Source organism: Mytilus edulis, chromosome 12, assembly GCF_963676685.1.
Source record: "Mytilus edulis chromosome 12, xbMytEdul2.2, whole genome shotgun sequence".
NCBI classification, from domain to species: Eukaryota; Metazoa; Mollusca; class Bivalvia; order Mytilida; family Mytilidae; genus Mytilus; species Mytilus edulis.
In genome coordinates this window covers 28,391,682-28,463,770 of record NC_092355.1, presented here as the reverse complement: position 1 = coordinate 28,463,770, position 72,089 = coordinate 28,391,682, and the positions used below count along the sequence as shown (strand labels likewise).

The following is a 72,089-nucleotide window of genomic DNA, read 5'->3' as shown; positions in this document are numbered from 1 at the left end:
TGATACCAATAATCACATCTATCACATCCTATTCCCTCCTCTACGTATCTGTTGCAACATGGACACATAAAATTGTCAGGTGTATTATTTGTATCTGTTTTCAACGGAGAGCTACTTGCCTTGTTTCTTTCCTTTATATTTTGATTATTCTTAATCGTTCCCAGTATAGCTTGGTTTGTATCAGCATTGTTTCCTTCCTTCACTTTAAGTGGGGAAACATATTCCTCTTCACAGATTATTTCCTTTACTTGATTTTCATTTTCGTTCTCTTCCTGTTTTATAGCTCTATGTATGGTATTTGAGGAGGAACTTTTTAGCTGAGATAAATATGAGTGAATGCTGTTGTTAAGAATGTTGATGTCTCTATATTTAGTTTTCAATTTCTCACAAATTTGGTCAAATATATTGTTGATAAAAATATCAATCCTGCCTCCATTTACATTGATTTTACAGGTTGTATGATATAAGTTGATTGTAAATTTTAATAGACTACCAGCATCTCCGTTCAGTTTTTTTGTTATACACTTTATAGCATGAATCCACTGTTAATCCTGATTTTTCTATTCCATCCTGGATTGGTAAGGTTACTAAGGTCTCGGCTATTTCGGGTCTTTGTAAAATGCTTAGTATTTCATTTTTCACCGTTTCATATGCTCCAGTGCTTAGTTCTATTACAAAATTTTTACCTGGTTTTAGTTTAAATCTCAGATGTTCTTTTTGACATGCGTTAATTTTTTTCTGAATAGCGCTTTCCCTATCTAGCGTATATGATCTTGTAGTAATTTTACTTGGACGAAGATCTCCAGTGGAAAGGTTCTTTCTGAATTTCTGTACCTGCATCTTGTACACCTTTAGTAATAATAGCCAGGGAGAATTTTTATGTTATATGACTGAAAGTATTTGTATCTTTTAGAAAGAGGATTTTATTGCTAGCAGACAACCTATGGTATAGCGCGGACAGCCCACACTGACCTGTTGTCCTACTAGCAGAATCGAAATAATATTTCAATGGTATAGCGCGGACAACCCACACTAACCTTATATAGTACCGGATTTGATAGGCACACTGAATTAACCTGTGGTATAGCGCGGGCAACCCACACTAACCTGTTATCCTGTGTGCTGTCTCAAATTATCAGTCTAATACATCCAAGTACTCCCTAACTATTATTATTGATGTCGGTATCTTTGTCTTCTTTATCTTTAGCCCAACAGTCTCTCGTTATCTGTCTGGTCAGTTTCATAAGCCAGGCTTTTGTAAGGTGTATATTTGGGTGAATCCTGTCTTGTAGCAGGCTTAGGTTGTAGAGTCTTCTGCTTTTGGTTTCACCGTGTCTATTGCTGGTTGTCTCTCTTTGATACGTGCGTTGTTGTCTGGTTGATGTTCTGTATAAGTCGATGTTGAAGTTTGGTGAAAAGTGTTGGTTTTCTTGGTTGGTGTTCCTTATTGCCTTATTAACCTCAAGTAATTGATGTTCTAGCTGATGATCTTGATCACGAAATGTTTCTGGATTTTTGTGCTTATGCGCTTTAATCCATGCCTCGATTGAAAAATATGGTATTTCAACTATTGTTGCTTGGCTTCCTGGTGATAGCCCCTTCAGTATTTGTATTATCTCTTTGTAATTTTTAACTAAGTGCTCAACCAGTTCTTCTGTATTTTGGTATTTAAGCGTTATGTATTTGGTTTTTCTGTCAAAGGCAGTAAAATCACATGTCCCTATTATAATATATAACCAAATATTGCCTGTTATAAGTTGCACTTCTGTATCAAGGTTTTGCTTCAACCAGTCTAACGCTTGAACGACTGTTCTGCCTCCTTTACACCACCAATGTATTTCAGAGTGCAATGGGAGGGATGCTTGTTGTCGTAGTCTCCCACCTATACTGTTCCCTATAACTATCGGTCTGAATTCCCTTGGTGTTGTGGGAATTTGGATAGGCCTTTTATAGGACTTCTTTAATTTTGCCAACGACATACACTCTGCTTCTCACCTTTCTTTTATTTATATATAGAGATATATGTATATCTAAAGATACCCAAACACGAGTCTGATTTAAGTGTAGCTGTTTAAACTATAAATACAGAAAATTCAATGTGAATGTAATTTTCTATTTTACTTTGTTTGGATATTTCAATTATAATATAAAGAAATATGTAATAAAATGATTTACCCCGATTAATTAATCGCTCTCAATCAAGAAATAATTTTATATTACCAGAAGGTTAGTTAAAAAAAAAAAGAATCCGGCCAGGTAAAAGAAAAAAAAATTGATGAAAAAAAAAAATGGCGGGTGTTCTGAAAATGTTTACAACGAACACCAAATCTTAAGTTTAAGGTTTTATATTTTACAATAGTGGACTAATGTGAATGTGAATTATGTGCTGTACAATATTATATACAATGTGTAACTTAGTGATGCCAAATATTAACAAAAACAAAATATTCTCTCTCTGCTAAATCTTCTCTCTCTGCTAAATCTTCACTTCCACACTTCTCGCAATCTGTTAAAACTCTCTGCTTATGTATCCCATCATACTTTGAACGACCAAATTATTTCATGATGTGACTCTGTACCTATGTATCTTGTCATACCTTGAATGACAAAATTATTTTATTTATTAATATTACTTTTACTGTTAACCCACTGTTTTTGTTATATACATTTGACGTGCCTCTGTACTTATGTATCACGTCATACTTTGAACCACACTATTATTTTATTTATTATTATTACTTTTACTGTTAAGCCAGTTTTTGTTATATCTATTTTGCGTGACTGTATTTATGCATCCCGTCATACTTTGAACGACAAAATTATTTCATGTCTACCTGTGCGAATTTCAAACGCGCAATTTTCACTAGTACTCAAAACCCTCCTTCCTTGATGGGTGCATTTTACATAGACAAATAAAATCGTATAATATAATCAAAATGAGGATGTTAATTTGATGTATGCCTTTTTGTGCTTCTTCGTTACATTTGTTGTTTTTATAGTGATTAAGATGATAACACAATGTTGACTGCTGTACCCCTATTTTTGACATTTTTACCTATTGTGTCTGTTTGTTTTGTTCACGCATCGGTGACAATATAATGGAATTTGATGCGACTGTCATACAAGTGAGAGGTTTAGCTAGCTATAAAACCAGGTTCAATCCACCATTTTCCACATTTGAAAATGCCTGTACCAAGTCAGGAATATGACAGATCTTGTCCATTCATTTTTGATGCGTTTTTTTATTTGATTTTGCCATGTGATTATGGACTTTCCGAATTGATTTTCCTCTGAGTTCAGTATTTTTGTGATTTTACTTTCTACCACAGAGTATTTAACTTGTCGAAACTGTATATTACCGAGTCAAATATCGGTAATGCGAAAAATTCTGTTAATGCTCCATTTCCTCAATTAAGAGTAACAATATTGCCAAAGAAATTCAATAGGTCCGTTTTTGCAACCATCGATTATTGTTTTGTAATGTATAAATTATTTTTGTTTTGTAAATATGAACTTGTACCCGCAAAGTGAAAAGGGATTACAATAAGTTGCAAGCATTGTTTCCCAATCCATTATAAATAGATATTTTTAAATTGAATTAAGTTGAAGATGATCCATATATGCATAATGATTGAGTATATATGAATTAACACTAGTCATTGTTATTGCAATTGTATTGTTGATACTTGTGCTTGAGACAAAAATCTGAAACGATCCATCTGATCTTGAATGTATATAATTAAGGTACACTCAGATCGACGTCTGGCCTCTAATCAACGTCCGTTTTTCAAATCCACGGCTGTTTATCTAATCAACGTCCAAATCTGACGTCACATTCTTAAATCGACGTCCAATATTTTGATACTCTAATCGACGTCCAATGTGTGTTACGGCATGCATTGACAAAACTACGCCCGATCGATTGTAGTCGTCTTTAACCGATGTCCAATATAAACAAATAATGATTACTGGACTTATACTTATACCTGTACATATTTTGTAGGGTTAAAACATTTACACATACTTTTCATATAGACTTTTTTCAACCCGAAATAGGTATCATGATTATAAAAATTTATTATGATAAACAAATATTCGAATCGATCTACATAGTAGTATGTCACTTCTATTCAAATTATAAATGAAATGCATGTAATTGTATGTCAAGGAGAAAGCAACCTAACGACAAAGAAACCCAAAACGACATCTAGAGGGCATTATTCAATCTTCAACAATAGACAAAATAAAAAAGAACAGCCAATTGTTTTTTAGTATTTTGATTCGAACTTTGTAAGATATTTTTGATCAATTTTCGAGTTTTAAACCTGGAGTGAAACATATATGCAGGAAATTGGCATGAGGTTCTATGTATTGCTGTTACACCTCTGTTTAGGTTAAGTGTTCACACACATGTTTAATCCCTACAATTGTCTTTGCAGTAGTTTTCCATGGTTTACTCTGTGCTATTTATTCTTCGATTTTTTTTTATAAATAAGACCGTTAATTTTCTAATTTGAATTGTTTACATTATTCATGTCATACAACATCTCCTCTTTTTAGGTTATTTCTAAAATTTAAAAAATGGTATCACAATCTGTTTACATATTTAGTCTAGTTGGTTATAATTTTTAAAAACACTTTAAAAATAAAAAAAAAAAGATCCTATCAGTCATACATGATACGTTTCAAGGTCTAAAGGTTTCAGCTGTTTTCGGTTCTGGTCAATTTTGTATTATGTGTTCAAAACGGGCGTTGATTAGAGAAGCTAAAAAATGGATGTCGATAATAAAGAAGCCAAAACATGGACGTCGATTAAAATAGGCATAAAGTGTTCTTTTATTGTGATATCACATTTGGACGTCGATTTGAGGAACGGACGTCGATTAGAGATTTGAATGAGCGCAGCAATTTGTATCGTTTATTTTAATCACAACTACAAGAAAAACTTACTGTTCTTATCAATCGTTAATATACCATTGCATTTGATACGATGATGATATCTAGTTTAGATTACTGGATGAATATGACATGTAATCAAAAACAAAAAGAACAAAATGAAGTAAAACATTAAGTTTATTTCGTAAAATGTTGCATGTTTAATGTGTTATAAAATTTATCAGAGCAAAAATTTATGTTTATTTCTGACAATTTGGAATTGTCCATTCTTGATATTTATCGTGATCCGTCCAAAATTCAATTTTATTAACGACCGTGCAAGCCTGTAACCCTTTAATTAGTGCTAAAGACGTGAATGACAGCAACAATTTTCTATAAAATGCTGACTTTGTACTCAAACAGCACATCATAACAAATCATACAGTTATCCTACAATTTAGAGTGTCAGTATGTCCTCTTTGTGTTCAAGATTTTCAAAATATTGACTCCCTTTTAAAATCAGTAGTTTAAAAATATCAGGTTGGCTCATGTACCGAAATTATTTGACCGCATTAACAAAAACTGACCATATATGCACTTTATTATATGAATTAATATGGCACCATAATAAGTAAGTATTTGTTCTATGTCAGGATGAATTGTATAATACAATTGACAGCAATACTGGAACGAATGACTACACAAATTTTAGCCGCACCAATGTAGATATAAAAAGAAGATGTGGTATGATTGCCAATGAGATAACTCTCCTCAAGAAACCTAATAACACAGAAATTTACAATTCGGTCACTGCACGTTCTTCGACAATGAGAAAAGTCCATACCGCAGAGTCAGCTAATAAAGGCCCCGAAATGACAGATGTTAAACAATTCAAACGAGAAAACTAACGGCCTAATTTATGTACAAAAAATAATTGACGAAAAACAAATATGTTACACTTCAACAAATGACAACCACTGAATTACGAGCTCCTGACTTGGGACAGACACATACATACAGACTGTGGCGGGGTTAAACATGTAAGAGGGATCCAAACCCTCCTCCTAAACTGGGACAGTGGTGTAACAGTAAATCATAAGAACAAACATTAAATATCAGTTGAAAAAAGGCTTAACTCATCAGATGGATACAAATAGAATTACAAATATCAAACACACAGAGTGGATGTGGTTCGAAGTTAAAATGGATAAATTCTTAAAAGAAGTCAGTTATTGCTGTTTATACCTGATTTATTCAAAGTATATGACTTTGGTTTAAATCCGGCAGCATATTCAGCGACCTCTTGCAATGATTATTAATCGAAAAAGTATCATTAAGAAGCAGGTGCTGATGAACTAATCAATTACTAGAATGCAGAAAAACTGTTTCAGGATTATTGCTCTTATAAATATCAGAAAATGAGATATGATTACCAATGAGAAAAATTCTACCATAGACGAAATAACATAAAAGTTAAAATAAAAACTATAGATCATAGTACATGTAGTACGGCCTTCAGGTTGCACTTTGTAAATACAGCTGTTTCTCAAAACAAGCCTCTTTTGGGGAGATCTTGAATATTCATAGAAAATTAATTTTGTTTACATACTGGTTCCCAGTTATGCTCTCTGTGTTCCATCTCACAGAGACATAACTTGGGTATGTTACCAGTAAATAAACATGTGCATATTGTTTACATTGAAATCTGTGGCAACCTTTCATTCGAGGTAGGGGTAGTAAAGAAAATTAGTGTTAGTTTAAACTCTGAGAAGTTCAGGGCATATAAACGTTCAAAATATGCCGCACAGCCCTATATTTTGACCTTTGAAAAAGATTGTGGTGCATATGAACTTTCAATTCTACGATAAGATTTTATTTCAAAACTTCATAGTAAAAGTGGTACAGTTTTACCGTAAAAGGAGTTCCTATGGTAAATTGCATTGTCAATCATTACAGAAATGCAACCTTCAACGAAACCAATATCACATTTCTTATTTCAATTTAAAACTCGGTTTCTACAGAACGTTTAATTAACACACGAGTATATATGTTTTTAAAACAAGTTGTATCGTGAGTATTGATAGAATCATAGCATGTTACTGTAACGTTTAAATCAGTTGAACTTGAACCTGTTCTGCTTTACTCATATTATAGAATTTTACGATCTGAATAAAATAAATTCAAGCTCTAATACATGGAAGAAAAAAACGAAAATGATACATTTGTAACAAAAATTTTAAAACTCTCTGTTAAAATTGTTTATGTAATGGTGGAAAATGTTGGTGATTAACCGAAATCAATTTTAAGGGTCTCTTTAGAGTATATCTAATGAGAAGTAAGAGGACAAGTGGAAGATTGAATGTTAAACATTCTGTCAGTCATAATTCGGTGTTTTCCCGTTGTAAATGTTTTTTCGACTTATGGGATCTCTTTCTTCCTTCAATGTTGAAAATATACAAGTATCTGAATAAATCGAAAGTGATACAACTGGACATGGTCCTTACCTGCAAAGAAATAACAAAATCTTGATATCTACGTGAATTTACGCTTTTCTATTCGTTAAAAGCATTATACACATAACTCGTATATTGTTATGTTGTGATGAGGTATTCGACCTGCATTTTATTTTCGTCCCAAAGTGAAATTGATTACACTTTATTTGGCATTTCTTTAAATCTGTAAATTCGAGCGTCATTGATGAGTCTTTTATGATTATACTTCATACCGAAATCAATACAGCTTATAGGATACATACACATAATTTTACATGCATCAATTTATGATTTTTTACAAGAGATATATAATATATAAATATGTGGTGTGCATGAATAAAAATATAATACATAATACATGTACATAATACTAAATACAAAATACGACCGGAAAACGATATAATACTTGAATAAAGCGAGTTCAAATAACTATTTACTGCACTTAATTGTAAGTTTTTCTGCTGATTTTATTTTTTCTGACAGATAACAACCGGATAAGTTTGTATGTAGAAGGATTTCTAGAAATAATACTTTTTATATACTTTTCTCGAATTTGACAACATTTTATACATTCAAGTATAAAATGATGTTCATCTTCAATAGAGATAGTTTTATATAGACGAAACGCGCGTCTGGTGTAAATGGTGTAAAATTTCAATCCTGGTATCTATGACAAGTTTAATTGATACAGCATACAACAAATCGAGTTTAGAAATTAAATCATGTCAACTTTCTTTCGACAGTTAATTCCCTTCTACATGATACAGGCGTCAGTGGTTTCGCAATAAATAAAAAAGGCGTCAGTGGTTTCTCAATAAATAAAATAAAGTCAGTTCCCTTCTACATGAACGAGGATGTTTACAAACATTTTAAATCGCCTTATTTATATTTCTAACGTAATCGGAGCAAAATGTTGACGATGAAACAAAATCAATTGTAAGGACCTTTCTAGTGTAAACGTATTGAGAAATTAAGATATCAAGTAGAAGGTTGTATGTCAGGCACTTCACCGATAATATTGCGGTGTTTTCCCCGCGTTAGTTTTTTCTGTATTATGAGTTTTCTGCTTCCTTATTGTGATCAACGTGAAGAAATCAACACTGAATAAACCAAAAGTGATACCCTTGGCCATGGTCCTGACGTGCAAAGAAATAGAAAACTGTACATCTCTAGTGCATTTATTCAATTCAATTAGAAAATAAAGTCAATTACTCTTATAACCTACAAATATGAAGATCAAAACATGTTTGCGCCGTCAGAATTTTCGGTATTTATAGTATCCATTATGATATTGGACAACACTTGCATTTTAAATTATTTTTTGTTTTTTATGCATTTCGGTCAAATTGGTTGACAAGCTGAATCATATGTCACGTTTTGAAAACAAGAAACCCAATGATTTTGTGTCCAATATAAAAAAGGATATGTTGAATAGTTGACAATGAGACAGCTATTGGGCAAAGTCTAAATAAATTAAACATTTATAAGCAACTGTGCCGCCTTGTGTCCTTTTTTCCAATTTGGATAAATTTAGCCTAGTAGTTCAGGAACTTTTAGAGAAGTTATAAACTCTATAAACTAGGGGAAAGCTCACTCGGTCTTGTTATCCAGGCCACGTAAACATAAACTATTTAATTCCTTAAAGTAATTTATTGTCTTCTCGGTGACATTTCCAATTCCAAAACGGATATATAAATAAATAATCTAAGAGAAAACTTCAATAGTTAAATTACATAAAACGATGTGTAATAAGGACAAATCAGACAACTCTCCACCAAAGTCACAATGTATAAAAAACAAGAAGTATAGGGCAATAGTAAGCCTTGATTTTGGCAGGATATGTGTATTATTGGCAATCAGTTGTAATTTGATTATAATGATATTTTTAGATGATATTTACACTTTTCAGTCTGAATACAATTTAAGAAATCATTAGCGAGGATGAAAATGTTTGCACAGAATTCAAAATTTTTCTTTGCTCAAATAAATCTTTTTCTGAGCAAATTTCTTAACAACATGTACTTTTTCAGTTTCATTTAACCATATCAACTCCATGAGGTTTAAAATTCTTCGAAAAAAGATAACATAGGGGACATTTTGATATTTCTTTTAAGTTTCCAAACATTTTTTTTTATACTTTGGGAGTTTTGAATTGAGGCCAAAAAGAAAACGAGGTGACGATCAATAGGGAGATTAGGTTCTAACGCTTAATTTTAGGTTGATATTGTTTCTTTTCAGAAACCGTAAGACATACCAACTGTTATTTGTGAAATGTTGTAATAAACATATTTTGGTTTAAATGATGCGTTGACAATTGATGGAAGTTTCCTCTCCTCTGGTACTTAAAACAAGCTGTGTTTAGATAGAAATCATTCAGTTATAGGTTCTCGCTTTATGATCTCGAGATGAAATTAAAGTTCAATAATAAATGTGATGTCCTATATTTTTATCTTTGCTATTGCATGTATAGATTCATATTTATTTACGATAAAGCCATCATGTGTTTTGCATTAGGTTCGAAGAGATATAATCTTGAAGTTGTCAACCAGAAGTGATCGGTTTAAACCGGTGGAAATAAAGAAATTCTTTATTTTTGGAAACAATATAAGGTCAATGACCGAAAATGACTGTTTTTTATCTGGAAGTTGCTTAATATCTCCCTTTATTGATGAAAAAAGTGCCTCTAAAATAGTACTTTCAAAATATGTGTGAGATAATTTATCATAATAGGCAGAACGTAATGCTTGAATATCTAACTGAACTTATTGCAGGGATGGGGCAATTGAAAATATAATGGTAACTAAGTGTAATGCATTACAATTTTCCATGTAATTGAATGTAATGTGCAGTTGAGCATTTTTTAATTACATGTAAAGGTAATTTAATTCATTACACTGAAAAAGGTATGTAATGCTCAATTACTTTTGAATTACATTTCAATTACATGTACTTCTATAATGTTAAAGATAAGGGTTTGTGTGTAATAATATAAATTGTAAAATTGTATTTATTTTTCAAAAATTGATTTTCACATACTTTTTTTTAATATATGAAGTCTGTAATTCATTCTGAAGTTTTTATATTATTTTTTGATCTTCAGATTTTTTTTAATAGTCTTATTATTTCAAAAAAAATGTGAGAATCATATATTAGGGTTGTTCAGTTTTTAAGAAAGACACAAACAATATAATATGTCACTGTGAAAAATCTTTTCTTAGACAGTTCCATTATAATTTAAAATTGAGAATGGAAATAGGGAATGTGCAAAGAGACAACAACCCGACCATAGAAAAAAACAAAAAAAAAAAACAGCAGAAGGTCACCAACAGGTCTTCAATGTAGCGAGAAATCCGAACCCGGAGGCGTCCTTCCGCTGGCCCCTAAAAAAATATATACTAGTTCAGTGATAATGAACGCCATACTAATTTCCAAATTGTACACAAGAAACTAAAATCAAAATAACACAAGACTAACAAAGGCCAGAGGCTCCTGACTTGGGACAGGCGCAAAAATGCGGCGGGATTAAACATGTTTGTGAGATCTCAACCTTCCCCCTATACCTCTAGCCAATGTAGAAAAGTAAACGCATAACAATACGCAAATTAAAATTCAGTTCAAGAGAAGTCCGAGTCTGATGTCAGAAGATGTAACCAAAGAAAATAAACAAAATGACAATAATACATAAATAACAACAGACTACTAGCAGTTAACTGACATGCCAGCTCCAGACTTCAATTAAACTGACTGAAAGATTATGATTTCATCATATGAACATCAGGCACAATCCTTCCCGTTAGGGGTTTAGTATCATACCATCATAACATATATGAGAAGAACATAACCCGTGTCATGCCAACAACTGGTTTTTGAATTAATGTGTTTAGTTCCGATGCAAAGACCTTATAAGTGAATCAATATTAACGCCAAAATATGCAATATTTAATTACCTGACAACATTATCGTAACTATATCCCTTCTTAATAAGTCTATTCAAAGGTTTGATTAGTTTTTGAGGTGAATACTGACACCTTTGTGCTTTATAAAGAATATTTCCATAAAAAATTGGATGTGAGATACCTGAACGTATAAGAAGTCTGCATGTTGAGCTTTATTTACGAATGATGTCCTTATACCGATGATAAAATTAGTAAATGTTTTATAATTTAAATCACTGCACACAATCATTTTGTCTAATTAGTATACACAAAAGGATTATAGAAATAAAAATTAACAGCTGTAAAACAAACAGCAATTAATCAGATTAAAATGTCCAGAGGTAATGTCACTATTACATGAATTTTATCTAGTTAGCAAAATATTGCTAATATTTATACATAATATACATTGTTTGTACTAAAAATTATTTTCAATATTGTGAATAGCACACTTATTAATATTTTTAAAGAGAAAACAAATATTTTTAATTTATTTATAATTTTTTTATTAGATTATGTTTACTTTGAATGACTTCATTTCTGAGATGTCAAAATACCCCTTGATGTATTGGCAAGTTAATAGGAACCTATTCCCTCTCCTATCAATATGATGATCTTCTGATCAGGGAACTTGTATGTTCTGATCAAGCAATATCTACCACATTAGTTCCTGTTGAAAGACTATTTAGAATTGCTGTCAAAGTGTTCAGACCAGAGAGATTCGTGACTATTTTACACATGCATTATATATACAGGTATAATATTGTTAAAAAATATCATGATGAAATGTACTGTGTAATTTAATTAATTACTTTCGCAAAGTAATTGTAATTTAATTAATTACATTTCCAAAACTGTGTAATGTGTAATTAGTGTAATTGATCATTTTTGCAATGTAATGTGTAATTTAATTAATAACATTCCAATGTAATTGACCCCAAGTCTGACTTATTGTAAGACAATTTTAGTGAAAAGACCTGCAATTATTCCCCGAATAAAAAAATCCTAACGTTTCGCTAAAGCACGTTCACCTCTATACGTTTTCTATAATTGCTTCTACCTAAGCTGTGTTTGGAAAAACGTTTAAGAATTTTTGCTTTTCGATGTTCTTCAATTTCAATTTTCTTTTATTCGAGCGTCACTGATGAGGTTTTTGTAGACGAAATGCATGTGTGACACGAATACAAAATTTCAATCTAGGTATCTATGATGAGTTTATTTAACAAATGACTTTTGAGGGCGTTTTAAACTTAATGGTATTAGGAACTATTCATTTAAAAAACTTGTTCTTGTTTCATTATAAGAAAAATACTAGCAGTATTAAGATTGGATAAACGTAATGAACATTGTAGATGCATATGAATGTATGTCAAATGAACAGTTATTAACTTGCTTATCTAAATCTACGATGTTGAAAGAAAAATGCTCTTTTTCTGACTTATTTCCTTTGATTGTGTTATCCTCTCGACGATAGTTATCTCATAATTATGAAATATCTTATGACTTTTTAGTTTCAAGGGTTATGATTGAACGCTATGCCTGCAGGAAAACCATAGCCGTCATAAACGCGGTCACCATATATCCACAATCCAAAATGTATATTAGATTCATGATTAATCGTGTGCGAACCAGCAGTGATATTACAAGCCATGGTTGAGTATGTAGTTCCAGCAACTTGTTTGCGATAAAGCTTATATACCAAGACCCTTTTCTGGTCGATTCGGAAGCCATATGCACAACCCGACGTAAATGTCACACTAATATAGCTTGTAAAATCATCGGGTACGACGATACTGTAGTCCGTTTTATATTGAATTTATTCCATAAATTGTCATCATGTAAGAATCAAAATGTCCCGCTTCTGTCGGATAGCTCATTACTAACACTTCATGTTCTGATTTGATAACAGATACGTTAACATTTTCGAATTCAAAAATATCTTCCTTCTGGAGAGAAACTCTGTAGTCAAATTAAAAATGCGTAATTGTGTTTTTACAGGACAGTATACACGAACGATACTGCTTGGACGGTTCTGTATTTTGGGAATAATGAAGTCAGAATCGAGTTGATTTGTCGGCAGAATCATTTCTGTAAAATGATTACATATTGGATGATTTACTGAATTACATATATTGCCTGAAACAACACCCACTGGTTGTGTAGACGTTATGATGGACCCAGAAAGGTCGTAATCATGTGATATTTGAAAGGTTTGCAATTTCGATAAAACAACTGAAAGCGTTTAACCATTGTTGAATTCCTTGGAGTTGGTACGTATTTTCGTATTATGGAGAAGTCTCAATTTTATTTGTACATTTGTAATCTCATCTGTTGTTGCTACTATTCCAATCAAACTTTAAGAAATCGATCTGTGTTTATAGACCTTAAAACTAGGTACAATATAATATTTTGATAACACTTGTTTAGGAAGAGCTAAGAATCCGTCACTTGAATCAATATACAACTCAAAAGGATATAACACCACTGGAATAGAGGTTTGTACGTACACACCTTTTCTTTCTTTTCCATCTTTAGTTAATATAGAACTTGGAAGATCAAATCTATTTTAACCCTTCGACAACTGAATCGATTCATTACTATTGGTATGTAATGAAAATATTGTCGTAGTTCCATTCTGTGTAGAATACATGTACAGACGTGGAGTAGTTGCTGATGATCTATATCCTTCGGTAAACATGACATAGTATTCATTATACCATGTAGCTGTAAAAATAAACGTATAATTATGTACAACATAAACGTATGTCTACAACAACATAAAGTCTACAATTAAAGCGTATGTTTAGTAAGACATATTTGAATAGCATCGTATTTTATAACGTTGTGATTGATTTTAACAGATACTATCAAAGATTGAAATAAACTAAAGTTCTCCATGCCTTAAGCAAAACAAAACTTACACACTACAGAACACATTGGATTAACAACAAATACAAAAAATATTAAACATCGATTTAGAAAAAAATCTTCTTCCCCCTTGATATGTTTGATTATCTATAAAAAAAAAAACTGTTTTATTGATAAAAACGGAATCCTCACAGTTACTAAAAGCATGCTTACTTTTGAAAGTAAAATTAAAAAAAGAACTCCCAGGAGATTCAAATTAAAAAATTCGCATATATCGTTAAATAAGATTAATAATAAATAAATTTGTTGAGTCTTATGTAGAAATTCTGGCTTATTAAATTATAATCCTGGTACCTTAGATAATTTTTTGACCGAAACATAATTGATTTTTTAATTTGAAATTTTTAATTTGAAAAGCGGTTTACTACTATTGCCTTTATTTGAGTTTAAAGCATTTTTTGTTATAAAAAAACTTATATAGACAATACCAAAGATAAATCGTTTCTACAATTAACCAATGGCGGTTATCTTTATCCTATTGTATTACTGATGTGTTTTCCGCTGTATACACAAGGAGAAGTAGTATATGGTGTCTTTTTTATATTAACTTTCACATTATCATTCTATTTTTAGCAATTTATAAATGATAAATTATAAATCACAAACTGGATCTTACTGATTTATACTAAGGTATAATGGTTTAACATTAAAAAAAAATTATCTCGCTCATACACGAGTTTACTTTCTAAACTATACTTGAAATGAAGTAAAATAATATCTACTTGTAAGGGGTACCCTTAAGATTTGAGTTTTTTAAGGAAAACCTGATATGACACTCAGTTCTAGGTGGAGTTCGTGTTGCACGGTCTTTAGATTTTCTATGTTGTGTTTTATGTAATTATGATTAGTAAATATATGTCCTCTAGCCGGGGATAACCATGATATTTAAGGCAAATTTTAAGTTGCACCTGATAAAACCCCAAGTTTTGTATGGGGTTCGTATTGCGCAGTCTATTTTCTTCAATGTGTGTCGTGTACTGTTGTAATTTATTTTGCCACATGGCGTTGTCAGTTTTATTTTCGACTTGTGAGTTTGAATGTTCCCTTGGTATCTTCGCCGTTCTTTAACAGGGTACTACAATCACACAAGGCATTGCATATGCTTATATGATATTTTATCTTTTTATTTTTATAATAAAACAAAAAATACGCCTTCTAAAAAATCAAAAGCAATTAAATGGTAAAACTTCTAATTGGGACATATTGATGCTTGTAAAAGATACTGAGATTAGAATTACCCACTGGCTTTGACGTTGGTGTCAAAAATAATTATCTGAAATTTTATCATAAAACAGCTAAAAGATCACAATTTGGTTCGTAAATGGGTCTAACACAAAAATCTTAATGCTAAGTAAATCATATCTTTCCATCAAACAACATAATATTCTCCACGGGACACCTATTTTGGATACTTTTTTGAGATATGATCATTTTGTGCTATTTTGAAGTCTAAACCTTCTGATTAAACCTGTGCTTGTTCACAATTTATATGTACTAAGGCTTGTTACCTTATTACCGGTGGCATACACATTGTCAATATCACTTTCCTGTGAAATGTGTTATCCAAAAGGTCCGAAATATCCTGAGGTTTAATCAATTGATTGAAAATGAAATTACGTCTCGGTTATTGTATAGAAAGGTATATACATGTACTATGAAAATTTGTATATACCTTTCTATACAATATTCAATTTAGCACATATTTACAACTTGAGTAATCCTGTAATTAGTCTATTGATATGTTTTGACTGACTGGATGTAGCTCATTTACGTAGTTTTGTAAATCTACTCACTATAATATTGTAAAAATGGGATTTCAAAGGCCCTTGACTTTAGAATGTAAAGAAGATAGCTGCTGGTGTAAGTATGTTTATTGATATGAACGAAGCGTTGTTTTACTATACATGTACTTATTTACATGGTAAGATGACAAAATGAATTGACCAAGAGCAGACAATTCTTAAATTGCAGTGAAAGCTTTACATTCTTGAAAACATTTTTTTAATTTCACATAAAACCTAAAACTATCTTAATACAAACAGTTGGATCCCCCTCCCACATCTTTGGTTGAAACACCTTTTAAAAATGGCTGGATCTGCCCCTGGTATGTACCCATAGGTAGTCTAGTGGATAGTTTATATGCATGAAATATTTGTCACTGGACATTAGGCAACCAATTATCGACGAATTTATGACTAAATATATCAAATTGCTTTATTAATAATTTCCCTTCAAAAGATTCATGGTTGACTCTTTTTGTGTACAAAGTAATTTCATGGAAGATAAAGGATTACAAATTTTAGATTAAGGTATAAAGCACCATTATTATTACTCTTTATTTAAATGAAAGAAACTTTTTTAATTGTCAAAACAAAATTTAGATCAAAAGATTGATTAGTAGGATGTAAAAAATCTTTTTGAAAACTAATTACAATCTATTTAGTTAAATTTGGAACACATCATTTATTTCATAATAGCCAGTAGCAATTTTTGTTCTAATATCTTGATTACAATACAATGAAATCTTACCCTTGTGGTCATTCATGCGTAGTTACTTAGTACACGGAAAAAGTATGTACTATGAAAATTAGAAGGCAAATTCAAGCAATTTGATTGGACGAGAAGTTGTAAGTATGTGCTAAAAAATACTGATGGATTCAGTCAAGGTAATAGGCTAAACTGGAAATAGATGACGTAGATACTCTTTCAAAATGGATTAAGGCTGTAAAGACGTTGATACAAATCAGAATTAATTAGCTTGATGGGTCTTTCAATATCTATGCTACTTTAAAGACCCAAATGTTGTGTACAATTTATTCCATAAACTGCTTGATAAATGAATTAGCTATTTAAAATTCATTTCAAAATTCAAAATATACCCTCACGACACTTACAAAGGAGGAAATCTTGGATAATCATAAGTCTGTTCTTAGTGCCTTTGGAATTTCAACCGAAGATAAAGAACTGGATCTTCCATCACTGTGTTGGATACCTAAACTACATACGTGTCCACGAAACATCATACTAAATTATTAGCATCTATTTTATCAGCAATCAAAGCCGGGCTTCAAACTTGTTGTGAAACTGCCTATTCTAGAGGTGGTATGTATCAGATATGGATACTAAAAATGCCAAAGATTTTTTAGAGTACATACAATTCAAGACTCTTTTGTCTTGCATAGTATAAACATTTAACGTGTTTACTCTTTAGACTTGTATTACCAATTCTAAACTAAAAGACAAATTAAAATAGTTGGTATTGCTGGTTTTAAAAAAAAAGAGTGGCCAACGTAGATGCAAGTGTCTTGTCTGAAGGAGGGATACATTCTACATTTTAAAGAATCACTCTGATTCAAACATAAAGTTCTCTGAAACTGACATTATTAAGATGCTTGATTTCTTGATTGACAATATATTTGTTACATTTAGAGGACTTGGATTTCAACAGACTGTCGGCATTCCAAAGGGAACTAATTGTGTCCCTCTTCTTGTCGACTTGTTTCATTGTTATTATGAGGCTAATTTCATACAGGGACTTCGTAGGAAGAAATATAAGAAGTTAGCAATATCCTTTAACTTTAGTTTCCTCTCTACAGAATGATGTGCTCTCAATGAATAAATACAAATTTGGTGACGATGTTGAACACAGCTATCCCATCACACTACAGATACAAGAAACAACAGATACAGTAAAGTCTGCCTCATATTATGACTAACATCTAGAAATTGACAATGAGGGTTGGTTGAAAACAAAACCTTACGACAAAAAAAAAAAGATAATTTCAGCTTCCCAATTGTGAATTTCCATTTCTATGTAGCATCTTTTCAGCAGCGCCTGCATACGGAGTGAACATCTTTCAATTGATATGGTATTCCCGGGCTTGTATGTCCATCATGATTTCCTTGATAGAGGGTTGCTGCTCATAAGAAAACTATTTAAGCAAGAGTTCTGCGTTTATTAGGTAGGGTTCGTGTAACTTGGTCTTTAGTTTTCTATTTTGTGTGCTGTGTTCTATTATTAGTATGTTTGTCTTTTTCGTTTTTAGCTATGGCGTTGTCAGTTTTTTTTTTATCAATAAGTTTGACTGTCTTCTTGTATCTTTCGCCTCTCTTCTTTAGAAAAGCATCGACCGCCACCTAAGATCCAAAATGTTTTGTTTCCAAAATATTCCTATTTTGATAATAGAATTTATCAATATAAACATTTTTTCGAACGTGTATGGCGGCCAAGGTTTTTTTTTGCTAAAACAATTAAAATTATTTCATAAATTTACCAATTACAATTAAGGTTTATTTAAAGGGTCATAGCTTCATACATCTTAAAAGAAGTGCCAAAAGAATATATATTTGTCTATATAGTATTATCACAAGTATTTCTACGTAAAATTTGTAATTTTTTGGCCGAATTAAAAAAAAACATAAACATTTAGAGCCAATTATATATCGAAACATACCAGATTTCTCAATACATTGTGTAATGTTTTCATCGGACCTACGTCTTTCTAACTCTTATCAATACCATTCCGCAGTTCTTCTATAGTTTCATTAAGATGATAAATGTCCGTGTTAGTATCATTCAATGCTTGTTGATGCTCCATATTGTTTTCATATAACTCGTTGATTTCGCATGAAAATTGCATTTTCTCGTTTAAGTGATAAATTTTCTCTTTCGTTACTATTTACACTTTTAAGTAGCTCATGCATATCGCTTTTCAAAACGTTAATGTCCGACTGTATACAAAAGATTTCCGTTTTTTGTAGCCACCAAACACATAACCGTTGCAGATACATAACAGAAATAATAAATTCACTACTTATATAAATTCCATTTCAAAAACGTCTGTTTGTAAAGAAATATTCTAAATTTCACATACACATAGAAAATAAAATTGTCTGTGTTTAAACGGAGCGGAGATAGTTTTATTACCTAAAAGGAGGAAAATTGTTTTATATTGCACTTAAAATATTGAAAAAGTACTTTCTAATCTCATCTTGTGAAAACACACCATACGATTGGTCAACACGCTGGGTGTATAATATCACGTCCTCTTGTGATCATACAAAACGATTATTGTAAGATGTGTCCATTATCACTGAACTAGTATATATATTTAGGGACCAGCTGAAGGACGCTTTCGGGTGAGGGAATTTCTCGCTGCGTTGAAGACCTGCTGGTGACCTTCTGCTGCTGTCTGCTCTATGGTCGGGTTGTTGTCTCTTTGACACATTTCCCATTTCCATTCTCAATTTTTTGGATATGTGACAAATGTATCAAGAAAAAGGCGTATATACAAAATTTAGTCCTGGTATCTATGATAAATGTATCTATTAGATTTCAAACCCAACATTTCCCATTTTTAATTTACATGTTTTTCTAGTAAGCTACTGTCAAATACAAAGTTGACATTTCGTAACCAAGGATCCGCCAGGTTGACTTGCTGGAATCAGTAAATATGCGAATTAATGCAATAGAATAGACAATAAAATAACACCTACCAGAAAAACCATTTTAATGTAATATTAAAATTGAGAATGGAAATGGGGAATGTGTCATTGAGACAACAACCCGACTATAGAAAAAACAAGAGCAGAAGGACACCAACAGGTCTCCAATGCAGCGAGAAACTTGCGCACCCGGAGGCGTCCCACAGCTGGCCCCTAAACAAATATATACTAGTTCAGTGATAATGAACGCCATACTGATTTCCAAAATGTACACAAGAAACTAAAATTAAAATAATACAAGACTAACAAAGGCCAGAGGCTCCTGACTTGGGACAGGCGCAAAAAATGCTGCGGGGTTAAACATGTTTGTGAGATCTCAACCCTACCCCTATACCTCTAGCCAATGTAGAAAAGTAAAAGCATAACAATATACGAATGTCGATGGTTCGTGTAACCTTTAGCTTTAGCGTTTCTATTAGTATGACGTCATGTTTTGAAATTACTTAAATGCGCCGTAAGCATTAATGAACTTTCGCAGAATTTTATTTTATTTTTACTTTGTAGAATTCTCCGAGCTCTTGTGAATAATTTTTTTTTTATGCATCCGAATAAGAATAAATTTTTTGTATTTTTTGACAATTTCGATCTTTAAAACAATAAAATTGACATAGCGTTTTGCAAATAGGTTCCGATACATGTGGATTTACTTGGCAGGTATATTGTAACAACCATTATTATGTAGATCTCTAAGTCTGCGCTGAGTATAGATATATTGAGAATCTTATCACGGTGTTAATTACAAAGCGAAAGAAGCACGTCATATTAGACATTTGCGGAAACTGTCATACACCTACGATTAGGATTACAATTATACTTACAGGTAACATTTAAATTTTGGGCTTTCTCCAAGTGTAAAAATAAACCGTCGATCCAAAACTGTGTAACGATAGTGATGTATTTTTTGCAGTTGAACGATTTTTTTCCTTATAAAATTGCAGCAATGTGTTAACATAAGTTATTGTATACGGTGTTATCCAGGTTGAAGATGCTGTAATTGTAAGAAGTATGATAGAATTAACTAATATTATTTTAAAAATAATTTTAACATGAGACACACAAAATATTGCAATTTTCGTTGCAGAAGCTAGATTGGGACAATTGCTTAAAAAAATCAGCAATACTTTGTCTTAGGAAAGGTGCAATCAACCATGGATCAAGTTAGCATGTTTATGATAAGATATACTTTCTCTTTTTTATTTTCTTTTAAATAGAATGAGGAAATACAGCGGACAGGTGTTTTTGCCCGGAGCTATTTATTCGTCATGAAATTTCACTTGCTGTTCGGTATAATTTCAATATTTTTAATTTTTCCTGAATAGGACAAACACTTTTGTCTACATTTTTGGTTTCAATAAAAAAAAAATCACAACTATTCGAGAGAAAAAAAAATAGTTATCAACGAACTTCTCTATGTCGGGAATGTATTTTAGACTGTTCGCCAGACTCAGTTGAAATGTAAGAATAGTTGTAATTAAATAGTTAAAACTTTGTTTTCAACAGCAACAAACAAAAACTGAAAAACTGAAAAACGAGTTTCAAGTTGTTGTTTTTTTTATGCAATTATTATAATAGAGATCTTGGGAATCATTAAGTATGGACGTTTTTTATTTCACGATGTCGATAATTATCCCTCATGAACATGGATGGGACCTGTGTGCTCGAAACATGAGCTTTAACCGCTGTTTCGAAACTGGTACTATTTTCATGGAACTGTAATATAGAGTGCACTGACGACGCAGGGGTCGATCAAGCCTTTTTCAAAAGGGGATTCCAACCAAAAATAATGAGGAGGGTAGTGGGTCCGACCATATGTTCCTATTCAAACGCATTGACCGGTAAGAAAAGGGGGGATATCTCACTTGTGTTCATTTCAACACAAAGTGTATACACAAATTTATTTAATTGATTTTTTAGGGATAAAAAAGGCAAAAGTGTAGCAGGCGAGAAGAAATTGTTAAACAAATCACAATCTTAATTTAAGTCGACAAGGCAACAGTTGCGAATACAAAGTTGTAATCGTGCATAACAAAAACGAGACCAACATTACTATTTCAAATGAAACAGTTTGTAGAGTATCCTCTGAGCAATATTTTTGCTGGTTTTCGGATACTAACCATTGCATTAAAAGTACCTTTTTTTTCGAGGGGAAAGTCTATTGCCACTGCTGATAAAATATATATCATACATGTATCTACACCTTCGATCATTATAAATAATTGTCTTGAAATATTTGGTTTTGTGCGGTCCAGATGGTTAATCCAGAAAAGCGCTTCGGACACATGAAATTTTAACGTGTTGCTTACATTTTCTTTTTTTTTCTTTTTTTATAAAAGACACTTTTTGCTATTTTTTATCTGTATTGTTGATTTGTATTTTGACCCTTGTTTTTGACACCAGTCATCGTAAGTCTGAAGTGTAATCCTAGGTAAAGACCTAGTTTCCGCAAATGTCTATTAGAATTAGTTTTATACCATCATTAATAATAAGATACGAACATAACCCATATCATGCCCACAACCAAATGCAGAATAAATGTGTTAATTTTCGGGGTGCATAAACCGTGCGTCTGAATCAATATCTATTCCCAAAGATGTGACTTTAAATTTCCTGACAATTTTTTGCAAAGAATATGATTATTGTTTTTTTTTTTTACATCTACCTTTGTGTATAAAGTATAACGGTTCATAATTTCAAATTCGAAAGGACCCGACTTAAACATTTAACTAATTAGTCTTTATTTATCAATCATAATAAAATTAATCTTGGAATATAATTGTTTTCAAAATATCTAATTATTGTTCATCTTTTCTTGTATGCTTTTATTTGCAGATATATTAATTATCTTTCTAAAACAATGCAGAATCAATGTTTTCAATTTTTTCATTATTACTATTTAGTGAATTATATACAGGGAAAACGGTACTATTACATTTCCCAGCATTAGGTTGGCATTTCGTGTACCCAAGGCAGGTGAAGGAAGTCAAATTAGGAGCGCTGTGATTGAATGTAAGGGTACAATATATTTTTTTATTTATCTATGAATAACTGCAGTGTGTATATTTGCAATACAAATTTTGAAACCTGTTGAAATATTTTCTAGAGAATTATTCCAAAAATACTTCCAAAATTTAATAGATTTGGTGCAAAATGACGGTGGGCATGGATAACATAAACAAGTTCCGTTGGAAGTTGGTCATGATACTATTTGGCTTTAATTTTTAAAACAGAATAATAAAGTACTAACATCACATATAACTGTTTTATCTAGGTTTTTATCATAAAAAGTGGTAAATTTAGAAAATGATAATATTGTCGCCTATGGCAGAATAAATAGTACCGTTTTCCCTTTATTGTTGCAAATAAACAACCGAGTAAAGTTTAGTGAAATTTCATCAAACATTATCCATAATTTCTGTATCTTCACGGATTAATATTAGTCGCAAATCCAGCAGGAAAACCATAACCGGAATATTTATTACGTCCAAATACAATAAGTCCAAACGGTATATCATTGTGTTGCTTAATTTCATGAAGACCGACACTTTGTTCAACAGTAATGACAGAGTACAGTGTAGATGCAAGTGTAATATTTGTTATCATTTCATATTTCACAATATCTTTGTCATCTAAACGTAATCCCATTCTAGCGTTCGATTGTACTATAACTGTAATGTAAAAGTGTTGAGGTGGCGAGCTGTATGCGAAGTCATTTACAACTGGATATGTGTAACTGCTTTTAAAATGCTGAACACTTGGAAGTGTAACCATGAAAGCATCAGCAGCAGAATATACACCGTTACAGTACAGCTGAACTTGGACTGGAGCAGATGATTGCAAAGTATATAATGTGTCATAATTTTCAAATTCCTGGAATCTTCCACGTTGGATGTCGGTACATGTATATTGGATTAAACTATTGTTGTTAATACGTACTCGGGAATGTTCTTGTGCAAATATTCGAAAATTGCACTGTGAATCATACAACTTAGGAACAATAAAATCACGTCCTAATTGTTCATTTGGTAAGATCATTTCTTCCATGTGATTCCCCCAATCGTTCCTTAGGTAACTCATACGGACACCAGACATAACAACAACCGGCTTGGAAGCAGCTACTAAAGTCCCACTAAAATCATAAGGACTCGACAAATAGAAGGTGTCCAATTGATTCAACTGTATACTTAGCGTATCGTTATTTCTATACTGTATGTTGTTATATGTTACACTTCCACCAGCAATCCGAAAGTCAATGGTTACGTTTGTAGATTGATCAATTCCAATGATTCCAAAATTACTGTTTGATGAAGGCTTATACTCTTTCCCCGGTGTAAATGATGATACTATGTATTTGTTTCCTAACGATTTGGAAGGAAGAGCAAGAAATCCATCAACCTCGCTGCCAGTAAAAGTAAGGCCATACATAGACACGGGTATATCACATTTTACATGGATAGCTTTTCTCTGTGTACCAAGTTGATTCATAAACACAGTTGGGGTAATGTCATATGAGTTTATGCTCGTTTTGGATATTGCGAATGACGTATTAATGCTTAAAAATGGGATGAAAATTTGACAAGTTCCGTCAGTTGTTGACACTATGTACAAATTTAGTTTTCCATTCGGTGTATTACTTTCTAAAAATCCTAGGTAAAAATCGTTCCCTTTTGTATCTGAAACAATAAAGACAAAATGATCGAGTCGAAGAAGGAGGACAGTTTACACAAATGATAACATGAAAACAGAAACAAAGAAGAAAAACTCTGTCAGTTACTAGATATGTATCAATCTTATAATTACGAGAAATATTATATATGCGATCAAAGAACAAAAGATCGATTTCTGCTTGATATGAGAAAATACATTACAAATATGCCAAAAAATCCACTCCTCAACAATGTTAAAGTTATAGGTAACTAAATTACAAAAAAGTTATGCATATGTTTTTTTTATAACTAAATGGGTAGCTTTATTACAAAACTTATGTTAAATATATCCTTTTTCTCAAGAAAATTCTTTAATTTGTCCCAATTTAGAAGAATGTTTTTTGTTTATTAATTGATTGCTTCCAGTAAACAATTTGACGATATATTTTCGTATGCAGTGAAAACAGCATGACCTTTCTAGTAAAAATCCGTTGATCACAATACGCATGGATCTGTCATTGAAATGAACTATTTTGATTTAATTGTACATGTTAAAGACTTGCTAAATATTCATGCCTCTTTGAGGTGACAATCGGTAAACTACGGCATCATAACACGACAATTAACTAGCTGACATATTTTCACACCATAACAGAGCAAGAGAAAAAAATCATGATTATACGATATAGATGTGTAAAAATCATAAAATCGTGCACAGACTAAGTGTATGATATGAACATGTATTGGTTTCCGAATTGGATAAATGTAATTTTTAACAAGTCACTCGTTTCATATGACTTTAATCTTAATTCATCTTAAGACAGTACTTATTTTAAATTTAAAACTATTTTAGAACATAATAATGAAAACGAACTATATGAATAAAACAGAAATGTCCACACTTCAAACTGTTGACATTGATATTTTAATGAAATGTTAAACGATAACTACTCAAAACGGTAGATATTATTAATTGTAACATGTTCTGATACAGTACAACTACATTAAAGTAATAAAAGTAGTAAACATAAGTATACTTTTTAAGGATAGTAAAGTTAAGCTGATACTATAACTTGGTAGCAACAGGTCGGGCTAATCTTAACACTGATATTTATCAGTGCTATGCTTACTTAATATATAATGAACGACTTTAAAAACGCAACATTCATTTTGTGGAATTTTTTTTACCAAATCTTGTTTGATTCTCTTACAACTACATTCCATGCTTACCATACTTCTTTCTCTTTACAAAAAAGCAAAATCTGACTTACCTGTGGTTATTGAACATACCGAATTTTTGAAGTCGCACAAATGTCTTAAAGCAAAATTTTGGACCCATGAAAGATTGTTTTATTTTTTTTTTGCTGTTTGAAACAGTTCTTTCAATCCTTTGTCACACTTAAATCAGTTTAAAAATGTTGCATCTCCATATTGCCAAGACTGAGAAATAAAAAACTGAACCAGACTTTAAGAATACTGAAATCAGGAAAAAATAAACGTGCTGCAACCATACTCTATGACTTCAGAAACTCGTTTTACTGTCCTTCCGACAACGATACAAGTAGACAAGATTTGTTGCAGGCCATCAATGAACAGATCAACGTGTAGTGAAAATGAAACGTCAACAGAATTTGATTACGCAACGTCATTTGCAAGACATGTTATTAGGTCAAATCTATAGTAATAGCAATGGTTTAAACAAAAATACCGAACTCCAAAGTAAACTCAAAAAGCGGGAAGTCCAGACAACATTACTAAACGAAAAAGAGGATCTTTTAGTGTGAGAGTAATATATATTTTATCAGACTTGTGTTCATATTAGACAATCCTGTTTCTTATTGTTTATGCTTTGATTAATAACAAATATTTCAAAAATATAGAATTTTAAAATAAAGGATAAAATTAAATAAATGTGGCTAATAAGATATTAATAGTGACTTCCAATGCATTCTCTTTCACGAGTTCTCAAATGCTAAACATAATAGAAGACTAAATGAAGACTAAGATAAACGTTAATCTGGCAGTAACCCAGTCACATAAATTAACCACAACCGATATCATATTAAAATCTTATATAATCAAAGTCTCCATAAAAAATATATTCAATAAAACCGTATTTAACAAATGTTTTGGGGAAGATGTTGTGGTCAAAACCTCTTTTACATCGTTATTGGTTAGAGCTTTTAAATACGTTTATTCTTTCGTCATGAAAAGACTGAACTTGTTCGATAAAACGCGCTTCAGACGTACTTCCAGTGTTTTGGACACGTATACGGTTCATGTTTTCTTAGAGAGTAGACACAATGTCATTATATAATTTCTGTGTTCACATTATATCTTTCAATGTGAGGATTCCGATAAATTTACTATTCATGAAATGTTATTTTTTAAGCGCCAACATACGGGGTATATATCTTCCAACTGATACGTTGTTCAAGGACTTGTATGTCTTGCCATGCTTAAGGGTAATGCCACTGATGTAATATTTTTATACAAAACGTGTTTCTGATGTGTTAACTTATATGTCTCGTTTTAGCTCAAAGAACACGATCGTAAGTAGAAGAGAAGCAAAAGATATATCAAAGCAACATTCAATCCCGATAGGTAAAAAAAACTTGACCAAGCCATGGCTAAAATGGTAAAAGAATCATTAGACAAAAAACAGTACACAAAACACAACAGAAAAAACTAAAGAATGAGCTTAAAATATTTGTTTCTCTTAAAATGTAGAATAACGGTTAGTTATGAAGGTACAATGACCTACCTTCCTTGAAAGGCATAAAAAAAATACGATCATTTAATCAACTAAACTTTGTCGAAAAGTCATTTATGGTATAACTTCTACTATTAAGCTTAGTTTTATGATAAAAACTGATATCATTTATTGCAATGAAATACAAATAAGTCTTAGTAGTGAAAGAAAAACGATCAACTATCTCAATTTTACTATCTGTGAACAAATATCAATAGTTCCTGGTTTTTAGATCAAACTTACTGTATGTGCTCAAAGCAGAAAGAATCAGACGTAAGTAAAACATATTTATAAAGTCTTATACGCAATGCAATGTATATAACAATACATATTGAATATGAAAAGGCCTTTCATTACAACACAAATATTGTAAAACTAGACTATAAAAATACAGGGAATGAAGAAAAACGGCAGAGATTAGGATGATGATGATGATAATGAAACTTATGTGCGTTTTACCTATGTTAATGTTTTACCACAAGGATTCGTTTCTATCTTCTTATAAAATTGAATAATTGTTTAACAATTTGTACATTTTGAATATACGAAAAAGTTTCTACTCCAAAAAACAATATAGTTTCAATCCTAATTGTAGCCTTTGGAACGCAAGCAGGAACTACTAAACAGGAAAGCCCTTTCAATTACTAGTACATATACATGACTATCAGAGAAAAAATAGCACATGTCCTCAATATCCAAACCACATTTACATGTTGGATCAGATATAATGTTGCATGTCGCTCTCAGCAAGTCACAATTCAAAGAAGTATGTCATAAAGATTATACTTAATTTTCTTGGACTACATGAATAACGTTGAGATTTTGATCCTCATTTTGTATGCATTTTTTTTATTCTACTTTTTCTATATTGATTCTGCATTTCAAACTGACATGTTCAGATCATCCCAAAATTTATTTGTTGAGGAGATAACTGAATGATTGAATGAATAAATGAGTTTATTTGCAAAAATCATATACATGCTATAGCAATCAAAACATATATTACATCTATGACACAATGTTAAGCAATCAAAGAAAAATTGGCGCGTGTCCTCAGTATCCAAACCACATTTAATGATTGGGAAGTCAGTGATAGCCTGCAAGATGGTAATATGACATTGTCTCCATTTTGCTAGGAATACTGTGTTGTACTTTGGATTTTTGGGGTCAAAAGTCTACATATATATTCAGGGTAGTTATTTTATTATTCTGAATTTGTAAAGATATTTCTAAATTTTCTTTTTCTTCTTTTTTCTTAAGTTTTCCAACCTCTTTTAACAGATATAAGAAGAAGTGAAAAGATTGCCAATGAAACAACTCTCCATCCAAGCCACAATTTGAAAAAATAAACCATTAAAGGTCCAAGTATGGTGTTTAACATAGAGCATATGCTCACACCGATCAGCAAGCTATAAAGTGCTTCAAAAATGAGAAGAGTGAAACCATTCAAACGGGAAAACCAACAGTTTAATCTATCTAAAAACGAATAACTAGAAGCACTTATAACCACCTCAACACACATACTACTGAACAGCAGGTTCCTGACTACTGACAGGTGCAAACAAATGCAGCGGGGTTTAACGTTTTCAACGGTATCAACCTTCTTCTTCTTCAAGGCTAAGATGATATTTGAGTTTTCATAGTACATTCCGATGCTTTTCAAATATATTTTCGACACGAATGTTCCATTTTGCGTAACTTCGTAATGTAACACCTAAAGGCTTATGGGTTAGCACATATGCTAATATTTATTTATTGACAAAGCTATGCATATTTTTGTATACAATATGACATGCTTTCATGAATGTTTTGAATGACTGAGAGAGAGGCGAATGATACCAATGACACATTAAAGACAAATCCCTCTATTGTTTATGCGCATATACAAGCGCAACAGTACTATGCCGTCAGTGGTTTATGACGTCGCGGTTTCCGCGAACTGGAAACGTTTATTAGAGTTATTCCTCTTTGACCCGATGGAGAGAGTGACAATCGTTTTGATAGGTTACTTTGCCGAGAAAAAAATGATTTTTTTTTAAATAATAGACATGTTCCAGAATTGGATAAAATATGAGAATGAAAAGAGAGTCAACTATACAGCAATCTAAAATCAAAAAATACACAAAAATGACCGTAAAGAAACAAAATAGAATCTGGATACTCGACAACAAGATGAGCCAATCAAATTATAATATAATACTTTTTTCCTTAATTTTCTACATGTATAGACTTTTGTAGGTTCTTAATTACATCGATATTTTACAAATCATTAAGAAAGTACGAAAATCATCAATCTTTCTGATCATGTCCTCAAAATTCACTGTATCTTTAGCAATAGGTATGGATATGGCAAATTGCACTGACGTATTTTGAATGTGTACTGCACTTACATTTTTACATGAATATGATAATTAGATTTCAAATAAACACCAACAAAACAGTAACCTAATGACGCATACATGTAAAACAAAGTACATCTAGAGAAGTTAACATATAATCTTCTAACATTGTAGGTTTTTTTTTATATGATCATTCCGAGTTTGTCCCGATTGTTTGATATTTATGTATAAGGTGCGCATTTTTTGTTTAAAAAAACATAATCGTGTCTGTGTTAAAAAGATGTCGGAATGAAGAATTACAGAGGAACGCACATGGGAAAACAATAATTAAAGAAAAGAGGTCGGACTAGGTTTTATTCATACTCACGGTATGACAGCTGTATGAGTATACTTAGGCTGAGTTTCTAGCAATATTGCGGAATATTTCGATATTCATAGATGCCTAAGGATGAGTGATCAAAACAGAAATGGTGTTAATTAGACCCCGTTAACACTTGCACGGAATTGAAATAAAATCGATCTCGCGTTTTCGATCTTTTTAAAAGAACTTGTGCGTTTACATTTAGTATACATTGCATGTCTAAAATAATCAGCCTAACCATTTCGTTGACAAAAAATCGTAAAAAATTGAATAAGGAAATATTTGGTTCATTAGATAATTATATGCTTCTGCATTTATTAATATTATATTTGATTAACATGTCATAAGTAATTAAAAAAAAAGAACTGTCAGATAAAAATTACTTATAACGCTCATTTCGTTTGAAGATTAGTAATCTACAGAAAAAAAAAATACTGAATGAATACAATTGAAAAGATATTGCTTTAAAAAGATGCACCGAATAACACACGTATAGTAAGAGAATATGGAACGAATAAGTAACAGGGCATCAGTCGAGCACTGAAACGAGTATTTACGCCTTAGAATAGGGTTATTTTATCTCTTAGAACCAGTATATAGCATCAGAGAAAAGAACAAAAAAGGTGCGACCTATAACAAGCATATTGTAAGCGAATAAGTAGCAGGTCATCGGTCTAACGCTAAAACTGGAACATACGCGCTAATAGGTATATTTCACTTTTAAGAACCTATAGCTAACACCAGAGACAAGAAAACAATTGAAAAGATTTGTTTCGTAATAGGTGCAATGTGTTTCAACGTATAAGGAACGAATAAGTAACGGTACCAGTCGAGCGCTGTAACGGGTCCTGTCTCAACTCAGGAGTATGTAATTTAAAGTGGTTGTTGTTTGCAAAAGAGTCACACATTTGTTTTTCATTATTTTTTTTTTTATTATTTTCTAGTTTGAATTGTGTTACATTTGTCCTTTCGGGACCTTTTATAGTTGTGTATGCGGTATGGGATTTGCTCATTGTTGTAGGCAGTACGGTGACCCATAGTTAATAATTTCCAGTGTCAATTGGTCATTTGTGGAGCATTGTGTTATTTGCAATCATACCACATTTTCTTTTTTTATTAATATATTTTCAGAAGAATGACGCAAAAAACGTCGAATATATTAATTTGGTTTTTATTATCTCCATGGCACGTTTTGTCAAATCATTTGAGAATAAACACTGAAAACATTTTTAAACTGACCATGCGCAGATTTATTTTCATATCTACATAAAACACTTGGAATTTTTCAACTATATTATATCGATTGATTGATTGAAAAGTCGATCGCGATGTATCTAAAGCGTTTTCACTTGAAGAAAAATCGGTTCATAAAAAAATCGTTCTTTTAAAACTACGTCTGGGGATGGAATGTTTACGTCCAATTGAAGATCGATCTTTCTATTTTTGCAATACTAAAGATCGGCGATCTCAGAAATGATCGATCTTTATTGTTATGGAAACGGAGTCTTAGATTTCTAATGATTTTAAGTAATTATCATCAAAATAAAAAGGAACAACATTCTTAACCGAAATTAAAATTCATGATACCGGAAGCAAAATTCTGTCTTGTCTTTCAGATGTACTTTGATTGAACAATGATATTAAATAAAATGTCTTCACTATTTTAAAAAGAATTTCTGTTCAACACGTAAGCACTATGAATAACCTGAAATGAAATGTTCACAGAAGCATTCGTGTATACTTTTGTACAACGCATTGTTTTCCAACCACCGCATTTATATTACGTGTCTGTGATACTGACTGAAAACTAAGTACTATCATGTGTAGAATACTGTGAATTTATCGTAGTTTAAAACAAACAAACAACAAAACAGCAAATAACGAGAACTGGGTTGTCTCTAATTTGTGAGAATATAGCCTAAAACGGCCGAACGTCTTTCGACGTTATTTTTAGAATTGGCGCAATGTGTTCCCGCCAATTCAAATTGTTAACCCCTTTTTTGAAATATCTCTTTTTCCATTACGGTGACCCCATCTTTTTATTTCCTTATTTTGTTTAGATATAAACAACGCATATTCTATTGAAGACTCATGGAGAAATTATTGGTCAATTTTTTTTAAACTTATTTTTTTATAGGTATTTCACAATAAAAAAAGGCGGGAAAACTATTATAGCGATTTATCATTATTATTTTCCATTCAGTAAAGGGTGTTATTATTAAAATAGTTTGTATTAACAACTAGGTTAACAAAACAGACAAGTATTTATTGGATACGGACTTTAAAAAAAATATTACACTGCTATGGACTAGAAGTCCCAATTTCCAAATTCCGTGAAAAAGATGGCGTTTTAATCGAAAACGAGGTCGGTGACCCCATTTTTTTATTTGCTTATTTTAAAGCTTTTACCTAGCCTATATTAAAAATAAAATAAAAAGAAGATATTATTGGTAAATCTGAATAGAAGGATTTGTCTTTAAAACGCACGAATCAATAGTAAACCGACAACGCCATGCCTAAAACAGACAGAGGTACACAGACAAACAACACAAAAAAACTCAATTTGTACAACACGAACACGTCTTGAATCCCGAGGGATGATGTAAGGTGTTACCGGAAAGGTCAGCAGTGCCTTCTTAATTTGTCAAGCAACAATCATATTCCTTGTATTTTCAAAGACCGACATGTTACTTAAAATCTGTCTTATCTCGTTACAAAATATGTCAATTGGATACTTCGCATAAAATTCCGACGACAGTTTCAAAAGAAGAAATCATGAATAATCTATATCTTTTGAAATTGAATAAAAATTAAAGCAATGAATCGCCATTCGCTTTACCCAAATGAGATAAGTAACATTACAACAACGTCATATTATTGAGTCTGCCAAACGGTGCAAGGAACCTTTTTTTTTAATTTAATTGATATGTAGTAGCAATAAAAACAGGGATTCAGATAATTGCAAATTCTATGAAAATCAACTGTTTTCCTTTTAATTACGTTTTCAGTTTTGTATATATTAACAGGTTTAATGAAAGAACTTTTCAGAAAGAATGCAACTGTCTATCAATTTCCTTTAACTTAACGTTCCGCTAAATTTTGATATTCTCTCACATCATAATTTGAAATGTGGTGACAATGTTGAATGTACCTATTCACATTTTAAAATTTTCCAAAAATTGCATTCTTTTTTTCTAAATTTGAATTTTCCATTCATATGCAGCGGAATTTCAGCAGCGCATTTAACATGTATGGACCTGATGAAGCATACGTCTATAGCTGATACGATATTCAAGAACTTTTCCTAACATGATTTAATTGATAGATAATTACTGCTTATAAGGACGCTATTGAAACAATATTCTAGTGGTTAAGTTGAAAAAGGTATAAATATCGAAAATACCGAATTCCGATGAAAATTCAAAACGTAAAGTCCGTAATCAAATAGCATATTAAAATATCAAGCACATCAAACGAATGGATAATAACTGTCACTGTATTCCAGACTTGGTAAACTCATTTTGATATGTAGACAATGTTGGATTTAACCTTTACTTTTATGACAGTCAAATATTATTCCATTATATTGACAATAACATGAACAATGTGTGAAAAAAAACCCAGACATAATTTATCCTTTCAAAAGATTTACGATTGTCATCATGATTTGCTTGACCGTTTTTTTGTGATAGTTAATTCATGGAATGAGACTAATTACTAATTTTCACATGCTATTAGCATGATGACGTATATGTTTGTTTGATTCTATTAAGTTATTGCTTTGTAGTTTATGTTTTACGTATTTTTGTATTTTATTTATTTTTAAATGTGAGTCGCTTAGAGTAATTGTTGTTATTATATAATGCGCTCTATACATATTGTATTTATTATGACGGATGCCTTAAGTAGAGCAGAATATATACCTTGCTGGAGTACGTCATATCATACCGAGTTTTTGTGATTTATGTGTCCCTCAATCTTTAGTTTAAATGTAGTGTTTTGATGATAGTTGTCTGCCTATTCCTTATTTTTTTCATGATTGCTCCTTTGGTATCATTGGCTTCTGCATTTTCAGAATTAAGAAATTTATTGAAACGTCTTCTATGTGTGAGAATAGAGAGTAAATAAAAATCTGCCTAGATATTTTTGTTATCTATTTATTACAGACTATCCCATGTAGTAATAGGGAAACATTAACTTTGAATCCCAGTGTGTCTGAAAGTATTAAAACGCAGATTCGTAGGACAAGAACGGCGTTTTTGCAAACACCAGAATCCTTCTTGATCCACATTTTTTCAAGGGTAACTATTATATATCTCAAATGCAATAAGATGATTATCAGTTTTTATTTTGTTTTTTTGTATTTGCATTTCACCATGTTCACGTGCAAATTTGTTATACACTTACAGCATTTAACGTCAAAAAGAATACACAATTTGAAATGTTAAATAATGAAGTGAATATTTTACGACGATAAGAATTTTTAAGCTTTAAAAACGAAAAGGTTATTTATAAATCTGCAACCTGTTTATATCAATAGTATACCTGTTTGTATCCTCTCGTTGCACAATTCACCTCCGTAGCCGGAATTACAATTACAGGTAAACCAATCATCTGTTTTGTTACATATTCCTCCATTCTTACAAGGGTGGTTGTCTTTACACAGGTCATAGTCTATACCAATAGCATAATTATAGTTATAAATTAAGGAAAAATTAGTTTTAGAACTCATTGAATATTGACTGCTAACATTTATTCGCACAAATGTAAAGGCTACGCTATACACGTAATACGTTTGATAAAAACGATTCAAAACTGACAAACCTTACTTAAGGTTGTTCGCTTGTCATGTTTTGGATTTTTTGTCAGATTTTCTGAATCCTCTGGTTTCATCCATTTAAATGCCTTGAAAAATTTTGCCCATTGACCCCCATTTAAAAAAAAAATATCTATTAAATGTATAATGCAAAAGTCTTAAAAAATCTGTTAATGCTTTTTTGGTTCCTTTAATAATCCCCTATCAATATATTCTAGTGGTATGAAAAGCTTGTTATTGTGACACTGAGTATAGAAGCGAACCTCTTTAATATAATTAAAACGAAACACGAATTTGTCTTTTAAATGAAATAACACTAGAACACACCCGCAAAATCGCGGGCATATACAGCTTGTGAACTGTTGTAGGATGATTTTTTGTAAAAGATATTATGTATGGAGAATTTCATAAAAGGTATCAAAAGCTCTCTCCCTTTTTCAAAGTCCGATATTTGTTTCCTTTCTATTAAATTCAATTATTTTCGTGTTTCTGGCCTCATACAACAATTATTCTTCTCCTTTGCTTCAATGCATCTTTTGGTAAAAGTCAAATTAAATCAAAAATTTGCACCGCTTCAAACATGACATAAATGTAACTGCCGTTACATACAGACCATTATTAGTCTAATAAAATATGCTTCTGGGACAATCAATCAGCGCCTTTTCTTTTGAGAACCTCATTAAAATGCCAATGGTAGGATATGAATGGTGTTTAAATGATTAAGACCGACTTAGGCTAAGTTGGTCGGAGGGATCCTGATCCCGAAATCCCGGGCTTAAAAACACGAAATCCCGAGAAGCAGAAATTAAAGAAATTCATATCCCGAAATCCTGAAAATTGAAAAAAAATATTCCCAGATCCCGTAAGGATCCATTGCAATCTCTAAATCCCGAACTTAAAACACCCGATCCCGACGTCCCGAAAAAGGTCCTGCCTCCCTCTAATCTCTACCCTACATTCATTTTTGCCAAATCACTATTTTCACTTTCAACAATAAGTTTTTATGCCCCATTTATGGGCATTATGTTTTCTAGTCTGTGCTTCCGTGCGTTCGTTCGTTCGTTTGTCTGTCCGTCTGTCCCGCTTCATGTTAAAGATTTTGGTCGAGGTAGTTTTTGATGAAGTTGAAGTGCAATCAACTCAAACTTAGTAAATATAGTGCCGATGTGGCATCCGTGTACTATGGACACATTCTTGTTTCAACATGTTTTACTTATACAACTGGTATGACCCCTTAAACAGTAAAGATTTCAAAGAAAACAGTAGACAGAATACAGAGAGTCTCTATATATAAAAGTAGTATAATCGTAGTTTACATGTAGATAAACGCGAAAAATAATTGTCATCTCCAAGGAGGTATAGTAGTTGTGGTTCTTGCGATCTAAACACCATGATCTGGAGAACACTCTGATCGGCGTATTTTATTTTTCTTTTTTGTTATCTATCTTACGATTGGTTGTACTTGTGCATATATATGCAACTGGTATGACCCCTTAAATAGTAAACATTTCAAAGAAAACGGTAGACAGAATACAGAGAGCCTCTATATATTAAAGTAGTATAATCGTAGTTTACATGTATATAAACGCGAAACATAATTTAAGTAGGTGTAAAAGTTGTGGTTCTTGCGATTTAAACACCATGATATGGAGAACGCTATGATTTGCTTATTTATTTTTAATTTTTGTTATCTATCATACGATTGGTTGTACTTGTGCATGTTTCAAACCGGAAGTCTTATGTATGACTAAAATTCAGTCTAATGACGGAATCAATATCCGGACTCCTTTTTTGTCGTTTTTCTCTAAAAATAACTCAATCTGAATAATCATAAGAATGGATGACAAATGCGACTATGCATGTTACCTATAGAACACAGAGGCATGGTGATTAATTTATCGTGGAAGGAAGAGAAGCGACACACAAAATGAGTTTAATAGTATAGATGAACACCTTTAAAGCTTTGAATTAGTCTTTGAATCACATATGAAACATTTACTCTGCAATGAATTAAGTTTGTTCAGACACTAAAAGAATTTGTTTATCAACAGTATGATAGTAATCATATCCTCTTTGTTACCTGAATAATGTATTATGAATAATACCTGAAATTATTGAAGTTCAATGAATGAGACTGAACAGATTAAGCTTACTGCATTATAAAACTATATTTCATAGAAATTGATCCAATATCCACCCATTTAGGTGCGAATCATATCTCTGGCCTTACATTGATACTGTGCTATGTACGCAATGTTTCGGGTTATTTCGGAAATGTTTTTATTCCAGGGAAACCTTCATCAGAGACCACCCCTATTGTTTTTGTTTTGATTTGTTTTGATTTGTTTATTTTTGATTTTTGATTTATTTCTTTTTTATTACTATTTTACTTTACTTTAATTTTTTTTTTTTTTTTTTTAATTCTAAATATTTTAAACCGTTTCTGAATTGTGTTTTTAATAATTCCACTTTTTGATTTGTTTTTTGTTTTTCTTAACTTTTTCAACCAATGTTGAATTAATTAATTAAGCGTTTCAGAGTACGAATTTGTCCTCAGAAGAATATCATTTTACATGTGTTGTTTACATGATGGTCATTAATTAGTTCCGCACAGTTAAATGTTTAGTAGGAACTGTGAGGTTTAGATAAATTATTTTATAGTTCGTTTAACTAATTCACCAATGTTTCTGTTTCTTTTGAAACCTATTGATAGGTTTTTATGGAATTTAGCACCTATTGTAGAATCCGTTTTAATAAGATGCCAGTATTTCCTGAATACTTTTTGAAGTTTTTCTGCTTGAGGATGATAATTTGTAATGAATGATACATTGTATTTATTTTCAACTTTGTTCTTTTTCTTTAATTTAATTTGCCTGTCTTGGAATTTGATTTTTGATAGAATTTGTTCTACCAATTTCCGTGTATATCCTCTTATTAACAGTTTTTCAATAAAAAGATTTTTTCTGGTTTGAAATTCACTTTCATTGTTGGTGTTTCTAAGTATGCGAATGCCTTCGCCTTTAATAAAAGATTTAAAGTTTGAGATGGGATGGTTTGAGTTTTTATGAAGATATTGGAATTTTTCAGTTTTCTTTGTAAAACATTTCAGGTCTAAAACACCAGTATTTTTGAAGCGTTCGCCCTTGAAGATTTCTAGGTCTAGAAATTTTATGGACTGTTTATTGCATTCGTAAGTGAACTTTAGCATGTCATGTTGTTTATTTGCATTTTCAAACATAAAGTCAATTTCAGACTCTTTTGCTTTCACCATTAGAAGTCCATCATCTCTCATTCTTTTATGAAAAATTATTTTTTCAGAGATTTGAGAGTTTTTAAGGATTGAGTTTATGTGATTGTAAATAGCAATGTCACATATTTCAGGGGAAGCTGTTGCTCCCATTGATGCTCCAATGATTTGGCGATATGACTTTCCATGAAAGGTAAATTCATTATTGGAAAGGATGAGTTTTGTTATTTCAATCAAAAAATTGTTGGTAGGTTTTGTTATAGAATATTCAATTTTGTCATGTTCATCAAGCGCTTTTTGTAATGCTTCTGTGATTTCTTCAAATCTGAGATTGGTATATAGTGATGTTATATCATATGTAATAAGTAGTACATTATTATCAAATGTACAGTTTTCAATATTTCTGATTAAGTCACCTGTATCAGATATGTATGTTTTTTGTGTTTTCACTAAGGGAAGCAAGAAATAATCTAAGTATCTCCCTAACCTTTCAAGTGGTCCATTACACTGTGATATTATTGGTCTACCAGGGACATTTATAGTTTTTATTGGATTGTTCTCGTTTTCAATGTTTTGTAAAACTTCACGGTCTAGTTTGTGAATTTTAGGGAGGAAGTATGCAAAAGGTGTTTTTATATAATTAGTCTTTGAATCACATATGAAACATTTACTCTGCAATGAATTAAGTTTGTTCAGACACTAAAAGAATTTGTTTATCAACAGTATGATAGTAATCATCTCCTCTTTGTTACCTGAATAATGTATTATGAATAATACCTGAAATTATTGAAATTCCATGAATGAGACTGAACAGATTAAGCTTACTGCATTATAAAACTATATTAATTAACCGTGAGATAACCGATTTCAGTCAACAGATTTCGAGTAAAATGTAAATCAGCTTCTTTGATACATTACAACATATGTAAATGATTTAGCATGTTGCAGTATAGAAAAAGAAGTTCATATTTACATTTCATGAATCACCAATATGTTTACAAGACACTATTCTTGATGAGTGTGTCCCTACATCAAAGTTAAAGACAATAAAAACATAAAAAGAAGATATTATTACCACAGTAATTGCATGTTTTCAAGCAACCAGTCTTCCTAGAAGTGTCTGGCACAGCACAAATGTTATATGTGTCCCGTAGATACGAACATTCAGTATCAGTGTCAATACAACTGTATGTTGTTGGAATGATACATTTTCCACACGCAACAGGACACATCTGAAGTCCATAGGAGTCATTACATATGCCAAGATGTTGAACTAAGTAGTCACAGTTTGAATGATCATGACAAAGTTCGGTTGTAGTTTCTGTAGGGCGTCCTAGAATTAACACAATAATGTAACAGTACAAATTATACATACATTGTGTTATCCCAAATTAAAATTCAACACACTATGTTATTACCTGTCATATATGACATTAAATACACTAATTTCCTATTGCCAAATTTTAATTTCAGAGTATATAAATGTATCGATACATGTATAATGATATAAAACTATTTAATATTGTTTGACAGTTTATGGTTAGAGATTGTGTTACTAGGGCAAGTAATTGCGACAAAAAGTATAAAATCAAGCTCTACGCGCGATTTTGGAAATAAAGTAAGTGTTTTATAGTTTATAGACGACAAAACCATCGGAAAACAGTTTATTTCTCTTTGAACTGATCCAATTGTAAGTTGCTTTTACTCCATTAAGATGCACTAGAATGGCTTGCCTGGTAGTTTTGAAAACTATTACCACAAGGTAGCTCGTCAAAATTATATACCATAATCAAAGCACAGCTTTATCTTGAATTCTAATTGAAAACATGCATCTGCATTAAATTGTAGTTTATTTTTTGCACTTTACAAAATGGTAATATCCGAATTTAGAAAACTAATTAAAGATGGAAGGCCTCTATTTTGTGCGCCATACGCAAGGCGCTCTTACCAGAGTGTTAAAAATCTTAAACGCTTGTTAATTTTAGATTTCGCTGTTTTAGATTTGTTTCGATAATTTTAATATCGATAAACACTGGAGGTAGTTAAAATTTCCACTACGAAGTTTGTTTATAACTGTAATTAAGCAACTTAGTAGGTCTAAAATTATGCATACACAAATGTTTACCTGTCGTTGTGGTGGTTGTGGTGGTTACACGCGTTTGTATTAAATTCTTTTGAGTAGTTTGACTATTATCAGTTATATTGCCACAGTGGTCGTTACATAGATTATTGTCACAGCATCTGGTACACTGCAAAGATCTTGACATTATCTTATGTTCTGCACTTCTACCAAATATGGATCCAATACCAGTATCAGGTTGGCATACCTAAATACATATATAAATGTAGGTGACTTTTCAATGTTTAGATGCAAAAATACAAAATATATCTGAAATATAGTTACTGATTTCATAGTTAGAGCGATATATATGCATTCTTCTTATTACAATACCGACAAGCTGAGTTGAGAATTTAACGTGTAAGTCTACAATGCATTCGTTAGAAGGAAGACATACCACTCACTTTAGTCACATTTGTATTACCTGCCATGTGTTGCTTATAACTTTAAAGGGTATACGTTTTTTTAGAAGAAACAAATACTCGATTGGATATATTATTCGCCCAGCTGGATATCAAATTATCTGAGAATCATTATCATATGTGACAGGGGGGTCTAGTAACTGTTCATATTGATCTCACAGTATTTTTGAAAGATTATACACATATTCCTACCGTCTTTTATATAACATTACATTTGTATTCATGTTGTTTAGAGTGGGACAAACATGAATTCTGCTTACTTTGTGCCTCTCTATAAAATGATTCAAACTTTATTAGTAACGTATGGATATATATATCAAAATTACAATCACATAAAATAATAAGATGAAATAATAATGAAATTAGCGGTAGATTTTGCACTAGTATAATTTAGGTTTTTCAAGTGTTTTTTTAATTTATTTTATCTAACAAATAATGAATATCTTTCTTTTATCCGTATAGCAAATATTCGAGCCACAACTAGTCAACGAGATCTGTCTATATTGAACAAAGGAATGTAGTATGATTGCCATCAGACAAACAATCAACAGAACCAAATGACATAAAAATTCTTAGTATTTTTTCGTCCGAAAATGTATGCCATATTTCATTAAATGTTGTAAACTTAAATGATTTCTGTGTACCCAGTTCAATATATTTTTTTAATAATTTCATTGTAAAAGGCAAATTGATTTTATCCCTGTTTCTCTGTGAAGCATGTGTAACTAGTTGCAAAAAATGAAACCATCATGTTGAGGCTTAAATTTGCATTATATGAAAAGTGAAGATATGCATAGAGCAAACACATGAATGAATTACATAACATGTAAAATAATTATATAAATACTTATTACATACATGTCGGTTTCTACATCCCAAGGTATAATACGACTCGGCCGCCATCCTTTGTCTATCGATGAAGCAAACCTAATAATCATTATATAAAATCAATAAGTAATTCCACTCAGTTTGCATGCTTGTCAGATTTTTTTTAAATATGTATTGCTTTAATACGTCACAGCTTTCCCCCCGAGTGTTCAAATAAAGGATAAAAACCAAGCTATAATCTACAAACCATGAGTTAGTGGTTTTAGGTTTTATTTCATCTTCCGTAAAAAGTAGAAATTTAGCTGTACATGCCGTTTTTGGCAAACATTTAGGAATGTTTTGTCCTCAATGCTCTCTTTTTAACTTTGTTGGATTGGAGCGTCACTGATGAGACTTCTGTAAACAAAACGCGCATCTCGCGCAAATATAAATATCAATCCTCGTATCTATGATGAGTTTATGTCTCCTTTCTGTTCCGTATCTGTATGAGTACGTTGAATATACCAATTCTGGCTTTTAACATGAATAAATTGCGACAGCATTTATTATTTAACTTTTATTAAAATATAGCATATGTTAATCTATAGAGAGTGTTGTTACTGTTTATATGCACATAGCTAAAAGAATCTAAAGTGAAAACAAACTTGAGAATAATTTGAAAACTATTAGTATTGCGTTAAACTGTACTCAACCTCGTTCTCTTCACAGAACGCCACGTGTTTACATTCGTTGATATCAGTAATACCCTGACAATTAAAACAGACTTTCCCATGTTGTGATCCAAATCCTGTAATAGAAGTAGATTATTGATTGAGAAAAGATGTTTAAATCGGAGTATTTTTGCATTCAGCAGTGTTTCTCGTATATGATAAAAAAAACTTATTTTCAAATGACGCGACCTTACCCATGAGAGAAAAACCGTGATGAAATAAGGTTACGAAAGGTGTTAAAATTGATATTTGATTCTGAAAGAAAATTCATTACACACTTAACCATGTGGCAACTATTATGGCAAGGTATATTATATAAATGGACACGCATTGAAAACATAAAAAAAACCAATTAAACAACATTTGACAAATATAAGGCACACGTTTAAATAACACTTGGTTGAGTGAATATGACTGTATTAATTCCAAATGATAACAATTATGTGATTCGTATGACTTTAAAATTTGCAATGTAGTTTCGAAATATTGATTGTAATTTTAAGCATTGATTTGTATATACCATGTTCCCCGCATCCATTAACATTACAGAGATCTGTATTACAACAAGTATGACATGCCTCAACATCTGATAAGGTTCTTTTCGTAGAGCATGTCTGTAAAGAAAAAGGAAAGTATTATTTCTAAAACATTCAAAAATGCATTCTAAAGATAGTCTCTCCAAAAGAGCCTCCATTATCCAATAGTGTCTACTGAATTAAGTGTATGTACGTGTTCAACATGGACACTTCATCAAAACAAAATTGATGCGCAAAAGCTAAATACTATTCATTAATAAATCATAAGTTCAGAAATAACTTGCCTAGTCTTATTTGTTTGTAAATTTTGGTCTTCTGAATTATTTACATGATAGTCTCAATCAAATGATTAGTTTTAGAAATTAGATTAATAACTGCTTTTTGTGTCAACAAACTGTAACAATAGCCAGATTGTTGAACAGTATCAACAATAAATGATTTAAAATAGGATCATTAACTGTCGGTTCCAAATGATGTTATATACAAAAATATCTGTTGTCAATGCATGAAAATGATTTAGATATTTATTCGATCTTTCTTTAAAGAATAGGTGTTTATCATTTTATGACTACATTTCTAGTACAAATATAAATCTATAATGTAATTGAATTATAAAAAAATGCAAAAAATAATGCAATGCCTAATTTGATTTACAATCCTAGATAAATTACAAGTCGACATATTAAAGCACAAACAATATTATTTCTTTCGTTATAATATCATTTATTTTAAAGTGAAAGAGTTCTTAATACATAAATACATTTATGCCATTTGGTACTATTTATGTAGGTATTTCTATATGATTTGAGTTTTTATTGAAATAGCCTATTCACCGTGAAAGACGTACATTCCCAAAATCTTAACGTTATGGTAAAAATGTCGATGCACACGTAGATGAGGATATTCATCGCGCTAAATGTGACGTGCCTTCAGTTTTAACGTTGCGGTAATTGTTTGATGTACTATTGGTTAAGGTAAATAATTGTCATTACGTGCAATGTCTTCTCTAGGAACATGTAATTATACAATTAAAATGTGGTTTAAATATAGACCTTTGAAAAATTGACATTCACTTCGGCCCTTGACCTCAGTGAATATCAGTATTCAAAAGTCAATAAAACCAAAAACTTGCAGTAATTGAATATTGAGCTAATGCCATTTCAACATATGAATAAGACCACAATAGATAGTTGAAAAGAAAAAGATCAAAAAGATCAAAAACAAAATTGAACTTATATGCATAAACTTTTACTCAAAACTCTTTGACAAAATTGAACGAAGCATAACATGTTAGGAAACTGCAATTTACAAAGTTTAAATAAATTATTTACAATCAGTCATTTGTAATGTTATGCTTTTGGGAAATCTTTTGACAAATTTCAAATCAATAATAAATCTGTTTATATTTTTGTATGTGATATATGGGTTTTTATCATTGCTGAAGGCTGTACAGTTTGTTTGATTTGTATTTTTTTTTCCTCCATAATATAATTTTTTAGATATATAAATGACCAGTACTAACTTACAGAAGCTTTTACACAACCAATGTTGAAAGTAGTTTCGTGTGGTTTGATAATCTTGTCGATTCCACAGACCTACAAAAAAGGAGACCATTTTATGATATGTGCAGTAATCAGACTGTCCAATAATAACCCAAAATGTACCAGGAGAGGAGAAAAGTACCAAAGGGACATTCATACTCAAGAGTCACAAAGTAACGGGCAACGCTATGGTAGACAGAGAAAGCACAAAAATACATATATAAGAACACAAAACATAACATAGAAAACGGAAGACTGAGCAACATAATCTCTACAGACATTTGAGGGCAGCTTAGTTATTATAGATTGACTAAACAAAATGAAAATTGCAAATTTTAGATGGAATATATGTCATCTTTTACCTATGATGGTTTACTTTTTCAAACTGTGACTTGGAGAGTTGTCTCATCGGCACTGATACCACATCTTCTAATATCGAACGTTTGCTTTTTGTGTTATTTGATTGCAGTCTTGATCCACTGAACTCAACACCTGCTTTCATACATTTAGTGATAATGATATGACTAACAAACTAAGTAGTATAGTATAAAACAAATGAAAAATTTTCTTCAAACTACCAGCGCCTGATTTGTTGGGAAGATATGATCGGAAAAAAAATATAAACAACATAATTCATGCCCAATTTGTTTGTGAGCGTGAGCAGTTTTCTATGATTTAACTTGATATATTGACAAAATGAAGAAAACACAATGGATTATCAACGTTGATTTTATCTCAAAATAGAGACATGGTACAGTATTTCCTATGTAATTAATCATTTCTCAGCTAGAAAGCAGTCTTACACATGTGCTTAAATCTACATTAGTTGGTCAATGGTGGGTACTTTCCTCATCGGCAATCATTCCAAATATTGTATTGCTTAAAGATATATTTATATAGTTCTAGCAATATCTATGTTACACAATGACAAAACAAAATTAAAATGAGATTAAAATGAAAAGTTACATTTTCAATAATGAAATTATTAAAAATAATCTACAAAGTAAGTCATTGTTCGCGTAGATTGTTTATATTACCTCATCATGACTGCATGTATCAATTCTATCACAAAATCTGGGATGTATAATGTCATAGCAACTAAAACATCGTAAACCTGTAAGAAATAGTTTTTCATTGAAAAAAATACATATCATGGTAAAACAATCTTACAATTTTTGAACATTTCTTAAAAAACCTTAGTAGCATTGAATTCAGAGTGTTTATTGTTGTTTGGTTACTGTCACACTCATTAACGTTAATTTGTAGATTACCAGTGCTTAATCTGATAATATGAAACTGCTTTAAAATAAAAATGAAAATTGAACAATTAACTACAATGTAATGAAAGACATAATCTTACCTTTCACAGACGATATATCCAATAACAGGAGCACTACTATAATGAAAAGAGAGCAAAATACTATAAGGTCAGATAAAGGTGACATCGTTGGCAGATAAAGTAAATAGAACATATGGAAAATCAAACTAGACAAATGTTTATCGCAAGCAGTAAAAAAAATTTGTAAAAAAAAATGGTTTCTATAAGATATATATCATATATTGAACAACAGAAAAAAAATAATATTAAGACCATTAATTTATAATGCCGTCACTTCTAGGAATCGTTCTTTAATCTGTTCATAGACATAGCTGATATACTTATTAAAAAATGTTATAATTGTTCATGGGATAAATTTTAATTCGCTTATCTACAGATAAAAACAATACTAAAACGTTTTTTTTTTATCCTATATATGCTGTTTTTGAACGTTTCACAAAATCATTCTTTCCCTGTCAGCTAATGGCAGTAGAAAAATATTCAATAAAGTACAAAAACCGACGGTTTTAAGTATCTTTACTTATGTGTATTGTGTATATCGTTATTTATATTTTGTTAATCTATCGATTAAGACTGAAAGAAAAAGGAGCTGAGGTCTGAAAAGAGTTCATTGTCGCCATATTCTGTATATTCCTTACTCTAGTCATAAACGACAAAAGACGTTGTAGTCAAGTCATAATACTTTACGTAATTTATAAAATATGGGTTGAAATGTCTTGAAGATCTTTGATTGTTTCTAAATAATTATTTAAAAACGATCATTTTTATATTTTCTACGAAAACATGTGCATTGTTTTCAAAATTACTTTGAACGGACCAGTAGCCTATTTAATTAACGGACGTTTCCCAAACAGTAGATCGACTAACTTTGTTAAACCGAATGAAATCATAACCTATGAGATATATAACATGTATGACTAGAAAATTCTATGAGGTAGCAACATAAAACAATTAAGAAATAGATATCTTGATGATTATTCTATTAATCACATAAAAGTGTCCATACAGATGTTTAAGGATAATTGGAGCTGCATATTGTCAAATCATTTATTGAAGTAAGCAGAAAGATAACAAATGAAAAAAAATACTTACATTTAAGAATTAAATATTCCTTCATGACTTATATCTTGTCCGTGAAAGCCTCGTATTTGAATAACGATAATATCTGCTTTATCTGAACATATTGTGTTTTCTCACGACATAGGAAAATGCAGGGTCAAATGTCAATGATATGCCCTTTCTATAGTGATTCATTGAAATGATTTTGCTTATTAGATAAGATTCGTTACTTATTTGAATACAGGAGCTACGGTAAAAATTTGAATGTCTTTTAGAGAGAGAACTATTGCTGATATTTATATGGTAGTTTTTGCTGCGTTTCTTCCCAGTCAGTGTCTCTCATCAAATCACTTTCAATAAATAAGAAAAGCGGAAACATCAATTTAATGCATATATATATATCCAGAAAACTCTGCCAGAAGCTCGTTTTTTTTTCGGTTTTTTTTTAACTTTAATATTAATGATCTCACCAAACTTTTATAAGTTTATCCAATGTGTTTTCTAGGTTCTAACTAATGTCCGTTCTTTGCTTGCTTTATATGTGCATTTTGCCTAGTTTTTATATGAAAAGTGTGATATTTTTTATTTCAAATAATCTAGTCTTCTAAATTACGGGAGACGGCATTTCATAAACAATTGTTAAAGAGGTGAACAATTACACGTTACCGTATAAAAAAATGTGATCTCACGCAAAAAAGAGAAGAAACGGCCTGATTAATACTTTCAGCTCTGCTAAGAAATAACTATGAATGCAAAAGATGTTGAACTGTAACGTCGATCCCGAACAATAAATTATAGATATAACAGACTTTTGACTCCGCATTATTCAAATTATCGACACGTTACCTATTATGTGAAATGATATCTTTGTAACCATTCAAGTAACAGCAGCCATAAGAATCAATATTATACATATAATCTCGTCAATTTCGGGGGAAGGGTAATTTCCTGTTCTCTGATGTTTTTGTCGTGTCTGGAAAACTCTAAACAGTTAATTTTTCACCACATTTATTCCGATTGAAATCTTGATTTTTGTTCTTTGTGTTGCTCCTGGATAACGAATACCAGGATGTCCTATTAGATTTGACATACACAGTCATCTTAGTACCAGAATCTATGACAAACGAGACGATTTTGATTTTGAAATTATCAATTTCCCCCACCTTAGTAGCAATATACCAACTTCACCTGCATATGGAATATACATTTCCCAACTTATTCGGTATTCAAGAGCTTGCAGCTCCTACTCAGACTTTGTAAAACGTCACCAGTGTCTGAGCAGAAAGTTGATGAACAAGGGGTATGGCAAAGAACGTCTCGTCCTTTTTCTAAAAACGTTCATCGGAAGGTACCCAGAACTTGTTGATAAATATTCCGTATCAACTTCACTAATAATACACGATGGTCTTGAAGTATAGATTTTGCGTACTGACGTTGTTTATCATCTTAATAACGTGTTTTATTATTCTTTTATTTGTCTTTATTAATATTACTTTTACTGTTAAGTCTGTTTTTTGAGATATCCTTTTGACGTAACTTCTTCTTCTTCTGTGTATTAGCCTCCTTTAAGTAGGAGCACCTCCGAATGGAGTATATACCCTTAATGTCGTATTAAAATTTGTAAACACATTAAAAATATGTACAGCACATGCATATAAAATAAAGAAAGTTGTTGGTTTTTTTTTACATGGCATATATACAGGGACTTGGGTGGTTTTTTTTAAAACTATCTTATCTCATGTTTAGGTTAAAAATCTGTTATTATTGCTTTATATAAGTTTAGAATAAAAGCAAACCATTTAATGTTAAACGATAAAATTAAGTAATATATGATCAAATGCGCTAAAAACTGGTAAAATACGTTGTAATATATTAAGTAGCAATTTCATACTAATGTTAATTACCTAATGGATTTGGTGATTTAAAACAATAAAAGATAATTTATTTATTTTTTTAAATATGGTGGTTTGGGATGTTAACTGTGAAGATATTTCCTTTAACATATATATGTCTTATATTCACTTTATTCAAATATTGCAGTAATTATAAAATAAAATAAAATAATTTGGCATCAGTAGTGATTTTTAAATGAGATTAAAATAGATTTTAAAATATATGTACTTAATATTGTTTCTTTTCTTTGTTTGTAAATTATGTACATTTATATATTTTTTGCATTATATACTTTATTTATCATATTTCAGACTCGGTGCTGGGCTTAATGTCTATTTGTATCATATTAAGGCACTATATTCTGTTGACTGAATTTCCTCATATTGTCCTGATCCATGAATACTGTTTATTATGGAATTACTCATATACATATCATCCTGTCTATTCTTATTCATTCTTTTTTTCCAGAATTTTCAATCTGTCCATATGTAGCTGAAAGATCAAGTTTCTTGTTTTGTTCTCAATCACGTTCAATAATTTATTAGAGTTATTGAGTACTTCTTTATATTTTGTACAGTCTACTATTAACTGAGAGATTGCTGCCTTGTTTTTAAAGACATTGTTCCAATTTTCTGCAGTAATCTCATGGGTGATGGTTTCTCTTATTTCTGAGAAGTACTTTTCTCTTGTTGTACTTAGTATTGGACAAGTTGTTAGGAAATGTGTCACATCCTCATTACCACTGTAACAAAGTTGACAAGTTGCTTCCACATTGTAATGTGTGAATTTGTGTTTATCCACTTGCAGTATATATGTCCCAGTCATTACTCTTGCTTTTATGATTGCCTTTCGTAGTTCGAATCGTGGAAGTTGTTTAATATTCCAGACATGATGTTGTTTGTTTGGTTCTAGATTGCTTGTATTAAGGAATGCTAGGCTTGATTTGTTTTCTGCATCAGCTAAGATCTTTTCATTCCAAAATTTATCCACTTTTGTCTTGATAGAATTTTTCCAATGCTCTTTCTTTGGTATGTTTTTTGTAATTGGGTGATGCTTGGTAGCCCATACATTTCTAGTATTTTCCTTATTCTTGTAAAAAAGCTCTTATTGTTGTCAAAATTTGTAGTTACTTGTCTGGTTAGTATTTGATGTATTTTATCATTTCCACAGTTTAACAGAGATAAAAGGAGAGATAGACATCTTTTGTGTATTTCTGCCTCTATCGGTAAGGCTCCTATTAAAAGTAAGACTGCTGCGTTAGATGTTCTTTCTGGTAGGGATTGTATATGCCTGAGATTTTTCCTGTGGAATTTTTCAAGTTGCTCAATATTAGCCTTTGTCATGGGTAATACTTCCAGTCCATATATAAGCCTTGGTACAACATATGTTTTATAGATACTGTATGATGTTGGAGGATCTAAACCATTTGTTCCATGGACTCCTGACCCCATTAGAGCATATTTCGTCCTTCTCGCAATTTGTATTCTTTCTTGTATATTGACTTGGCATTCATTCTTTTCAGCTCTTATAATACCTAAATGTACACCTGATTCTGCTATATTTATTTCATTTCCACCTAGATTCCACTTAAAGTTGCTTTTTGTCTTTGAGCAATCAATAATTTGTGTTTTCATTGGATGTATGGTATAATGATGTTCATTGGCATATCTGCTGAGGACATTTAACATTATCTGAAGCTCATTTTCATTGTTAGAGATAAATGCTATGTCATCAGCACATGTTGGAGTGCCTGCATATATATTTCCTAGGTGATATCCAAGAGCATTTTCTTCTAATTCCACAAGCAAGTCCTGGACAAAAACTTTGTAAAGATGAGTGGACAGTATTCCTCCTTGTCTTACACCTTGTTTGATGTTGAATGGGGTACTGATACCGTCTAGCCATTTCACTTTTGATGTCAAGTCATTATAGAGTTCTGTAAGTATCTTCCAATATACTGGATGTATATCCTGATCTATCATCTTGTCCATAAGAATGTAATGCTGAACTACATCAAATGCAGATTTCACGTCCAAAATATTAATAAAGAAATTTTCGGATCCTTTTTTTTCCTCATACCTGGCTTCTGATATAATTAGACTTGCCATTATTGGTGATAAACCTTTCGTGAAGCCAAACTGGAGGTCTGTTTTAGATTCTAAATTCAGCTTGGTTAGGAATGAGTACTCAAATGTTTTTCCTGTAACTGGTGTAACTGTTATGCCTCTATAATTGCCTAATTCAGTGGAATCTTTATCTTTTTTGAGCACTGGAGTGAGTATACCAGATTTGAATGAGGTTGGAACTTTCCTATATAATAAGATGTTGTTAAATATTGATTTTAAAGCTGGTGTTATAGTTTCTTTTGCATTTTTTAGATGTTCTGCTGTGAGTCCGTATTCATCCGGACTCTTTTTGGTGTTAAGACAATCTATCGCTTTCTCTATTTCTGATTCTGAAAACAATTCTGGGATATCTGTACATTCCTGTATGGCCTCTTGTATTCAGCTTTGTCTAACTTTGCATAAATTCAGATAGTTACAGTCGTACTGTTCTTCTTTTGGTATGCTTAGGTCTTCATAGTACTGTGCAAAACCTTTTCTTTGCTCTTCTGGTAGGAACATATATTCACCATTGATTTTGAGGCAATTTGTTGTTGTACGGTTGTTATTTCTACCTCTGTTTATTAGCCTGTAAAATAGCTGTGTGTTGGGATTGTCTATTATTTGCTGATAAAGTTTTTGTCTATCCACTGCTTGCTCTGCTCTAAGTTTGCTTCTTAATTTCTTTTTTTCCTTCTTTAACTCAATTGCTAAGACATGATCTTTTGTTTTTCCAACACTCTGCCATTTCTTGTATATTTCTCTACATGCATTTAAAATTATTAGCACTTCAGGCGAGGCTTTCCATTTTGGACCCTTTGTTTGCAACAATTTAGTTGGAATTGTTTTTTTTCCTGCTTTAGTCATTGCTTCCACTAACATTTCTAACTGTATGTTTACATCCTTTTCGGTCTCTATGGAGGTTATACTGTTTTGAATGATACTATTATAACCCTCCTTGTCAATTTGTTCCCATTGCATTTTGTACTTTGCTTTCTTGTTCTGTTGGTTTGATTTTCTGATATTTGTCATTTGAGAGGCTATTTCCATTTTAACAATTGTGTGTGCCGAAGTGTTTGCACAAGATCTTTCTTCTATTTTATAGTCCATTACCAAATTTTCATCTTGAACCAGAATGTAATCGATTTGGGATGAGGAGTTGCCTGCATGATGGAAGAATGTGTGAGTGTTAATCAATTCTACTCCAGTTGTCAGGTTCATGTTCTTGGTAAAATTCCTAAGCATTTTGTCATGTTTGTTAGTTCTTGAAGTTTGTAGTGTTCCATTTAAATCTCCAGCTAATACAATTCTGTGGGTATTTTCATATTTTTGTATTATATCGAATATAATGTCCAAACATTCTGTATATTCTGAAAGAGAGTCAGAATTATGTGTTGGCATATATGCATTGATCAGGCAGATATCCTTAGTTGCTGTTATAAGAATTGCTATTATCCTTTCGTTTCCGTCCTTCAGTTTCTTGATTCTACTTGACCACTGAGAGGGCCACAGAACAGATACCCCTCCTCTTCCTTTTGGCAATTTAAAACTATCCAATGGGTCCTTTGTATCGTAGCACCTTGTATGATCATCCATTTTTGGGAGTAGTATCTTTATTTCTTTCTTTTGAAAATCCCATAAAAAATGCTCCTGTAGACATAATATTGTTTCCGAAAGATCTAACGTGTGGAGAAATGCAATATTAGTCTTCAGTCCTTCAATATTACATGTTATAATGTTGATGTTTTTATCACCTGTTCTTTGTCTGTTGTTTGGTGGTGGTTTATTTCCGGGGGCCATCCTCTTAGGCTGTTGAGACGAAAATGGTACTCCTTTGGATTCCTGTATAATTTCTGATCTTCTTCCTGAGTCGTCATGCTGTTTTCAAGAATTTTCTATTTGATATGGGCTTGCTATTGGCTTCTCTTATATTTTTCTCCTCTGTTTGTGTACTAATATGATTCTCTTTTCCTTTTTCCTGATCACTTAGTCTTTCATTTCTTATTGGAGATGATTCCTTGCTCTGATCATATAAAGTGTTATAAGAAGACGCTTCATTAAGTGTTTGATGTTGCTGGCAGTTTCCTTTTTTGTCGTCAGTTTTTGAATTTTGCTGGTAGCTGTTTGTTTTATCATCCTTCAAATGGTCATTTGGATTTCGTACGAATTCTTCTCTCATGTTATAGTTATGTGGAACAGGTTCTTGCTGTATTAACTGCTGCGGCTTTATCCGTATCTCATCTCTGTTCTGTGACATATGATGCGGGATTTGTTGTCTGTTGATCGTGACTGGTCTGCTGTATTCAGGAGGATGAGGCAAGGTGGCATGTGTATTCTGCGTTGCAGCATTCATTGCACTAAGGGGATTGTAGGTTCCTGTTGGTATTCCATACATTGTGGGGAGATGATATGCTGATGGTATATTCATTTGCCTTTGCAATGTCACTGGGTTTGGTGCTATATGCATAGATCTGTGTGTAGGATTTAGATGCACATTCTGCCCTAGATTTGGTGGTATATGCATGAAGTTTTGTGATGGATTGGGTGGTATATACATGCCTGTTTGCACTGGATTTGGTGGTAAATGCATGTAGTGCTGCGAAGTATTTGGTGTTATTTGATGCACAACTCCTGATATACCTTGTGGTATATGCATAAAGTGCTGCATTGGGTTTGGTGGTATCTGAGGTACCATTCCTGGTAATCCTTGTGGCAGATGTGTATAGTGCTGCATTGGGTTTGGTGGTATATGAGGTACAGCTCCTGGCACACTTTGTTGAATTCCACATGGGTGTGGGCTGTAGTTCCTTATTTGTAATGCCATCTGTGTGGTAATAGCTGTTTGCATGCACATATTCTGGATCATTTGGTTTTTCTATTGTTTTCAGACGGTTTTCCATTATCATCTCTTTCATTTGACTCTGCAATTGTTGAAATGCATGTTGAGTATTACTTTGTTCATTTGTCTCTGTGGTGCCTTGAACTGATGGTTGTTCATTAATCTTGTTTTCCCCTCTTTGAACAATTGTGTCAAGCACTGTCTTCATATGTTTGATCTCATTTTCTAAATTCAGTATTCTCGTTTTTTGAGCTGTTATTATTTCTTCCTTGTCATTCTTGTTTTTAGTTCCTTTATGATTTTTCTTTACTCTTTGTTAGGCGAGTGATATGAGAGCCAAATTTACATTTTTAATGCCCCTACCTAACACACGGCTAAATTATATATCACTGGAAAGCTAAGAATGTGTACTTTCTAAATATCCCGGTCGTCAAAAGAAATTATGGTGCATTTTTTTTTAAATCGAGGTCAAAGGTCATGGGTGCAATTTCATTTCAAGGATACTTCCAGTAGAAAAATCGAGTCAAAACAAATGCAAAAACAAAACAATTCTATAGGAATGCTGTATTACTGTTGGAAAAATATATTTCTATCATAGTATTAAATAATTTTGGTTGATTTTAACGGTAACGCATGTTACGTAACGTTTTCTCTCGGAATCTTTGAAAATCTACTATTAAGTCACACAAATGTATCTGTAGTCGTCCTTGCATTATCTAAATCTTATAATACCTCCGTATCATTTGATTGCACGTATTTTCAAACATATATCTGCAAATTTGATATAAATAATCCGGAACAAAATATTTGAAGCAAGGGGAAAATATAACATATGACGTATTTTTAATCGTTTAGAAAAGTCTGATGATGAGCTGTACAATAAAATTGAGGAAGCGTATGTGTCCTGTCAATTTGAAAGCCTGCCAACCGCGTTAAGATCAGACAACCATAGGGCAATTTTTTTTTATTGTTGTAGTGCAATATGTTGAGTGGATCATACCGCAATTTCATTTACATCACTAAATCAGATATGATAAGAGTACTAACTAACATTACTAAAATGAGTAAAGTGCTACTAGTATATTTATATCAACAAATTGACAATATTAATATAAAATATCACAAGGAAAATATGATCACTCATTGTACGTCAAACTTTGTTTGATATTAATTTAGTCGACCGCCGTGTATCTTGAGATATCTAATTATTCAAACAACACTTGACAACAGTTTGTACTTTTTTAAATTACGCTAGATGACGTTCGGCTACTTTTGCACTAAGAATTACTTTCTTATATCTTGTTTCAACGCTTCAAAAGGGAAGACAAGGTTATCCTAATATTGAACCTTATTTTTGGCTTTCGTATTTTAAAATCCCGTTAGCGTATAACCTATATGATCGAAACGTCAAACCAATGGGATGTTGGACCATTTAGGTGTCGGAATATTACGATATCGGAATATCATAGCTTCGTTTTAACTTGTATTCTCATCATTCTTATCGGTCAACATATCCATACAAAGACAACTTGGCATGTGCACCAGAGGTTTTGCTTAAAGCGGACAGAAGATTTACTTTATACAGATTGAATTAAAAATTGGGAATTGACATGCGGGATTTGTCAAAGAGACACCAACCCGTTCAAAATGCAGGCAACGGCAGAAGACCACCAATGGGTCATCAATGCAGCACGAAACTCCCAAACCCGGAGGCGTTCTTCAGCTGGCCCCTAAACAAAAATGTACTAGTTTGTAATGATAATGGACATCATAATAAGCTTCGACATATACTCAAGAAATTAAAATAAAAAAACATACAAAACTAAGAAAGGCCAGAGGCTCCTGACTTGGGAAAGGCGCAAAATTGCGGCAGGGTTAAACATGTTTTTGGGAATCTCAACCCTCCCTCTATACCTATACCAATGTGTGAACAGATCAAATCTTGTAGAAAGTTAGATGACATCACACCGGACCGATGTTGCCTTTTAGCCAACCAAAGTCATACGGAGAACTTTTATTGTTTCTGTAGTTAGGTCGACATTGTCTTTGATAAAATTTTGACCCCCAGAAGAAAAATAATGCCACGTAGAATGTATGCCCCATTTTCAATTTTTCTAATCTCCTGATCAGTCAAACTTGTTAACAGTTATCAAAGGTGTGTCCATAAATACGGTGCATTTGTAATGATAAACCTAAATAAAAAAGAGTAAAAAAATATATTTATAGATAATATACATTCTACTAAAGCCATACATCTAAGAACTTTGTCAATAGGAATATCGTACGCTTTATTAACTGCCGCAGATGCAATCCAATAGACAAAACAGAAATGTATTTAAAGCAGGTGGCATAATTTCAAATGAATAATCCAGTGAAATTTTTTTAGCTAATGGATACAACTTTACCCTATATCTGCTTTCGTAAAATACTAGTAGCTGCATAAAGTGCTTGCAACCAGTTTCGCAGTCACTGCTCAGATCTTTAAAATTGACAGACTGTATATTACAGTCATTTTAAACTGGTAATTTTTCGTCATTACGGCATAAGACAAAATTATAGAGCTACTGTATACAATATTGGATGTACCTTGGCCTTGTTGAGGCTGTATACATGTAACTATAAATTGACCCCTATATTTTTAGTTTTTCTTGAAGCTGATAATATGTTGTGTAGTTTTCTCGGCGGCGATCCTCGGGCAGAAATTAAGCCCGGTTAACTGATCAAGTAATTAAAGTTGTTAACCAGAATACTTCCTTGTGTACATGCACGGCATTTTTGTAGCAAAAATTAAGCGATGCAAGCTCGATGGTATAAAAATTTAATAGTAAAATTATCATGAGTTATTTTGTAAATCAGATCGTTGTAGGAGATATATGTAGTAATACTGAATGCAGCTTGAGTTTGCTCCTCAGAGGATACCTTATGAAGTTGTGTAACTTGCTTATAGGCTTTATACATTTTCAAAATATACAAACAGAAAATCAGAATGATATATGAGAAAAGACTGGTCGGTAGAATTGGTACATGTAGTACTAAGTCTTTGTACAGACAAAACAGAAGATGATAGGTTTCGCTTACTTTTGAAATATTTATAGCAACTCTTATGATATTTTGTATTTTCAAATGGGATGTTTTCATTTTTTTCATATTCATCGACCAGTCTTCTGTAAACTTCATCTTTTCGTTTTCCCACTGCGGCAATACAACTGTATCTTCATTTAGGTGTTTAACTACATGTACATAGTGTCTATGTAGTAAATACATGACAGACTATGGATCTGTGTCAATCAATGGATAGTTTTTGCTTTTTAGCATAAGAAGGGTTTCATTGTGAACTGGACTGTGAAAATTTGACATGACTCGGAAGATTTTCTACAATTTTCCGATACGATTCCTTATTTAGAAAGGGGTGAATTCTACAGAACTCAAAAACTATGTTTTACTTTAATTTGATCTTAATTTCGGACGATTTTATATCTATCTAAGCTTCACTGAAGTTAAAGATAGAAATAGAAGCGTTTAAATATGATTTATCGTACTCTAATAGCACTATTAAGTACACGGAAATCGACTAATATATTCAGTCAAAAAACGATAACGAAATAGATAAGGGATTCCGGAAACTATAGTGATTTTACCCAACATCATAAAATTACAGAAATTCTTGATTTTAAGAAATGTTGAGATAAAGTCTTGATCTTGAATGAAAAAACGATAACTGATGAGTAATTTGTTGTGTTCTAAAACGGATAGAATGAAAAAGCATTTAATAAAAATTTAATTGTAGATCAGAAAAGGTCAAGATTATGAAAATTTTTGTACAAAATGTCAAATATTTAGAAGGAATGCAAAAGCATGCGGACTTACAGTTGTAAATATTGTTATTCATTATTTTAAGAATCTAATTCACTTAATTATTCTGTCTAAAAGAAGAGATACGACTAATTTCCTTTGTTTGAAAAATATGTCATAATTTTATAATTTTCAACTAATTTCTGAAATAAACGTCAATTTTACAAAAACTGCACCGTACGATTTTGTGACGACCGGGCAAAAATCAAAGGTAATTCATTATTCTTTCATTTAAAAAAAAAATTAGCCGTGTGTTAGGTGGGTGCATTAAATTCCTTAACTAGACGTCTTTTTCAAATACTACACTCGCCTATGTTGCGTAGGGGTTATCCCATGCACTTGTTTTGATGGGTTCCCATTTGGTATACATGGCATAGTTAAATTAGAGTCTATTCTCTCTTCTATTCTTTGCTCATTCTTTTCTGACTCTTGATTTATACTGTTTTTTATACCAGTTGGCATGATTGGTATGCATGTTTTAAGTTCTGTTTCTTCCATATCTTCAGGTTCTATTTCTCTTTCATTTTCACCCTGATATTCAGTATGTTGCCTCTCATTTTGTTTCTCTTCTGTATTGTAGACTTCATCTTCCTGTACCATTGGTTCAGATTCCACTAGATTCCTTGTATCATAGAGAATATCATCGTTACAAAAGAGGGACGAAAGATACCAAAGGGACAGTCAAACTCATAAATCTAAAACAAACTGACAACGCCATGGCTAAAAATGAAAAAGACAAACAGAAAAACAATAGTACACATAACACAACATAGAAAACTAAAGAATAAACAACACGAACCCCACCAAAAACTAGGGGTGATCTCAGGTGCTCCGGAAGGGTAAGCAGATCCTGCTCCACATGCGGCACCCGTCGTGTTGCTTATGTGATTACAAATCCGGTAAATAGTCTAATTCGGTAGGTCAAATTCATGAAAGGGAAGGGGATTGTAGTTACGACGTGAGGAACATATCCGATATCATTTGTGAAATGGTTATTCCATAACGGTCAACCAACTCGTGATGGCGTCCGTAAAATTTACGAAGGGATGATTTCAACTTCACCATTTGGAACTCTTGATTTAATAACTTCCTTGAGAGCAGTAACCCTCTATCAAGAAAATCATGATAGGAAATGCAAGCACGGGAATATCGTATCATTTGAGAGATATATACCCCGTATGCAGGTGCTGCTGGAATGTTGCTACTTAGAAATGGAAAGTTCACAATTGGAAAGCTGAAATCATCTCTTTTGTCGTAAAGTTTTGTCTTCAACCGACCCTCATTGTCAATTTCTAGATGTAAGTCAAGATATGAAGCTGACTTAACTGTATCTGTAGTATCCTTTATCTCCAATTCGATGGGATAGATGCGTTCCACATAGTCACCAAATTTTGAATTGTTTAGTGAAAGAACGTCAGGGTACATATATAGTCTTTGTGTATAAATTCTTTTTCTCCAGTTTTACTAGTAAGGTTTTCACATTGGAAGTGATACCAATAATCACATCTATCACATCCTATTCCCTCCTCTACGTATCTGTTGCAACATGGACACATAAAATTGTCAGGTGTATTATTTGTATCTGTTTTCAACGGAGAGCTACTTGACTTGTTTCTTTCCTTTATATTTTGATTATTCTTAATCGTTCCCAGTATAGCTTGGTTTGTATCAGCATTGTTTCCTTCCTTCACTTTAAGTGGGGAAACATATTCCTCTTCACAGATTATTTCCTTTACTTGATTTTCATTTTCGTTCTCTTCCTGTTTTATAGCTCTATGTATGGTATTTGAGGAGGAACTTTTTAGCTGAGATAAATATGAGTGAATGCTGTTGTTAAGAATGTTGATGTCTCTATATTTAGTTCTCAATTTCTCACAAATTTGGTCAAATATATTGTTGATAAAAATATCAATCCTGCCTCCATTTACATTGATTTTACAGGTTGTATGATATAAGTTGATTGTAAATTTTAATAGACTACCAGCATCTCCGTTCAGTTTTTTGTTATACACTTTATAGCATGAATCCACTGTTAATCCTGATTTTTCTATTCCATCCTGGATTGGTAAGGTTACTAAGGTCTCGGCTATTTCGGGTCTTTGTAAAATGCTTAGTATTTCATTTTTCACCGTTTCATATGCTCCAGTGCTTAGTTCTATTACAAAATTTTTACCTGGTTTTAGTTCAAATCTCAGATGTTCTTTTTGACATGCGTTAATTTTTTTCTGAATAGCGCTTTCCCTATCTAGCGTATATGATCTTGTAGTAATTTTACTTGGACGAAGATCTCCAGTGGAAAGGTTCTTTCTGAATTTCTGTACCTGCATCTTGTACACCTTTAGTAATAATAGCCAGGGAGTAGTTTTATGTTATATGACTGAAAGTATTTGTATCTTTTAGAAAGAGGATTTTATTGCTAGCAGACAACCTATGGTATAGCGCGGACAGCCCACACTGACCTGTTGTCCTACTAGCAGAATCGAAATAATATTTCAATGGTATAGCGCAGACAACCCACACTAACCTTATATAGTACCGGATTTGATAGGCACACTGAATTAACCTGTAGTATAGCGCGGACAACCCACACTAACCTGTTATCCTGTGTGCTGTCTCAAATTATCAGTCTAATACATCCAAGTACTCCCTAACTATTATTATTGATGTCGGTATCTTTGTCTTCTTTATCTTTAGCCCAACAGTCTCTCGTTATCTGTCTGGTCAGTTTCATAAGCCAGGCTTTTGTAAGGTGTATATTTGGGTGAATCCCGTCTTGTAGCAGGCTTAGGTTGTAGAGTCTTCTGCTTTTGGTTTCACCGTGTCTATTGCTGGTTGTCTCTCTTTGATACGTGCGTTGTTGTCTGGTTGATGTTCTGTATAAGTCGATGTTGAAGTTTGGTGAAAAGTGTTGGTTTTCTTGGTTGGTGTTCCTTATTGCCTTATTAACCTCAAGTAATTGATGTTCTAGCTGATGATCTTGATCACGAAATGTTTCTGGATTTTTGTGCTTATGCGCTTTGTTCCATGCCTCGATTGAAAAATATGGTATTTCAACTATTGTTGCTTGGCTTCCTGGTGATAGCCCCTTCAGTATTTGTATTATCTCTTTGTAATTTTTAACTAAGTGCTCAACCAGTTCTTCTGTATTTTGGTATTTAAGCTTTATGTATTTGGTTTTTCTGTCAAAGGCAGTAAAATCACATGTCCCTATTATAATATATAACCAAATATTGCCTGTTATAAGTTGCACTTCTGTATCAAGGTTTTGCTTCAACCAGTCTAACGCTTGAACGACTGTTCTGCCTCCTTTACACCACCAATGTATTTCAGAGTGCAATGGGAGGGATGCTTGTTGTCGTAGTCTCCCACCTATACTGTTCCCTATAACTATCGGTCTGAATTCCCTTGGTGTTGTGGGAATTTGGATAGGCCTTTATAGGACTTCTTTAATTTTGCCAACGACATACACTCTGCTTCTCACCTTTCTTTTATTTATATATAGAGATATATGTATATCTAAAGATACCCAAACACGAGTCTGATTTAAGTGTAGCTGTTTAAACTATAAATACAGAAAATTCAATGTGAATGTAATTTTCTATTTTACTTTGTTTGGATATTTCAATTATAATATAAAGAAATATGTAATAAAATGATTTACCCCGATTAATTAATCGCTCTCAATCAAGAAATAATTTTATATTACCAGAAGGTTAGTTAAAAAAAAAAAGAATCCGGCCAGGTAAAAGAAAAAAAAATTGATGAAAAAAAAAAAATGGCGGGTGTTCTGAAAATGTTTACGACGAACACCAAATCTTAAGTTTAAGGTTTTATATTTTACAATAGTGGACTAATGTGAATGTGAATTATGTGCTGTACAATATTATATACAATGTGTAACTTAGTGATGCCAAATATTAACAAAAACAAAATATTCTCTCTCTGCTAAATCTTCACTTCCACACTTCTCGCAATCTGTTAAAACTCTGTGCTTATGTATCCCATCATACTTTGAACGACCAAATTATTTCATGATGTGACTCTGTACCTATGTATCTTGTCATACCTTGAATGACAAAAATATTTTATTTATTAATATTACTTTTACTGTTAACCCACTGTTTTTGTTATATACATTTGACGTGCCTCTGTACTTATGTATCACGTCATACTTTGAACCACACTATTATTTTATTTATTATTATTACTTTTACTGTTAAGCCAGTTTTTGTTATATCTATTTTGCGTGACTGTATTTATGCATCCCGTCATACTTTGAACGACAAAATTATTTCATGTCTACCTGTGCGAATTTCAAACGCGCAATTTTCACTAGTACTCAAAACCCTCCTTCCTTGATGGGTGCATTTTACATAGACAAATAAAATCGTATAATATAATCAAAATGAGGATGTTAATTTGATGTATGCCTTTTTGTGCTTCTTCGTTACATTTGTTGTTTTTATAGTGATTAAGATGATAACACAATGTTGACTGCTGTACCCCTATTTTTGACATTTTTACCTATTGTGTCTGTTTGTTTTGTTCACGCATCGGTGACAATATAATGGAATTTGATGCGACTGTCATACAAGTGAGAGGTTTAGCTAGCTATAAAACCAGGTTCAATCCACCATTTTCTACATTTGAAAATGCCTGTACCAAGTCAGGAATATGACAGATCTTGTCCATTCATTTTTGATGCGTTTTGTTATTTGATTTTGCCATGTGATTATGGACTTTCCGAATTGATTTTCCTCTGAGTTCAGTATTTTTGTGATTTTACTTTCTACCACAGAGTATTTAACTTGTCGAAACTGTATATTACCGAGTCAAATATCGGTAATGCGAAAAATTCTGTTAATGCTCCATATTTAATCCTTTCCTCAATTAAGAGTAACAATATTGCCAAAGAAATTCAATAGGTCCGTTTTTGCAACCATCGATTATTGTTTTGTAATGTATAAATTATTTTTGTTTTGTAAATATGAACTTGTACCCGCAAAGTGAAAAGGGATTACAATAAGTTGCAAGCATTGTTTCCCAATCCACTATAAATAAATATTTTTAAATTGAATCAAGTTGAAGATGATCCATATATGCATAATGATTGAGTATATATGAATTAACACTAGTCATTGTTATTGCAATTGTATTGTTGATACTTGTGCTTGAGACAAAAATCTGAAACGATCCATCTGATCTTGAATGTATATAATTAAGGTACACTCAGATCGACGTCTGGCCTCTAATCAACGTCCGTTTTTCAAATCCACGGCTGTTTATCTAATCAACGTCCAAATCTGACGTCACATTCTTAAATCGACGTCCAATATTTTGATACTCTAATCGACGTCCAATGTGTGTTACGGCATGCATTGACAAAACTACGCCCGATCGATTGTAGTCGTCTTTAACCGATGTCCAATATAAACAAATAATGATTACTGGACTTATACTTATACCTGTACATATTTTGTAGGGTTAAAACATTTACACATACTTTTCATATAGACTTTTTTCAACCCGAAATAGGTATCATGATTATCAAAATTTATTATGATAAACAAATATTCGAATCGATCTACATAGTAGTATGTCACTTCTATTCAAATTATAAATGAAATGCATGTAAGTGTATGTCAAGGAGAAAGCAACCTAACGACAAAGAAACCCAAAACGACATCTAGAGGGCATTATTCAATCTTCAACAATAGACAAAATAAAAAAGAACAGCCAATTGTTTTTTAGTATTTTGATTCGAACTCTGTAAGATATTTTTGATCAATTTTCGAGTTTTAAACCTGGAGTGAAACATATATGCAGGAAATTGGCATGAGGTTCTATGTATTGCTGTTACACCTCTGTTTAGGTTAAGTGTTCACACACATGTTTAATCCCTACAATTGTCTTTGCAGTAGTTTTCCATGGTTTACTCTGTGCTATTTATTCTTCGATTTTTTTTTATAAATAAGACCGTTAATTTTCTAATTTGAATTGTTTACATTATTCATGTCATACAACATCTCCTCTTTTTAGGTTATTTCTAAAATTTAAAAAATGGTATCACAATCTGTTTACATATTTAGTCTAGTTGGTTATAATTTTTAAAAACACTTTAAAAATAAAAAAAAAAAAATCCTATCAGTCATACATGATACGTTTCAAGGTCTAAAGGTTTCAGCTGTTTTCGGTTCTGGTCAATTTTGTATTATGTGTTCAAAACGGGCGTTGATTAGAGAAGCTAAAAAATGGATGTCGATAATAAAGAAGCCAAAACATGGACGTCGATTAAAATAGGCATAAAGTGTTCTTTTATTGTGATATCACATTTGGACGTCGATTTGAGGAACGGACGTCGATTAGAGATTTGAATGAGCGCAGCAATTTGTATCGTTTATTTTAATCACAACTACAAGAAAAACTTACTGTTCTTATCAATCGTTAATATACCATTGCATTTGATACGATGATGATTTCTAGTTTAGATTACTGGATGAATATGACATGTAATCAAAAACAAAAAGAACAAAATGAAGTAAAACATTAAGTTTATTTCGTAAAATGTTGCATGTTTAATGTGTTATAAAATTTATCAGAGCAAAAATTTATGTTTATTTCTGACAATTTGGAATTGTCCATTCTTGATATTTATCGTGATCCGTCCAAAATTCAATTTTATTAACGACCGTGCAAGCCTGTAACCCTTTAATTAGTGCTAAAGACGTGAATGACAGCAACAATTTTCTATAAAATGCTGACTTTGTACTCAAACAGCACATCATAACAAATCATACAGTTATCCTACAATTTAGAGTGTCAGTATGTCCTCTTTGTGTTCAAGATTTTCAAAATATTGACTCCCTTTTAAAATCAGTAGTTTAAAAATATCAGGTTGGCTCATGTACCGAAATTATTTGACCGCATTAACAAAAACTGACCATATATGCACTTTATTATATGAATTAATATGGCACCACAATAAGTAAGTATTTGTTCTATGTCAGGATGAATTGTATAATACAATTGACAGCAATACTGGAACGAATGACTACACAAATTTTAGCCGCACCAATGTAGATATAAAAAGAAGATGTGGTATGATTGCCAATGAGATAACTCTCCTCAAGAAACCTAATAACACAGAAATTTACAATTAGGTCACTGCACGTTCTTCGACAATGAGAAAAGTCCATACCGCAGAGTCAGCTAATAAAGGCCCCGAAATGACAGATGTTAAACAATTCAAACGAGAAAACTAACGGCCTAATTTATGTACAAAAAATAATTGACGAAAAACAAATATGTTACACTTCAACAAATGACAACCACTGAATTACCAGCTCCTGACTTGGGACAGACACATACATACAGACTGTGGCGGGGTTAAACATGTAAGAGGGATCCAAACCCTCCTCCTAAACTGGGACAGTGGTGTAACAGTAAATCATAAGAACAAACATTAAATATCAGTTGAAAAAAGGCTTAACTCATCAGATGGATACAAATAGAATTACAAATATCAAACACACAGAGTGGATGTGGTTCGAAGTTAAAATGGATAAATTCTTAAAAGAAGTCAGTTATTGCTGTTTATACCTGATTTATTCAAAGTATATGACTTTGGTTTAATTCCGGCAGCATATTCAGCGACCTCTTGCAATGATTATTAATCGAAAAAGTATCATTAAGAAGCAGGTGCTGATGAACTAATCAATTACTAGAATGCAGAAAAACTGTTTCAGGATTATTGCTCTTATAAATATCAAAAAATGAGATATGATTACCAATGATAAAAATTCTACCATAGACGAAATAACATAAAAGTTAAAATAAAAACTATAGATCATAGTACATGTAGTACGGCCTTCAGGTTGTACTTTGTAAATACAGCTGTTTCTCAAAACAAGCCTCTTTTGGGGAGATCTTGAATATTCATAGAAAATTAATTTTGTTTACATACTGGTTCCCAGTTATGCTCTCTGTGTTCCATCTCACAGAGACATAACTTGGGTATGTTACCAGTAAATAAACATGTGCATATTGTTTACATTGAAATCTGTGGCAACCTTTCATTCGAGGTAGGGGTAGTAAAGAAAATTAGTGTTAGTTTAAACTCTGAGAAGTTCAGGGCATATAAACGTTCAAAATATGCCGCACAGCCCTATATTTTGACCTTTGAAAAAGATTGTGGTGCATATGAACTTTCAATTCAACGATAAGATTTTATTTCAAAACTTCATAGTAAAAGTGGTACAGTTTTACCGTAAAAGGAGTTCCTATGGTAAATTGCATTGTCAATCATTACAGAAATGCAACCTTCAACGAAACCAATATCACATTTCTTATTTCAATTTAAAACTCGGTTTCTACAGAACGTTTAATTAACACACGAGTATATATGTTTTTAAAACAAGTTGTATCGTGAGTATTGATAGAATCATAGCATGTTACTGTAACGTTTAAATCAGTTGAACTTGAACCTGTTCTGCTTTACTCATATTATAGAATTTTACGATCTGAATAAAATAAATTCAAGCTCTAATACATGGAAGAAAAAAACGAAAATGATACATTTGTAACAAAAATTTTAAAACTCTCTGTTAAAATTGTGTATGTAATGGTGGAAAATGTTGGTGATTAACCGAAATCAATTTTAAGGGTCTCTTTAGAGTATATCTAATGAGAAGTAAGAGGACAAGTGGAAGATTGGATGTTAAACATTCCGTCAGTCATAATTCGGTGTTTTCCCGTTGTAAATGTTTTTTTCGACTTATGGGATCTCTTTCTTCCTTCAATGTTGAAAATATACAAGTATCTGAATAAATCGAAAGTGATACAACTGGACATGGTCCTTACTTGCAAAGAAATAACAAAATCTTGATATCTACGTAAATTTACGCTTTTCTATTCGTTAAAAGCATTATACACATAACTCGTATATTGTTATGTTGTGATGAGGTATTCGACCTGCATTTTATTTTCGTCCCAAAGTGAAATTGATTACACTTTATTTTGCATTTCTTTAAATCTTTAAATTCGAGCGTCATTGATGAGTCTTTTATGATTATACTTCATACCGAAATCAATACAGCTTATAGGATACATACACATAATTTTACATGCATCAATTTATGATTTTTTACAAGAGATATATAATATATAAATATGTGGTGTGCATAAATAAAAATATAATACATAATACATGTACATAATACTAGATACAAAATACGACCGGAAAACGATATAATACTTGAATAAAGCGAGTTCAAATATACTATTTACTGCACTTAATTGTAAGTTTTTCTGCTGATTTAAATTTTTCTGACAGATAACAACCGGATAAGTTTGTATGTAGAAGGATTTCTAGAAATTATACTTTTTATATACTTTTCTCGAATTTGACAACATTTTGTACATTCAAGTATAAAATGATGTTCATCTTCAATAGAGCTAGTTTTATATAGACGAAACGCGCGTCTGGTGTAAATGCAAAATTTCAATCCTTGTATCTATGACAAGTTTAATTGATACAGCATACAACAAATAGAGTTAAGAAATTAAATCATGTCAACTTTCTTTCGACAGTTAAACTAGTGATATCTTACAAAAATTAAGGTATTACAAACAATTACTGACAATATAATTTAAACCAAGTTTTTTAAGTGGAGTGACATACACAGGCTTCAAGCGTAAGTTGATTCTCACTAAATGAAATCAAGTCAATTCCCTTCTACATGATACAGGCGTCAGTGGTTTCGCAATAAATAAAAAAGGCGTCAGTGGTTTCTCAATAAATAAAATAAAGTCAGTTCCCTTCTACATGAACGAGGATGTTTACAAACATTTTAAATCGCCTTATTTATATTTCTAACGTAATCGGAGCAAAATGTTGACGATGAAACAAAATCAATTATAAGGACCTTTCTAGTGTAAACGTATTGAGAAATTAAGATATCAAGTAGAAGGTTGTATGTCAGGCACTTCACAGATAATATTGCGGTGTTTTCCCCGTGTTAGTTTTTTTCTGTATTATGAGTTTTCTGCTTCCTTATTGTGATCAACGTGAAGAAATCAACACTGAATAAACCAAAAGTGATACCCTTGGCCATGGTCCTGACGTGCACAGAAATAGAAAACTGTACATCTCTAGTGCATTTATTCAATTCAATTAGAAAATAAAGTCAATTACTCTTATAACCTACAAATATGAAGATCAAAACATGTTTGCGTCGTCAGAATTTTCGGTATTTATAGTATCCATTATGATATTGGACAACACTTGCATTTTAAATTATTTTTTGTTTTTTATGCATTTCGGTCAAATTGGTTGACAAGCTGAATCATATGTCACGTTTTGAAAACAAGAAACCCAATGATTTTGTGTCCAATATAAAAAAGGATATGTTGTATAGTTGACAATGAGACAGTTATTGGGCAAAGTCTAAATAAATTAAGCATTTATAAGCAACTGTGCCGCCTTGTGTCCTTTTTTCCAATTTGGATAAATTTAGCCTAGTAGTTCAGGAACTTTTAGAGAAGATTTAAGTTAAACTCTATAAACTGGGGAAAAGCTCACTCGGTCTTGTTATCCAGGCCACGTAGACATAAACTATTTAATTCCTTAAAGTAATTTATTGTCTTCTCGGTGACATTTCCAATTCCAAAACGGATATATAAATAAATAATCTAAGAGAAAACTTCAATAGTTAAATTACATAAAACGATGTGTAATAAGGACAAATCAGACAACTCTCCACCAAAGTCGCAATGTATAAAAAACAAGAATTATAGGGCAATAGTAAGCCTTGATTTTGGCAGGATATGTGTATTATTGGCAATCAGTTTTAATTTGAATATAATGATATTTTTAGATGATATTTACACTTTTCAGTCTGAATACAATTTAAGAAATCATTAGCGAGAATGAAAATGTTTGCAAAAAATTCAAAATTTTTCTTTGCTCAAATGAATCTTTTTCTGAGCAAATTTCTTAACTACATGCACTTTTTCAGTTTCATTTAACCATATTAACTCCATTAGGTTTAAATTCTTTGAAAACAGATAACATAGGAGACATTTTGTTATTTCTTTTAAGTCGCCAAACATTTTTTTTTATACTTGGGGAGTTTTGAATTGAGGCCAAAAAGTACACGAGGTGACGATCAATAGGAAGATTAGGTTCTTACCTTTAATTTTAGGTTGATATTGTTTCTTTTCAGAAACCGTAAGATATACCAGCTGTTATTTGTGAAATGTTGTAATAAACAGATTTTGGTTTAAATGATGCGTTGACAATTGATGGAAGTATCCTCTCCTCTGGTACTTAAAACAAGCTGTGTTTAGATAGAAATCATTCAATTATAGGTTCTTGCTTTATAGTGGGAGATATTATGGACATAATTGTGCAAATCGTGATACAAGCATGAAATTTGGTATAAAGGTTGACTAAATGATACGTAAAACAAATCCGCTGCTAGCCAGAAAAAAAAATCATTTTTTCAAAATGGCCAATACACATTTCGTTCGGAAATGGCGTCATTATAAATTGGCAATAATTCGTTTATCCTTTGAAAGGTGTGTTATATGTAAAATCACATTATAGATTTGTTAAAAAAGTAAATGACAGTTCCTTAATTACGACTAGACAACACATTAATGAAACTAAAGGTGACTTCCTGTTTCAAAATGCCGGCAAAAAAGTCAAACATTTCAATTTTTATACTTTCAAGCAACTCAACAAGGGATGTAAATCCTTGAAAGATGTGTTATAGGTATATTCCAATGTAAGTTATGATAAAACGTTAAAAGCCGTTCCTAAACAACACATAAATGAAAACAAATAGTGACTTCTGGTTAAAAAAAGGCAACAAATACGTACAAATATTTTCAAAATTTCCATCAACTTAACACGTGATTTAAATGCCTAGTTTGGTTAGAAGGACAGGTTGCTTATCTTATAATTATCTGATAGTTGCCTATACAACAACCCGTACAAGGAATGCCAGAACGGTAGCATCTACAGTTACCAACACAGCTGGATTTTGGCCTCTGCATTTCAAAATTTCCTTACACGAGGATGCAACGGCAGTCAAAGAAGTCCATTTTGGTTTCCAAATGTCATTCATTCTTTCTTTCATCGAATCCCAATGTTTATGACTTGGTACATGCACCTGTCGAATACATGAATCCAGCTGAGCCCAAACAACTCCTCCTTGATATACTTCTCTTTTGATGTGCTCTGGAAAAGAACCTCTTGTAGGCGGAATTGCATCACAATGCCGCTGCCTCCTGGCAAACAATTCACATCGTGCCTCGCTTCAAACTTAAGCCAAAACAACGTCCTTTACATCTGGAAAAAATTCCATTGTTAACTAAGCTGACCTCCTTCCTTTCTCACGACAACTCGAACAGTGACACATCCAGTGAATGCATGTACGAAAGTAAGAGCAGCTACACAAGGACCAAACACATTAATGTGTCACGTACAGAAAGCCTCAAAAGTCGTTATTCCTTCCATAACCTATCCACACTTTGTTCTACCTAATTTTCCGATTGCTGCAATTATTTATACTATTACATCTGTGTCAGTACTACCTAAAATTACATTTTATAACACTTTTCATAATCATGACGAACATTGACAAACATTCGTGTATCTGATTCTTCATGATTACAAGGGATATCTTAATTGAAATTGCAAAGAATATTTTCACATTTGTATTAGTCTCTCAAGAAGCAATTTTGTCAGCAAGAAACTTGAACAATTTCGTTTCGTTGTTATCTTCACAGAGAAAACTACTACAAACCCTTGGTGTTCTACCAGAACCAACACCTTTCCATCTGTCACAAAAACCTTTAGTAAACATCAAAAACAATGTCTACTTTTGAATATTTATCGATGCAAGATTTTATATAAGGCAGTATGACATCATTAGTATAATCATCAAATATGTTTGCCCAACTTTGTAACCTGGGTGGTGTTCGGGAAGGGAAGTCATATCTCGGACACGGGTCGGTAACGATCGAGCATAGTTCATATGATCAAGACCTAAAACAATATGCTATCATCCTTTATATGGACTATTTGAAAAGTACGAAATCTCACTCATGAAATTAGGATGATACCAAAATCAAAAGAAGTTCTTAATTTATAATTGAACCCCAGGAATTAAACTGTGGTCGAGATGACTCTATTTCCTTACACCAGTCTTTTAAATCACTGAACACCACAGAGTCATGACATAATTATATATTCTGAGTTTAGCATAATCTGAAATTAACAATTCAAGCAAACTACATGCGGTTGTCTGATAGGCCTGTCTAGTTCTAGATACATTTGAACATACATGAAAAGAATCTGCCGTTCTTGGTGTTGCAATATTGACTTCAGTAAGACAACATGTCCATCCCCTTTCACGAAATATATCACCCATAGTTTTATAGCAAGTCATTTCAATGTGCAGTTCACCAAACATGACGATACAAATCAGGCCATTCCTACTAAATTTAAAAAAAGGCATGTTATGCTCAATTACTTTTGAATTACATTTCAATTACATGTTCTTCTATAATGTTAAAGATAAGGATTTGTGAGTAGTAATATAAATTTAAAATTGTATTTATTTTTTTTTAAATTGATATCACATACTTTTTTTTAATATATGAAATCTGTAATTTATTCTGAAGTTTTTATATTATTTTTTGACCTTCAAATTTTTTTTAATAGTCTTATCATTAAAAACAATGAGAGAATCATATATTGGGGTTGTTCAGTTTTTAAGAAACACACAGACAAAATAATGTGTCACTGTGAAAAATCTTTCTTAGACAGTTCCTTTATGATTTAAATCACTGCACACAATCTTTTTGTCTAATTAGTATACACAAAAGGATTATAGGAATTAAAATTAACAGCTGTAAAAACAAACAGCAATTAATCAGATTAAAATGTCCAGGGACAATGTCACTATTACATGAGTTTTATCTAATTAGCAAAATATTGCTAATATTTAGACATAATATACATTGTTTGTACTAAAAATTACTTTCAATATTATGAATAGCACACTTATTAATATTTTTAAACGGAGAACAATATTTTTAATTTATTTATAATTTCTTTATTTAGATTATGTTTACTTTAAATGACGTCATTTCTCAGATGTCAAAATACTCATTGATGTATTGACAAGTTTAAAGGAACCAATTCCCTCTCCTATCAATATGGTGATCTTCTGATCAGGGAACTTCTATGTTCTGATCAAACAATATCTGCCACATTAGTTCCTGTTGAAAGACTTTTTAGAATTGCTGTCAAAGTGTTCAGACCAGAGAGATTCATGAATATTTTAAACATGCATTATATATACAGGTATAATATTGTTAAAAAATATCATGATGAAATGTGATGTGTAATTTAATTAATTACTTTAGTAAAGTAATGTGTAATTTAATTAATTACTTTAGCAAAGTAATTGTAATTTAATTAATTACATTTCCAAAACTGTGTAATGTGTAATTAGTGTAATTGATCATTTTTGCAATGTAATATGCAATTTAATTAATAACATTCCAATGTAATTGACCCCAAGTCTGACTTATTGTAAGATAATTTTAGTGGAAAGACCTTCAATTATTCCCTGAATAAAAAAATCCTTACGTTTCGCTAAAGCACGTTCATCTTTATACGTTTCTATAATTGATTCTACCTAAGCTGTGTTTGGAAAAACGTTTAGGAGTTTTTGGTTTTCGATGTTCTTCAATTTCAATTTTGTTTTTATTCAGGCATCACTGATGAGTTTTTTGTAGACGAAATGCATGTGTGACACGGATACAAAATTTCAATCTAGGTATCTATGATGAGTTTATTTAACAAATGACTTTTGAGGGCGTTTTAAACTTAATGGTATTAGGAACTATTCATTTAAAAAACTTGTTGTTCTTGTTTCATTAT

The 72,089-nt window shown here is 31.8% G+C and overlaps 1 protein-coding gene across 2 annotated transcripts; it reads right to left on the bottom strand.

Moving 5' to 3' along the window:
* Positions 1-22,917: 22,917 nt before the first annotated feature.
* LOC139498198 (uncharacterized) lies at positions 22,918-46,577 on the bottom strand. Of its 2 annotated transcripts, XM_071286548.1 has the most exons (11): positions 46,481-46,577; positions 45,410-45,445; positions 45,087-45,163; positions 44,035-44,103; positions 42,493-42,586; positions 41,955-42,049; positions 41,293-41,361; positions 40,019-40,220; positions 38,969-39,226; positions 34,376-34,504; positions 22,918-24,405 (listed from the first exon to the last, which is right to left on the bottom strand). In XM_071286548.1, the coding sequence occupies exons 1-11, from the start codon at positions 46,503-46,505 to the stop codon at positions 23,156-23,158; spliced, it is 2,304 nt and encodes a 767-aa protein (XP_071142649.1). In that variant the 5' UTR covers positions 46,506-46,577; the 3' UTR covers positions 22,918-23,155. The 2 variants fall into 2 exon arrangements, with proteins under 2 accessions (XP_071142649.1, XP_071142651.1); XM_071286550.1 differs by lacking the exon at positions 41,293-41,361.
* Positions 46,578-72,089: the final 25,512 nt, after the last annotated feature.

What these genes read in the sequence shown, in the direction of transcription:
- LOC139498198 (XM_071286548.1), bottom strand. Translation starts at nt 46,505, where the DNA reads ATGAAGGAATATTTAATTCTTAAAT. An exon ending in GGAATATTTAATTCTTAAAT is followed by an intron (nt 45,446 to 46,480) that starts GTAAGTATTTTT and finishes TTTTCATTATAG; the next exon opens with TAGTGCTCCTGTTATTGGAT. An exon ending in TGGGATGTAGAAACCGACAT is followed by an intron (nt 40,221 to 41,292) that starts GTATGTAATAAG and finishes ATATGTATTTAG; the next exon opens with GTATGCCAACCTGATACTGG.